This window comes from Mchenga conophoros, linkage group LG7, assembly GCF_057382185.1.
Source record: "Mchenga conophoros isolate Kocher_MC1m ecotype Shallow Benthic linkage group LG7, M_conophoros_male_GT1.1, whole genome shotgun sequence".
Lineage (NCBI taxonomy): Eukaryota > Metazoa > Chordata > Actinopteri > Cichliformes > Cichlidae > Mchenga > Mchenga conophoros.
Genome location: NC_140532.1, coordinates 28092766 through 28146841, shown reverse-complemented (window position 1 = coordinate 28146841; position 54076 = coordinate 28092766). Strand labels below are relative to the sequence as shown.

General features: G+C 40.6%; 2 protein-coding genes across 4 annotated transcripts; both read left to right on the top strand.

The window, feature by feature from the left end:
- Window positions 1–12906: 12906 nt before the first annotated feature.
- Window positions 12907–18811, top strand: gal (galanin/GMAP prepropeptide). Of its 2 annotated transcripts, XM_085281160.1 has the most exons (7): window positions 12907–12993; window positions 13079–13159; window positions 13822–13876; window positions 14341–14412; window positions 16247–16342; window positions 17383–17454; window positions 18395–18811. In XM_085281160.1, exons 2-7 carry the CDS (start codon window positions 13079–13081, stop codon window positions 18454–18456), a joined length of 438 nt encoding a protein of 145 aa, XP_085137286.1. In that variant the 5' UTR covers window positions 12907–12993; the 3' UTR covers window positions 18457–18811. The 2 variants fall into 2 exon arrangements, with proteins under 2 accessions (XP_085137286.1, XP_085137287.1); XM_085281161.1 differs by lacking the exon at window positions 14341–14412.
- A 10103-nt stretch (window positions 18812–28914) lies between these two features.
- Window positions 28915–53759, top strand: tesmin (testis expressed metallothionein like protein). Of its 2 annotated transcripts, none has more exons than XM_085283234.1 (12): window positions 28915–29187; window positions 32283–32621; window positions 32791–32881; window positions 33775–33858; window positions 38663–38786; window positions 40030–40058; window positions 40179–40237; window positions 42624–42695; window positions 43871–43973; window positions 44495–44632; window positions 51542–51645; window positions 53226–53759. In XM_085283234.1, exons 2-12 carry the CDS (start codon window positions 32284–32286, stop codon window positions 53407–53409), a joined length of 1326 nt encoding a protein of 441 aa, XP_085139360.1. In that variant the 5' UTR covers window positions 28915–29187; window position 32283; the 3' UTR covers window positions 53410–53759. The 2 variants fall into 2 exon arrangements, with proteins under 2 accessions (XP_085139360.1, XP_085139359.1); XM_085283233.1 differs by having other exon boundaries at window positions 28917–29187; window positions 38663–38792.
- Window positions 53760–54076: the final 317 nt, after the last annotated feature.

Here is a 54076-nt window from a genome sequence, read left to right as displayed (position 1 = left end):
GAATTTGAGCTCTACAAAACCCAGCAGATTACTAGCATCACTCTGTCACCTCCTGCTATTAATAATATGTGCAAATTACACTTAATCACTAGTCATTTAGGTCATCTTCAAATGGAGCTGTGTGCCTACCATATAAACACATTACATTCTGGAAAGGCAATTATGTATTATTTGTGAAAAGAAGGTACAATGATTACTGCTCGAGCCTTTCTCTTTTTGCTTCTTAGACTTTTTGCTGTCTAATACACTGTGTTCTTACTATAAACCAGAATGTTTTCCAAGACATTTTCTTAGAAGACAAATTCTAGTCTTCTGAGTTACTAACTTAGTTTATAGACACTTAGCAAACATTTAAATGTCCTGGTGAAACATCAGTCTGGGAAATATTTTTTTAATTAATCTATAAGAAGTGTTCTAGGTGTTCTTCTATATCTCTGTAGTGTTTCCTAGTGTATTTAAATTATGATTCTTAAGAGGTATTACACCTTTAATCCTGCCTTCCCTGCTAATTAGTCACAAGCAGCACGAGTCATTACTAGTTATTTTGCTCTGTAAAACAACCTACAAAATGGATTTTGTGGATTATAAGCCCTTTTTAGACATGGGAAAATATTGTCTTTGCTAATTCTAAAGTGATAACATTATATCAGTCAGACATAGGGTACTTTTGGATTAATGTGAAACATTATTTAGTAAATACAAAATTTGACAGCTTGTCAACTGATGCCTTTATGATTCTGAACACTGATAAACACATTTTTTAATCTGTACATTTTAAAGTGACTTAGTGTGTTTATTCACATGTCCTGAATAAACCGCTGCTGTGAAGAAAGCTGCTTAACATTGTGTCTCCTCGGGACAGAACGGTTGAGGGGGCGAAGTGTTGTGGAAGCAAGCGGATAATAACCACAGAGACAATGAGCAGGGTGTTGGGAGACTGTGTGGTGCTTGAGTGTTAGGGAGTGCACTTCCCAATCCACATCCTCTAAATCTGCTTCCACTGATCTTTTATTTGTCACAAGGCAAATGGTGGTAAAGGACTATTCTGGATTTGCTAAAAACGAGTTGTCAAAGGGGACAAAGTCTGGCACCCAAAATTGTGTGTAGATATCATTGAACAGATTTAAAGTAGTGGATAAGAAATCAAGCACCCATCCATGCACCTCTAAACTCTCTCTACAGTGACATCTATCAAAAGAGCATTGCACCAATATTTTTTTAAATACATGGAGCTGTCTCCACCATCCAGTGTGGCCTATCTGTAATGTTATAAAAATCTTGTGTGGGTATGAGACATCAGTGTCCTAAATGAGCTTGTAGAGTGCCACTATAATTATTAAAGTTATGTTTCTGCACCTCCACTAAGGAGTATTAGTAGTTTAAATGACATTCATTTGGTACAAAGGAGTCCAAAGTGTGCCAGGAAAATAACTCCCACACCATTACCTGCACCCAGTGTGGTCTTCTCTGCTGTAGCCCATCTGCTTTAAAGCTCAGTGTGTTGTGAGTTTAGAGATACTCTTTCACATATGTTGGTTGTAAGGTGATTGTGACAGGTTGTGGTTGGTGGCTCAGCTGCAGGCAAGTGGTGGGTTCAGAGTATGATATCAGAGGAGGCTGACCCACACAGCTGTTCTCATTATCTAAACATGCCTCCCCTGTATGCCTAGGATGTCGGGACCTGGCAACAGAGATGTGTACTGCACTGGAGCGAGACAACAAGAACTGCACAAGCATACATGTAACAATGTAAATAAAATGTTCATGTGCCTAAAATGCTGTATGCCTTGGGTCGTTTATACCACAGATATACTACTGTTTTCCTTTCAGATCAAAGCAGTCAGGCTATTCTGCTATGACCTCTGGCATCAACAAGTGATTTTTTTCACCCAGAGAACGGTCACTCATTGGATATTTTCTTTTTCAGATTATTCTCTGTAAATCTTAGAGATGGGCTCCCTTGTGTAAGAAAATCCCAGCAGATCAACTGTTTCTAAAATACTCTGACCACCCCATCCAGCACCAACAAGCCATCCTAGGTTCAAAGTCATTTAAATCCCCTCTTCAACAATATTATACTGGCTTTGAACTGCAGGATATTAGAGTTTAGGGCAAGTGGCCCAATGGCAATTTTTTCCTTGTAGGTTGCTCTGGGGTTTTCCCCTTTGGCCGTTGTCGACTTTGGTCGTTCTTCTACCAAAGAGGATATATAGGGCTTTGGAGCGTGATGTCACGGGGGTGGGCGTGGAAAGGATTTTGGCCCGATCCGCCATTTTGTGGGTCTAAGTAAGGAGCGAAAGCATAGCCATGGTTCGTACTTGGGTGTGCACATCACAGAGGATCTCTCCTGGACGTACAACACCACAGCACTGGCCAAGAAATCACAGCAGCGTCTCTTCTTTCTCCGCAAACTAAGAAGAGCAGGAGCACCAGCCCCCATCATGTACACTTTCTACAGAGGCACCATCGAGAGCATCCTCTCGAGCTGCATCACTGTGTGGTTTGGAGCCTGCAATGCGTCCTGTCATAGAACCCTCCAACGCATAGTGAGAGCTGCAGAGAGGATCATTGGTGTCTCTCTCCCCTCCCTCCAGGACATTTACAGCACCCGTCTCACTAAAAAAGCCCTTTGCATAGCGGCTGATCCCACGCACCCAATGCAAAGCTTCTTCAAGCTGCTGCCGTCAGGGAGGAGACTGCGGAGTCTCCAGGCCAGGACCAGCAGACTGAAGGACAGCTTCATCCATCAGGCTGTCAGGAAGACAAAGCACATACAAACTTCAAATCACCTACGAACCCTGAAGCACGTACAAATTCCAAAACACGTAAAAACACATAAAAACACGTAAAAACTCCAAAACACGTAAAAACACATAAAAACTCAAAACACGTACAAAAGACAACAGAAGTGCTCCAGGATGCTAGGGGCAGTGTTGAGCTTTTGTTACCTAGAGGCAGAGATGGGCAGTAATGCGTTACTGTAATCTGATTACTTTTCTCAAGTAACGAGTAAAGTAAGGGATTACTATTGCAAAAACGGTAATTAGATTACCGTTACTTTCCCGTAGGAACGCTGAGTTACGGCGTTACTAAAACCATGATTTTTTTGCGAGAATGTCTCATGACAGTGACGTAAGCGAGTGCGACGTTCGTGGCAACAGCTGTGTGCAGATCAACAATGGATCATATATCGAGTGCGGGAGAGAGTATGAGCCTGCAGCGTTTAAAGCGTGGAAGTACTGACCTTTGAGTTTGATTCCATAAAAAGTGACAAAAACATTAGCGTCCGTTGTGCGTGGGAAGGAAACTTCTTTTTACAGCAAAAAAACCCCTAAACTTCCAAACAAGCACCGAGTGCGCTACGACGTAATGGGAAATTCACAGAGAAACTCGCGGATTCTTCCACTGACCGCTGCGGCACACCTGCACCAGGGTAAACCTCCGCCTACCCCACTCCTGCTTTACAGGTGAAAATAGAGCAACAGGACCGCTAGTCTTTGACTTTATTTATTTTCTGCTGTGTTTTACTTGCATCTATTTGAAAGACTGAGTGTAAACACAAAAAATATTTTATTTTATGCGCTGGAATGTGCAGAAAATAGGTTTAAATGTTAAACTAATTTATTCAAGTCAGAGAATGGTGCATATAATTTAATTTTTGCTTGATGCATAAAGTTAAAAGGTTAAAACTAATAAAACAAGTTTTAAAAAGAGACTTTTCCATTTGATTACATTTTGTATGATGGATTATGTAGAAAAAGTAGAATTGGGCTGAAAGATCTATCACTTTATCACCTCTTCAGGTTGTAAATCGTGTTTTTAAAAAGTAACTAAGTAATTAATTACTTTTGAAAATAAGTAATCAGTAAAGTAATGGGATTACCTTTTTGGGGAAGTAATCAGTAATTAGTTACTGATTACTTTTTCAAGTAACTTGACCAACACTGCCTAGTGGCTACACAAGCCAGCAATTAGCAACGACCGGATTTGGTGTGTGGTAGTAACAGGTAAATGAACATTTTTTTAAATTATTTGAATATATATTAGTGCCTGTGTATAAATACACAAACAATACACACATGCTTTCAATTGTGTAATTTAAGTGATCTAGGTAGCTCTGTTTTGGAAGTTCAGTTAAAACTAGAAATGTGTTTTGGAGTTTGTACGTGTTTTGTCTCTAGGGGCCACCGCATATATTTATATATAAACATATATAAATAAAACCACTTGTTTTACATTAGTAATTCCTTTTGTGCATAATTTTATATTATTGTTAATAATAAATTAATTAAAGCAACAAAACAACCTGAGGAGCCGGTTCTCTAAAAAGAACCGGAAATCCCATCACTAGTGGCAAAGCTTTCAAAGATCTACCTGTTCAGCATGTTGGATTTCCTGTTCACCACTCACACTCCTGATACAGCTCTGGAAGACGCTCTTCACCAAACCCTCACCTGCCTGCCCACACCTCAGCTCCTCCCGGTCAACGTCTGCTTCCCCCTGCAAGTATCTTCCATTTCTGTTCCCCTCTAAACCTGAAGTAAGATAATGAATACAGTTTATGAAAATGAAATCAGAATCAGAAAACTTTATTTATCTCCGAGGAAGTTATGTGGTCACAGTTGCTCCAAGACAGTAAGAACAATAACTAAATAAACTAAATGAAATAATACAGTATATTAAAAAGTTACAAAATGTAACAAAAATATATACAAATAGCTCAGTTATAAATATCCCAGTATATAAAACAAATTAAATATATATGGTTGAATTTCAGGTGCCCCTCTTATCAAACTGTAAAACTGCATTATTTTCTCTGTAGAAGATATGCAGATATTAAGGGTGTACAAATTCATGGCAATCCATTTCAGCCCAACTGCTTAATGATCCTTAGACTAACGCTCTCGCTCCTTCTCCACAGACTCACTCTACCTCCATTGTTTTCCCCACTCCTGCCTGACACACACACACACACACACACACACACACACACACACACACACACACACACACACACACACCATGTCTACATGACTAAATGTATTGGGTCAGTACCATTTGAATGACTGGTGAGATGAGTGTGAGTGTATATGGTGCATTCTTATCATGTGTAACAGAGGCAATATGAATGAAAGAAGAAATTATTCAGCACCTGTCCTGATTTGGCCTTGATCTGGCTGAGCATAAAACTGCTTAGTGACAGATGTTCGTCATCCAACAGAAATAGAATTTCAATCGGAGGTTTCTGCTGTTTCTGTGTGTAACTAAATCTTAAGCTATCTGCTGGGTTTCAAGTGTGGTATTGTTGTGTATCCCAGGATGGTCCCAGCCTCTCTAAATGCTGATAACATGTGTAGGTGAGTAACAAAGCTTCCAGCAGAGCCTTATTTTTAGACCAGCAGAGACAAAAGCATTACTGATCTATAGTTTCTGAAGCTTTTCATTCTCTCTCTCTCTCTCTCTCTCTCTTTCTCTCTCTCTCTCTCTTTCTCTCTCTCTCTCTACATATATGTAGAGAGAGAGAGAGAAAGAGAGATGGCCAAGTGAAACAATATTTTAATGCTTTACTAAATATTAGATGTGGTTTAAGGGAAGTTATTTCATGACACTAATAAGCCTTGAAAACTACTTTGAAACACTTTAATGTGGTAAGGCTCGTTCCCTTTAAGACTCCAAATTACAGGATGAAAACCAGTGTAGAGTGACTTGCTCTGCACTTCATGTCTTTGTATCATGCTGAGGCTGTCCTATTGTGGCCCTCTCTCCAACTACCTTTTCCTGGACCTGTCAATGGTGCCGTAATAGCTAGTCACATTCTTGTCTTATTTGTCACAGCAAGATCTTTGTTCGTTCTCAAAAAACAGAGGTCTGTTCTTTTTTCTTCTGCTACTGCTGCTGGGTCTCCTTTGATGCTGAGGACAGCATAGACAGATATCAAAGCAGATGAAACTGGATCACTGTTGCCCCCCACCCCTGAGCTCTTATCACTTTATAATTGGGAATTAGGGAAGAAATAAAATGTCTTTTCCTCACTTTCCTTTTCCTGGGTTGGTTATAATGGGGTCTGCTACATGCCTATAAAGTACCCTTCAAATCACACTGCTGTCCTTATGTATTTTTTCTCCTTGCTTAGCAATTTCCTTGTTTGTATTCTTGTCATTTGTCATGTTTGTATTTTTCTACATTTTCCATGAGAATATCTGTGAATTAATGTTTCTTGCAAAACATTTGAAATGTGAAGTCTGGTGACACTGTTGCAGGACAAAGCAATAAACATGGAAACAAGATAAAGGGTGGCACAAACAGAAACATTAGGTATTACTACTATTGTCATAACTACTGACAATAACAGACATGAACCAACAGTACCACAACAAAGACTTGCATTATACTACAAATGTTCTCCAGTTAACAATGACCTGGTTATCTTGGTACCACTAGTTATACTAGAAGCTGAAGAAATGTGCTCATTCACAAGTTGTTCAACAAGCAAAATAAATAAATAAATACATCCCTGAAAATGGTCAGGTATAAGGACAGAGTTGAAAACGAATGGGGGTGGATGGAGGTTATTCTTCCAGCAAACCTGGAGAACTGTTGCTCAAGACCACTTTTTTAAAATTACCAGAAATGATGGGTGACTCATGTCTTCTAATTCCTTGGACACAAAATTGAAAGAAATAGGGATGACAACGTTGTAGCTATATTTAAAAGAAAAAAATCTCACACAATATAACACCAGGCCCTGTTTGACGACAGGTCAATATGAATGCAGCCAGGTAAATAGTTTACAGTATAGAGATCTACTCATAACTGACTGACTAACTTAATTCAGACCGTCACAGCAGTAGTCTGTATTGACAACAGTAAGACAATATTGAGACAAAGCAGAACAGGAAGAGTTGGTTCAGAGGACTAGCTTGAAGACCAACTGTATCTCAGTCTATCCATCTCTACAATAATGTGGCATCCAGGCCTCCTCTCTGTTGACCATCATCGTACCAGCTTTAATATAAACTTGAAATATAAGACTTAGAGTCAGACTCAGAGTCAAGACCTTGAAATGTTCCATGTTTATTTAAATGACATGTCAAGATACCTCATTTCCTCCAAATTCTTGCAAGTGCAACTACTAACTATTACAATGTTATGGTAAACAATTCTTTAAAAAGTTACACAATTTTTCTCAATGAGTAACTAATTAATTTTAATCTGAAATTGAAAGGTCAGCCAGTAGTGACGTGACGTGAAATAATAACTTGACCTAAAGGCATTAAACCAAAAATTACAAGCCTGTTTTGTAAATGTGAGGATAGAAAGTGCAGATATTTGTTCAAAAATGTAGGGAGTAAAAGCAAAAAGTAGTCAGAAAAAAAAACTACTCAAGTAAAATACAGATAACTGAAAATTATTTGTACTTCGTTATTTCCCTCCTCTGACTATAAATGAACACATAGCTTTGATTACTGCTTTGCACACTCTTGGCATTCTCTCGATGAGCTTCATGAGGTCATCACTTGAAATGGTTTTCCAACAGTCTTGAAGGAGTTCCCTGAGACGCTGAGCACTTGTCGGCCCTTTTGCCTTCACTCTGCGGTCCATCTCATCCCAAACCATCTTGATTGGTTTTAGGTCAGGTGACTGTGGAGGCCATCTGGCACAGCACTCCATCTCTCTCCTTCTTGGTCAAATAGCCCTTAAACAGTGTTTTAGGTCATTGTTCTGTTCAAAAATAAATGATGATACAACTAAATGCAAACTAGTTGGGATGGCATGTCGCTGCAGGATTCTGCGGTAGCCACGCTGGCTCAGTGTGCGTTCAATTTTGAATAAATCGACCAACATTGTCACCAGCAAAGCACCATCACACCTCCTCCTCCATGCTTCACTGTGGGAACCATGCATGCAGAGAATATCTGTTCACCTTTTCTGTGTTGCACAAAGACACAGCGGGTGGAACCAAAGATCTCAAATTTGGACTCATCAGACCAAAGCACAGATTTCCACTGGTCTAATGTCCATTCCTTGTGTTTCTGGGCCCAAACAGATCTGTGCTGCTTGTTGCTTTTCTTTAGTAGTGGTTTCTTAGCAGCTATTTGACCCTAAAGGCCTGATTCGTGCAGTCTCCTCTGAAGAGTGGATGTAGAGATGAGTCTGCTACTGGAACTCGGTGTGGCATTTATCTGGGCTCTAACCTGAGGTGCTGTTAACTTGTGATTTCTGAGGCTGGCGACTCAGATGAATTTATCCTCAGCAGCAGGGGTGACTCTTGGTCTTCCTTTTCCTGGAGTGGTCCACATGTGAGCCAGTTTTATTGTACAAAACTGGCTTAATGGTTTTTGCGACTGCACTTGGGGACACATTCAAAGTTTTAGCAATTTTCCAGACTGACTGACCTTCAGTTCTTCAAGTAATGATGGGCTGTCATTTCTCTTTACTTTGCTGATTGGTTCTTGTCATAATATGAATTCTAACAGTTGTCAAATAAGCCTGTCAGCTGACTTCTGCACAACACAACTATAGTCCCAACCCCATTAAGAAGGCAAGACATTCCACAAATGAACGCTGACAAGACACCTGTGTCATGAAAACCATTTCAGGTGACTACATCATGAAGCTCATTGAGAAAAGGGAAGGGTTTGTAGTGCTGTCAACAAAGCAGGGGGTGGCTACTTTCAGGAATCTAAAATATAAAACATATTTAGTTATTTATCAATGTATTGTTTGCTACATAATTCCATATATCTTGCTTCACATATTTGATGTCTTCTGTTTGTATCTACAATGTAGAAAGTAGTAAAAATAAAGACAAAACATTGAACGAGAAACCTTTGACTGGTAGTGTATAATAAAGCCAAGACACGCTATTACAAAAAGTATTCACTCACCCATTCAAATTATTTAATTCAGGTTTTCCAATCACTTCCATGGCCACAGCTATATATAATCAGCCACCTAGTCATGCAGATGGCCCCGCTCCTCTTCATTCCAGAAGATTTGGCATGCAGTTTTTCTCCAAAGAATTTCAAATTTCAGTTAATCTGACCTTAGAAAAGTTTTCCACTATGTGTTCGTCCATTGATTTCTATGACAGAATTGTGCCTGTTTTTAAAGCCTAAGGCTTTAACAATGCCGCGAAATGTACACATTAAATTCAAAATGCCTGATTACCTGTTGGATTTAGGATATGAGTCCAAGAGACTTTTTTGTGCATCTTAAGATATTACAGAAGGCTGCCAAATTTCAGACTCGGATCAAACATAATACAGGGGCTGCTTTCTAAAAGATTTTACGTGGTGCTGTGGAGTCAGTTTGCAACATTTATTGAAGAGAGCTATGGAACTGGAAAGAATGCATCAGCTGTTCTGATACTCCTGACACATATGGGATCACTAAGGGTTTTCGCCGAGGCGGCAGTTGTCCTTCTCTCCTGGCTCAGCTGGAGCTTTCTTTAGGTGCCTTCCCAGCCAATCCAAATATCCAGCTGGGATAACCACATTAACTCAGGGCCTTCTTCATATGATGTTCTTCTGCTTCTCTGGCCACTGTATCTGTGGGGATTGTGTTAGTTAGACTGCGTTGAGAAAATCCCTAAGAGCAGTTTGCAAAAGCATGGAAATGATAAAATAGCCATTTTCAATTCAAAATGTCTGACTTCCTGTTGCGTTTGGGTAAATAAGGCCATACACATATTTTTGTCTGTCATTTGCATGTTACACATGTGTAATCTGTAACACTTCATTATAGCTTCATTATGGCTCGGGAGCCATTTTGAATCGTCCATGTGCCAAACCAATACAATACATAAATTTTCACCAGACCTGACGTATGTGCAAAATTTCATTAGTTTTTGAGCATGTTAAGGTCCTCAAAAGACAATTCACTTACTAAAATAATAAATGAAACAGATGCAATAAGACCTTCATGCTTTTATTTCCATAGGGACCTGACTATCTATGAACTTGAGTTCTCTACATAAAGAGCACATTAGTTCCTGACTGAAACAATGGTGCAGTCCAGTATGTAAATCCTAAAACATCTTTTTCATGTTTTTTTTTCCTTTTTCTCACCCTCTCACTTTAACATACTCACTATATTCTGTCCTTTCAGTGTTGCTTCCCTTTTGATTTGACATGTTAGATTCCCTTCCATTTCTCCTTTGATCATGTCCCACTGTGTTTCTGCTCCATCATAATCACCAGGTGCCCCGATTCTGGTAATACTGATGATTTTGCCTGATACTATTGACCTTAAAAGGTGCAACCTGTCTCAATTCCAGGAAGGTCCCATCCAAAGTTTGATGTGTAATAGTGTGTGAGATCCCTACTGCTTTCATTCTCTCCTCAGGCACTCTTCCCAGCTTTTGTAGGGGAATACCAGAGTGTTCCCAAGCTAGCCAAGAGGTATAGTAAACATTCATATACAGATGGTATTAATCACTGAAACATCTCAAACAAATAAAAGTTTCACTTCAAGAAGTTTTTTCCAAGTTCAAGGCATTAATCCTGCCCCAAACTTCCCAGATATTAATCAGAACAAGCACCCACAGGATGTGGCACAAGACCAAGGCCTCACCCTGCAACACAAAGGATCTACATCTCAGCTACCAATGCACCAAAGCACACTCCAGATGCTGTGTGTCTATGTCTTGATCAGTGCTTACAAAATAGTAATACTGGATTTTTTCATGTTTTGGCAGTGTACAGCCCTGCATATCTACTGTCTCAATTGCCTAGATACCTAGATTGTCTTCCACATAACTGTAAGAGAATTTGATGTTATTTAATATGTACCTTCTTATTTGTAGTATAATGAGATAGAAGATCAGGTTAGTCTTCCTTAAACAGCAATGAAAGCCAGAATGATTAGCACACATTAAAGACTAAAACTGTGAAATTGAAACAATGTTTCTTTTCAAGTGGGGCCCAGTGGAGATGATGCTTAGACTCCACGCTGGAAGGAATTCTTACTCTGATACTAATTAAAAAACAAACAAAATATATTTTAATCCCATCCGTTTATTTTCTTCCCAAGGCACATCTCTGCAAAGCAAACAAATTGAATGCTTTAAAAATGAGTCTAATTGCAGCGCTTCAGTGGATCCTTACACAGGTCCAATGAGCAAAATAGCACAGCAGCTTACTGAAGAATATTTTGGCTGTAACTGAGCAGAACTATATCACACTGGATCATGTAGGATATTTTGTATTAATTGACACTAAGAATATGAAAAATGTCCATGACATGAGTAATATCGATTGATGCAGACATCATTATGAATTTTATTTAATACACAGAGATTTTGCCAGCAGCTGAGCTATTTAATTATTTGATATTTAATTATTCTAACTGCTGACCAAGGCCAGGAGAATAAGGAGAATGAACGGGGCATTTTCTTAAAAAAGAAATATTACCCTGTTTAACAAAAGAAGTTTCTTGTCAACGTGTTGCTGCACAATACAAACAGGACACATTTATATATGAATTCAGAACAGTGGGATGCAAAGAGTTTCAACGGGATATAGGAGATGAATGGTTTAAGCTTGTTTTTTAAAAAATCGAGTGTATTCTTATCCACATCTGGAAAGGATTTCCAGTTAGATGTTAGACAGGAAAAAGCTGAGAAAACCTTCAAGTCACAAACCTTTACAAAAACTCCTATACTCTAAGTACACTTTCACCTTTGCATTAGTGAACAGCAAAAAACAAACAAAAGGTAATTAATCAACTATTTAATTAAAAATTACTATTAAAAAAAAATCTGCAAAATAAGTTTTAAAAGCATAATAATGTTTTGAACTAACCTGACATGGTGAATTTAGTGAGTCAATTTCATATCAAGTTATTATCAGTTTACATGAAATACTTTTTCATGTAAACTTTTTGTCTGTTTCTGTTCTTTAATATGGACATTTCGTCATTTGCAAGGTCATTTAAAAAGAAAGAGAGAGGCAAGGATGGCTCCTGTATCTGCTGCAGGGCGTATAAACTGCCACCCTGATCTATAAAGAAAAACTGAACCTGTGCTTAAATCAAACCCTGATGCAGCCAAATGAAGAATTATTGTGTAAAAAGATTTTCAGTGTTATTGATCTTCTTTCTTCTTCCTTACGTTATATTCCTTTATTGATTTGATGGAGACTCTTTATAACAGTTTTACAAAATAAAATTATAATAAAAGAAAAATGACATCTACACGGGTTTCAGAGCATGGACAACATATGGTGAGCTTTGCAGAACACTGTTGTTACAGGATAACTTAACAACAGTGCAAACAAAGATTCTTATTTGCAAGGGACATGACTTTCAATGACTCCGAGGTAAATGTAAATTATAACTGTGACACACTAAGGCTGAAACATCCTTAAAAGTGATCTACTTGTACACTTCTGCTCACTACACTCTTTGTAAATCCTTTGGGTTGTGACTTTACTTTGGACTGTAAATGGCATGACTGTAAACGCCGTTGCAGGTTGTTATTATTTTTATACCTTTAATAAATCGGCACTACTGCTCTGTTAAAATATAATTTGTCAAAATTAAGTGCTTCATAAAATCAGACCTAAAAGCAGTGAGAGCAACAAAGATGAATTTTTTCATGAAATTAAAAAAAAATGACAACAAATCCTGAAAAACTGGCAAGTAGATTTTTTTATTGACCGCCTGTACATGAAGCTCGTGCAATAAGCAGTCACAGTCGCATATCAGATTAGGACAGAAAAATACAGCAATTCAATGCCTAGTCTCTGAGGGCAACAAAGAAAATCTGATGATAGCATTATGTGATATTATTGAATTTCATAATGCGTTCTGTTCGTGACCTGCCCATGCTGTGTGCAGGAGGGGCTGCTGACGTGAAAAGAGAGCAGGAGGGTCGGGCTGAAATCACAATAAAAGGTGGCTGGAGTCCGCTTTTCATCCAGTGCTCCACACGCCAGGCAACTTCTGCTGCTGACTGCAACGTGAACCAGACTGAAGGAAGTCACATCAAAGGTAAGTTACAGTTTTTGTAGCCTTTAAAGGCATGCTTTCAAATAGTTTTGTTGTCATGTTAATATTGTGTTTTTTTCTTTCTCAGATGCAGAGGGGCTTTGGGATATTTTGCATGTCGCTCATCTTTTGTGCAACTCTTTCCGAGACCATCGGGCTAGTTGTTGCGGTAAGCAGTTCAAAATTCAGTACAACGTTAATGTTAACCTCCCACTTAAATTTAGGTGCCAAGAATCAATGTACCAATAAAGACATAAAGACAACAGAGACTAATAGAAATGTCAAAATGATATCAAATATCATTATAAAGTAATCTATTTTAGTTTACAACAAAATTTTTAAGCAGCCAATCACAAAAATAAAATGTGTATATGTGAGTATATTAGTAGTAAAAAGTTCAAATCTTCAAGTGAATGAAGACAAAACAAGCTAAAATCACAGATTCACAATGAAACCATACAGACCATGACCAAATCCAAGAGCTCAAACTTCCCAATAGCAGACGCTACAACATGTAACACAGAGATGCAGGTGAGGTTAAATTCAATTCAAGGAACCAACCCATGATTCCATGATTTCCAAGAGACCCTAAATAAACCCACATTAAGAATCCACATGTAAGAAAACTAAGGGGGAAAAAAACATATTCAGAAATTTACTAGGAAAGTAAAATACACAAACTCCCTGCAGGCATATGACAAGCCTACAGACCATGACAATAAGGATGTTTTACATTTAAGAAAAATGCTCTTAGATTTACACATCAAAAACTCATTAAAACTGTCTCCTTGTCCTTTAGCTGCTTATTGTATCCATCTTTATATCTTGCAGGCAAAAGAAAAGCGAGGCTGGACTATGAACAGCGCTGGCTACTTGTTAGGGCCCCGTAAGTGTACACACACACACACACACACACACACACACACACACACACACACACACACACACACACACACAGAAGCTTACATGCACACACCAGCGCATATTGTTTTGTGGTTGTTCCAGTAACGTTGTTTACAAAAGCCTCATTAATAGTATGTGGTGAAATGGCCCAATGCTAATTTAGTGTTATTCAAAGATTATCATGAGTGACTGTTGGGTATCCAGTTCTGTGTGTCAAGGTATATATTCTTACCAGCTGGAGTTTGAGTCATTCCAGGGCAGGAACCCTGAAGAATGTTGTCCCTTTGTGTGCATGCGTGTGTGTGTGTGTGTGTGTGTGTGTGTGTGTGTGCGTGTGCGTGTGTGTGTGTGCGTGTGTGTGTGTGTGTGTGCGTGTGCGTGTGCGTGTGTGTGTGTGTGTGTGTGAAGCCCAGGTAAAGGTTGCTCCTGCCTCATCCTGTGTTTCAGGTCGTATTGATCACCTAATTCAGATAAAGGATTCTCCCAGTGCCAGAGGCAGAGACGAGCTGGTCACTCAATGTAAGATAGAAACATACAGCTGCTGCAGGGCCTTGGGGTCACCAGGAATTGCTCTGTTTAAACATCACACCTTTTAGCTGCTTTTGTTTCTTTGCTTATGTATACAAATGTTGCAATTCTGTCTGTGCTTTGAGCCAAGTAACGCATTGATGACCTCAAGAATGAGTTAAGGAAGGTTTAGCATACAGCATTTTTGAGACTTTGGAGGATTACACTCCAGATGCATCGTGTTGACAGAATGGGAAGAAAATACGATCGTTTAGAAGACTATCGTCACGTTCACTGCAGAGAAGATGTAGCACTGACTAACACAGAGTTTTCACTGTGATATCCGAAATAGCAGTACAGCTGACAAAGAGCTGATAGCCCAGTAACTTAATTTAGAAGTTTTACATTTTTTAATATTATCAAAAATATTTTCAAGTCATGCTACCAATTTATTTTATTAACAATTTGCTGATAAAAGATTGTATGTAAAGATCAAAACACAAGGTAGATCCAATAGGACCTTTTTACCCTGGATGGCAAACATCATTAAAATACCTTATTTTTTCATGCCAGGGTCTCACATGTAAAACTTTAGCTAGACTTTTAAAAGCACACAAAGAGAACAGGGGGTATTAGTTCAAGGACTACTTTAGCTAATGACGAAGCCCCCAATTAGAGTCAAACAATTGTCACATGTAAAAACCACTCAGAGTAAATGACAGCACTGAAGTATGTGAGCTCACTATAACAACACGTAGCTGGTGAGTAATGTTGCAAAGTGAGACAAACTGGCCTGATACTGTACATGTTTTCCATTCTTCAAATACAAATATGAGCCAATATAATGTATTCAACTCATGTGAGCTTCACATGTTAAACTACAAATCTCAGTCAGGTTGCTGTCTGTTCTTTAATTTCAAAATATCACAATAACATTTTTAATTATTGGTCTAGCTTAAGAATACTATGTAGTACAATAGTACAGTTACCGTTATTATTGGAATTGGGAAGAGTATGATTAGTAATTAAAGCAAATGAAAAAAAGGAAATGCAAATCTTTTTAATTTACAATTTTAACCGGAGGCCACTGAACTCTGCACATGCTACCTCAACCTGCTCTTTAGGCACATAAAAAACAAATTAAAATGTAAATGTGGAGACACACCGACAGTCTACAGCACACTACCATGGCTAAGTAAAACCCTCTGCTTGCCTGTTATTTTATGTTGATTTTCATCATCACTAGTGTTTCAGTGCATTTACTTGTCTGTTAAAACTGCCGTTCAACAAGTGTGCTTTTTCTATTCCTTCCATCAAACCTCTACTTACTGCAATTCCATGAGCCAAGCCCTGCAGGTGGTCTGTACGAGTTTGGAAAGTGAACCAAACAATTACAAACCAAATATCATGCTGAAACTGTGTGACGTGTGAACAATGTCCTTTAGAACTTCTTACAGGAATCAGGTAGCGGTGTGCACTGTGTATGTGTGTGTGTCTGTTGTATGATGCCTCTAAACCAGTGGGATATTTGTACGTATTTTCTGTTACATACACAAAACTTTAACCATTTACTCCATATTATTTTTACTTTGTCAATTGTCATTTTCACCTTAATCAAACAGAAAATTAAATGTCACAGCCAGTATATTAAAAATTAAGCAGCTGAAAAGGATTATTATTATTGTAAGTACATGAAAATTACACATAAATCACATTTACCAAAATGTTAAAATTGCTGAATTTCTAGTGAACTGAGCTGATAATGGGAATGAATTAATTAAATGCTTAGTTGGGCCATCTGATGTTTGTATGAGCGCATCAACTGCGATCACTCCTCATTATCCAGATGGACTAGATGGACTACATGGACACACGAGACTAGGAGACAAGCCGGGTCTGGCTGGGAAGAGGGACATAGGCCAGGAGGAGGACTTCAGAACAGGTCTGTATGTCTCACAAAGAAACAGGACAATCTTTCTTCCTCTTAAAGAAGATATTTTATTTCGAGTGTTATTTAACAATAATCAAAAGGTATTTTATGATGTATCTTCTTGGTTAATTTAATTTGATATACTGAATGTTTTGCTTTTATTACTGTTTTATGTATAGCTGTCATGTTGATTAGCTACCTTTAATGTATAAGGAACACTGAGGAAGGAGATGGTAGAGGGGGAGACCTAAAATGCCTTGAAGAAAATAGGAACTTGTAGTCATTTAAGTCCTTTAAATAGCCCAAAAGAAGAGGAGCCACATATATTTTAAAGGGAAACAGTGCAATAAAGCCTCAAGTTCCTAAACAAAATAATACCCCAGATTATTTATTGATGTATTATTTAATATTTTGTGTCTTTTACAAAAAAAATGCTAGTTTATATTTTGGAAACTCTGGAAATGTTTTATGTGTTTTATGATCATTTATCTAAAACACTGAATAAAGAAATCTAACAAAAACAAATAACAGCAAAAACAAGACAAGCAGTGCTTGTACCGTTTAATCTAAAAAAAAAGAAGACATCTTTTAAAGCATACCAAAATTAAAGCGATCTCTCTCCTTTCACCGCGTCATAAAGTGTCATAAAGATTTTCCATTCATCAAGCCTTTAAATTACTGTTGTAGAAATCTTCACTGGTTTTCAGCAGCGAAACATTTCCACTGCGATGGACTAAGGCTGAAAGCAATAATCACAGAGTGTGAGGGCTAGTCAAACTAGGATCATTGGAAGGTGAAATGTTTTACATTTTTACGTTTTGTTTTTTTTAAAGAAAGCTTAGACACATCTACTTTGTATGGAATTCAGTAGCCTTCATGTTTCATTCCCATTAACCTTTGTTCATGAGTTCACAACTGATGCTTTGTTTAAATCTAATACTCCTACTTGTATCGTAAACCTTAGTATCTGAGAGAATTTCATTTCTCTGTATGATCTGTGTATATCAGAGCTCCTGCCATTTCAACCTGTCATTCTTGATGTACCTCCACAGGCGCCCTGAGAATAGCAGATGAAGAAATTATCCACACTGTCATTGACTTCTTGTCATACCTCAAACTTAAAGGTAATGCTTCTCACTTATTTGAAAGCGAGGGGAGTTCATGAACAAAATAATACAGGTCTGCATACAGAAGTCACTGTAACGACAAACTCTTAAAAGCACACCAAAGTTTGATTAGCGAACTTTTTCAGGTCTGTATATCAGTCCATTTGTTAAACATGGAAATATTCTTTCAGTGATAGAATCTTCATTTTCTATTGAATTAGCACACAAATTACCCCATGCACAAAACTAAATGTGAAAATGTAATGTTGCATATTTGACTTTATGACATCTAGAGGTGTGATAATATTGAAAATTGTTTAATCTAATCATACAATAAAACATACAAGTTTATCATCAGATCAAACCTGGCAGGGATCCTGTATAGCCATGTATACTGATAGTATTATTACCATGTCAGAGACTGTTCAACTGACTGCTAGTGCAGTATTTCTAATCAGCCAGTTACATTGCAGGAACTCAGTGATGCACAAGTTGGCCTGTTGAATTCTGCATCTACAACATGAAAATGTGAATCCATCCAGGCTTGTGCTGAAGGTTCAAGCTGTATGTCTTGGCAGAATGGTACCAACTGATCATATTGTTAATGACCATGTCCATCCCTATGTTACCAACAGTGTACTGATCCTCTAACAGGATAGCGTGCCATCTCACAAACTCACCTCAAACTGATTTCTTGAACATGACAATGAGTTCACTGAACAGTCACCAGATCCTTCATGTGATAAAATCATGTCAAAATTTTCTTGTCATGTCCAAAATCTCAGGATAATACCTTGATGATTCAATGCCACAAAGAATTAAGGCAGTTAGCAAGGTGAATCTAATAGAGTGTCTGCTGAGTGCAAACAAACAGAGGTATGATAAAATGAAAAACAACTTTCTGCCTATTATGTCTCAGTATTGATGTTCTGTCTGTTCTGTTTGTGCAACATTACAGAGATGGGAGCCTTGGACAGCCTGCCTCCTTCTGTCACATCAGATGAACTGGCCAATCCCTAAGGCTTTTGCTTCTCTGTTATAATTGTTGTGTTTCAACTCTTCTCTGGACTCCAACTGCCATAAATGTATTGTAGCTCCTAAATGTTACAATATTGTAGCTCCTAGCACACTGGTAGGTTGGTAGATTTGTTCTGGTACCATCTGACTGACTGACCCTCAATATCAGATCTTTCTCCTCTTGTGTAAACAAAATTTTATATCCTCTTAAAGCCAGTAGTTGTGTGCTGACTATAGGTGGATCTACAGAATTGGTACTTTTGTATAAAACAACTCTATATTATCACCAGAATATACTATTATGTGTTTTCAGAGAATGGAGTGAAATAAAATAAATGGCACTAGACTCACTGAATAATTTGAATTTATTTCCTTCTAACAGTCAATTACACTGTTTATCACTTACATTTTAGCTACAATTAGTTTGTAACAAACATGCCTACACCTCTTTGATGTATGTTAAAAAATCTAAATTCAGAGTTTTACCTATGTAGTGTCTGCACAGTGTTAAGTGGTGACACTGGGGCCTTCCTGAGAATTACTGACGCCACAGGAGATTTCTTAGTCTCATGACGACTCTCTATGCTCAGCCTTTGACTTGAAAATTGAAGGTCAAATAGTGTGCAATGACGTAGCTCTGACCGACACTCATTTTGTAATGGTTAGAGACAACCTGTAGCAAGTAAGTCTTGACACTCACACAATAAAAGAACACAACAGTTGTTGGTGCCAAATAACCCTGTGGCACGGCATACAGGATATGACAAAACTCAGGAGTGAATAATGGCCCAGTTACGCCCAGCCAATAATTGACCAGAGGATCTGCATCAGTGGTGTGGTCCTGCCTGGAGCGTCAGCTGGTGAACCAGCCAGGTATTTCAAAAGTGCCTTTGTTCCCACTACTTTTAATCGAGGTCCCATTTAAGCACATTGCCATGGGCCTCATTGGGCCATTTCACCAGAGTGCAGCGGGATATCACTTTTAGAGTTGGATGTCTCGAGACCAATATTGTTAATGACCATGACCAAGACCACTTTTACGTGGTCTTGGTCTTGTCTTGGTCTCGCTGTCTCGGTCTTGCTATCTCAGATCGACATAGTGGTCGGGAGATTTGGAGTCAACAGTATCCGTGACACACAACGTAACGTTCGATAATGTGTCATGCGCTCTAAGAGCCGTGCTTTGAGAGTGCTTTGTAGTGAGTCAGAAGAGTCGACTCCCATTGAGCGAGAGCCGGCTCCTCACTTAATTTCCTTTCGCTGCTCAGCTCTCACACAGTGGCTCAACTATGCGCCAATTCCTCCATATTGTGGCCAATCACATGCGAGGATATAGGATAATATCATTATGTGAAAAACAGAGAGCGTGAGAGACGCGACAGTCAAGTGGAGCGTGTGTCTGTCCTCTCAGTAAGTGAGTGAGACAGTAGACAGGGCTGAGGAGGGCTGTGCGAGTGCAAAAACACATAAATATGCCTGACACCCGAAGCAGCATCTGGCTGCAGTTTAAAGACTTTTTTGTCTCGGTCTCAATCTTGGTCTCGTCTTGACTTTGTCTTGGTCTTGACTCGGTCTGAAGCAGTGCTACTGTGCACCATTTCTGCCATGAGTGTGGAGCTGGCACTGATTCAAGTGGGCATCCCATGAAGAGATAATAGCTGACTAGCTTTGAGTTACTGTTCAGCAGGAAGCTGCAGAGGTGTGTTGGACCTGATTAAAGAAAACTGGGAGGAAGGTCCAAGCCCAGCTAAAAAAGAAATTCAGTACATTCTGGACCCGAGAGCAAAGCTACACACGTTGTGGAGGTTATCACGATAAAATTTACTACAGGCCCAAGAACTTCAGCAGTGCCTGTACAGCAGAGGGATAAGGCTCAGATAATTTTCACCAAGAGACAAAGTGCTTGTATTATCCATTCTTCTACTTGCCAAGTGGCAAGGACCTTTCATGGTCACACGGCAAGTGGGAGATGTTGACTATGAAATGGTCCTACTCTCCTTAAAGCATGGAGAAAGGCTGAAACAGTTTTTCTCGTGAGCCTGGTGAAAGAAAGAGATGAGTTGGGGCTGGAGTTCCTAAATTCCACCATTCCCATCTTCCTCTGTTGTGATGACCATTTCACACAAGCCCAGAGAGTAGATGCTGCTGTATTGCAACATCGTTTTGCAGATGAGTTCTCCCTCCTGCCTGGTAATACCTCGCTCAAAGAGCACCATTTTGAAATGCACCTTGCTATGGTTGTTGCATTCACAGTCCTGTCAGTTACCTGTTGTTTCGAATGAACTGGTGGAACTGCTAAAGATGTGGGTAATAAAAGAGTTGCACAGTGCGTGGTGTAGCCTGTTAGGATTTAAAATGATTAAATGATGCAGTTTTTTATGATTTTATATACACAATGCAATGTGCTCATAAACGAGTTGGCACTCTGTGTTTAGACGGTCAAAAATGTCGTTCAGTGGTATTGACTGGACTGAAATATTGAGAATTGACGTAGAAGTGCAGAGGGTCTTTTTTGCTGCATGCTTACACATCACACCAGATAATGGTTAGAAGGACATTTTCTGGGCAAAGGGAGTCTGAACAGAATGTCCCGAACTAGATAAATGGAATCAGAAGTAGGTTAATATTAAATAATCAAGGCTGGACAGGAAGGTGTATTTGTCTCTGTCATTCCAGGAAAAGGAGCAGATACGAGGTCAGACGTGAGCGGAGCAGGGGACTCGAAGGGAGACATCAGGAGCGCCACGTTGGTTCCAGAAGAAGATAATTATCATAATAATGATTTTGTTGGGGTATAAAACTGTACGGGCAAATTCAGGGTCGTCTTTTCAGTGAAGACAGATGACTGTGTTCACAGAGAGGTCCAGCACTGTAAACTTGTAATTCCAACTGCTGAAGCAAATTAAATCTTTTTAAACAGAGGATATTTCTCCTCTACTTCCTTTGAAGAAATTGAACACAACAAGCCCCATAGTTCTTGTAGTGAAGATTTCAGGTCTATACAATTCTGTGTTGACTACTGTAAGGTGCATGAGGTCACAGTTTGATGCCCAGGTCGACCAGTTCCTGCACGGGTGGGCACTGCTTGTTTTTTCACGACACTGGCAGATTCCCTTGTCTCCAGAGTCCAAGGGAAAAACGTCCTTCTCCTCTCCGTGTGGTTTATGCCAATTTTTCACACTTATGTTCAGCTTGTTCAGAGCTACACAAGCTTAATTATTTTAATTAATTACCAAATGAAGGACAGGTGAGCTTTTGAATTTGAACTTAACTCATAAGTCATGAGAGCATTATCAAAGTTGATTCTTCACATTGACTTGCTCCCATTGTGGTAACACTAACATTAAGCTAGTGTTATTTATTTATTTATAGCAGCTTGACAGTAAGAAATGAGGTGCTGAGGTGAGTGTGCTGTTCTCATTGTATAAAATGTAGCATGGTACCTATAGCATTTTTAATTACATGTTTCATTTTTTCATTATTACAGCCAAGGAGTTATTTCTTTGTCCCAGGAAACTTATCAGTACAGAGTTTTTCAACGTAGATGACTTCTTTCCTATGAGGGACAGAATTTTGGGTGGGAATTTATCATTTATACCTTAGTGTGTTCCTTTTAGTTCCTTGTTTTGTTTTTCACTAGTTCTTGTTCTTGTAATATTCAAAATGAGCAATTATAGGTATTGGTTTGTTAGCATCCTTTTTTAGCAGCATCAAGATAGTGGATGTGGTGAAAAGTTATTTGGTTGACAGTGTCTGCAGGGTTCTTAAGCTGAGTGGCCGTGAAGTCCGTCAGTAACTTCTCTGGACTGACAGGAGACTGATCAGAAAAACAGCCCCTCACCATAATAGGAATCAGAATACATGTATACAAATAGCTCGATTATAAATATCCAGACTATTACAGACATTAAATAGAATACTGAACATGCTCCTGTGACTGGCCAGCACGTCATGGAGTAGGTGGGAGGTATTGTCCAGCATTGTCCTTATCTTGAACAACATCCGCCTCTCCAAAACCACTGTAAGGGAGTCCAGCTCCACCCCCACAACATTGGCCTTGTAGATCAGTTTATTGAGTCTGTTGATTGCAGCCCTCAAACTGCTGTCCCAACATGCAAGACTCATAGAAAATCCTGAGCATTGTCCAACAGATGTTAAAAGACTTCAGCTGATTCAGAGAATAGAGATGACTGTAGAGTGCAGTGGTGTTTTTAATCCAGTGCAGTTTGTTATCAATGTGTACTCAAGGTATTTATAGCCCTCCACAATGTCCACATCAACCCCCTCAGTTGAAATACAGGGTCACAGGTTTCCTGGTCCTCTTAAAGGCCAATATCAATTCTTTGGTCTTTGTTAGACTGGTTCGCTGTCTCATCACCCTCACTGACGCATCCAACCACCGCAGAGTCATCAGAACACATCTGAAGATGGCATGTCTCTGTGCAGTGGCTGAAGTCTGTGTTGAAGAGGAAGGGGGAGAGGACGCTCTCTTGTGGTACCCCTGTGTTGTTGATCACCTTATCAGACACACAATGTTGAAGACGCACATATTGGGATCTTCCTGTTGGGTAATCAACAATCCAGGACACAGAAGAGGCATCCACCTGTGTTGCTATCAGCTTATCACCCAGGAAGGTCAGCCTAGTGATACTGAATACACTGGAAAAGTCGAAATGACCGTCACCATGCTCGCCGGCTGGCCCAGATGGGCATAGACACAAATGAGCAGGTAGATAATGGCATCCTCAGCTCTGAAGTGGGGCTGGTAAGTGAACTGAAGGAAATTCTGATGTGGCCTCTGGATCATTGAGAATAAATAATTGAATCTTGGCAAGACCATAATTTTTTTTTTTTGAAGCAACCATTCCCATGAGTGATATGGATAGAGACTTCCATCTAGATCATCTTCTACTTTCTTTAAAAGTGGGATGTAGTTTAATTTAGTTAAATCTGCAAACCTAGTAGAAACATTAAAGCTAAATATTTAATATTTCCAGATTGCTGTGGGGTGAAGAAGGATTATGAAAGGAGCAATTAATCGCAAGAACTGTAGATTTTAACTGGTTTATCAAATAATCTGAAATGCTTGAGAAAGAGTTTATTAATGTAATTATCTCAGAGAGAGTGGTTTGTGAATGCTGGAGAAAAAGCAACACATCATCAGCATAAACACTGATTTTATGTTCTACATTCTTGCATTTTATGCCCTTAATCACTATGGCTGTCTAATTGCTGTTGCTGCTAGTGGTTCAATAAAAATTGCAAACAGTCACGGCTGAGAAGCCGGTGTGTTGTGGTATGGACCCAGAGACAGAATGCACGGGAGGAAAAACTGAGGTATAACAAAAAGCAATCAGTTTATTTAGGCTGATAGAGAAAAACAAAACAAAACAAAGGCAAACACAGGCAAAGACTAAATGATAACCTAAAGTGGGAACAGCTAGAACAAGACATGAAAACTATGACATAAACATAAACATGAACCTAAACAGGAGTACGGAAAACCGAGACTTGAGGAGCCATGAAAATCCTTAAACATGAGGCGAGATAAACAGACAACCCAACAATGAACAAAGGGAGACAGAGGACTGAAATACACAGAAGGGTGATGAGGGAAGTGGAAACACATGGAGAACACAGCTGACACGAAGGAACATGACGCCACAAGAGAAGCAAAACTAATCACACTGAACATGGAACACCAGACTGTCAAAATAAAACAGGGAACATAATGAGACGTAAACATGACAACATGAGTTTGACAAAAGGATGTGGAACACACAGACATGAAATACAGTGGTTTGCAAAAGTATTCGGCCCCCTTAAACTTTTCCACATTTTGTCACATTACAGCCACAAACATGAATCAGTTTTATTGGAATTCCACGTGAAAGACCAACACAAAGTGGTGTACACGTGAGAAGTGGAACAAAAATCATACATGATTCCAAACATTTTTTACAAATAAATAACTGCAAAGTGGGGTGTGTGTAATTATTCAGCCCCCTGAGTCAATACTTTGTAGAACCACCTTTTGCTACAATTACAGCTGCCAGTCTCTACCAGCTGGTAGAGCTGGTATGTCTCTACCAGCTTTGCACATCTACAGACTGAAATCCTTGCCCATTCTTCTTTGCAAAACAGCTCCAGCTCAGTCAGATTAGATGGACAGCGTTTGTGAACAGCAGTTTTCAGATCTTGCCACAGGTTCTTGATTGGATTTAGATCTGGACTTTGACTGGGCCAGTCTAACACATGGATATGTTTTGTTTTGAACCATTCCATTGTTGCCCTGGCTTTATGTTTAGGGTCGTTGTCCTGCTGGAAGGTGAACCTCTGCCCCAGTCTCAAGTCTTTTGCAGACAGGTTTTCTTCCAAGATTGCCCTGTATTTGGCTCCATCCATCTTCCCATCAACTCTGACCAGCTTCCCTGTCCCTGCTGAAGAGAAGCACCCCCAGAGCATGATGCTGCCACCACCATATTTGACAGTGGGGATGGTGTGTTCAGAGTGATGTGCAGTGTTAGTTTTCTGGCACACATAGCGTTTTGTATTTTGGCCAAAAAGTTCCATTTTGGTCTCATCTGACCAGAGCACCTTCTTCCACATGTTTGCTGTGTCCCCCACATGGCTTGTGGCAAACTGCAAACGGGACTTCTTATGGTTTTCTGTTAACAATGGCTTTGTTCTTGCCACTCTTCCATAAAGGCCAACTTTGTGCAGTGCACGACTAATAGTTGTCCTATGGACAGATTCCCCCACCTGAGCTGTAGATCTCTGCAGCTCGTCCAGAGTCACCATGGGCCTCTTGGCTGCATTTCTGATCAGCGCTCTCCTTGTTTGGCCTGTGAGTTTAGGTGGACGGCCTTGTCTTGGTAGGTTTACAGTTGTGCCATACTCCTTCCATTTCTGAACGATTGCTTGAACAGTGCTCCGTGGGATGTTCAAGGCTTGGGAAATCTTTTTGTAGCCTAAGCCTGCTTTACATTTCTCAATAACTTTATCCCTGACCTGTCTGGTGTGTTCTTTGGACTTCATGGTGTTGTTGCTCCCAATATTCTCTTAGACAACCTCTGAGGCTGTCACAGGGCAGTTGTGGAGCTGTTTTGCAAAGAAGAATGGGCAAGTATTTCAGTCTCTAGATGTGCAAAGCTGGTAGAGACATACCCTAAAAGACTGGCAGCTGTAATTGCAGCAAAAGGTGGTTTATCTATATGTGTCGATTGCCAGTTGTGCTGAGTTCGTGCTGTACTTAACCTGTCAATGTCTTCATTTAGTCAAAAGCTGAAATCACCCCCAAGAACAAGTGAGCAATCTTGGTGTTCAGAGAGTGCACTAAAAAAACACGTGAAAGAATGAGGGGTCATCAACATTGGGCCATATATATTTACAATATATAACTTTTTGTTAAGTATAAATCATTTATTCATCCATTCTCTTATCCTTATTCTCTTATTCAGGGTCGCGGGGGGAGAGGGGGCCTATCCCAGTTGTCATAGGGTGAGAGGCAGGGTACACCCAGGACAGGACGTCAGTCTGTCGCAGGGCTAACACATAGAAACACAGACAACCATTCGCTCTCACATTCACTCAGGTGTTTTAAGTTCGTCTGTAGCTGTGACAGGCCTATGAGTCTCTTGTAATAAAACAACATCTGCCTGTAGTTTTTAAAACTTGTTAAATATCTTTAAACTCTTCTGTCTGTAGCCAGCTTCATGCACATCCATGTGACAAACTTCGTACGTCATACGTTTGTAAAAAAAAAAAAAAAAGGTTCCATAAAAGTGTAATATGTAGACAAGAGTGGTGCTTGGTGTTGTCTGATTATGTGTGTGCATATCAACTTATATAAGCTAGCGTGTACACACTTGTCGTGTGTGTATGTCATTGACAGTAATTGTCAGCGATTTATCTGTCAAGGTTTGCTATGTGGCAGGCAGGATGTAGGAGCCAAACACAGGACTCACAGCACAGGAAGTTAATTGAAAACGGCAGCTTTATTAAATAGAATAGAATAGAATAGAATAGAATAGAATAGAATAGAATAGATCTTCACATCACGCAGGACCTGTCATGGTCCTGTCACATCAACACCGTGGTGAAAAAGGCCCGACAGCGTCTCTACCACCTCAGACGCTTGAGAGACTTCCAACTGCCCTCCAAGGTGCTCAGGAACTTTTACTCGTGCACCATAGAGAGCATCCTGGCGGGAAACATCTTAACCTGGTTCGGGAACAGCACCATGCAGGACAGACGAGCTCTACAGAGGGTTGTGCGGTCAGCTGAGCGCACCATCCGCTCCGAGCTCCCTGACCTGCACTCAATCTACAGCAGGCGGTGCTGGACCAAGGCCAGGAAGATCGTGAAGGACCTCAGCCATCCCAACAACAGACTGTTCTCTCTGTTGAGGTCAGGAAAGCGATTCCGCTCCCTGAAGACCAACACAGAGAGACTGAGGAGGAGCTTCTTCCCGCAGGCGATACGGTCTCTCAATCACACCACCACACAGTACTGACCCACACATATGGTTCTTACACACACACTGGACATTCTGGACATTGTTTTTGCACAACACTGGTCACTATATTCTTCATTTCCGGTTAATACTTGTACAGCTGCTGTTATTGTGTATATATTTATTTAGATTTAGATTTCTTCATACATTCTTATATAGTTCTATATTGTGTATTTTGTTGTACAGTTATTTTATTTTCAACTTTAATTTATATATTTTATCTTATTCTTCCCAGTTAAATTTACCCTTCATTCTAATTTGTGTTGTACAGTTATTTCATTTTTAACCTTAATTTATATTTTATTCCTTCCTAGTTAAATTTACCCTTTTTAATTTTTCATATTTATTTCCTATCTTATTCATAGCCGTTTCCTTTTTTGTTTTCTTTAGGTCACGAGCAGTTGTCCAAGCATTTCACTACATATCGTACTGTGTATGACTGTGTACGTGACAAATAAAATTTGAATTTGAATTTGAATCTTTACTGTCACTGTTACAAGAACAAGGAAACACAGTTTGGCATCTCTCTGTTAGCAGCATGTAGATTTTTACATTAAAATTCCTTTAGAAAAAAAACCTTGAAATTTAAGAGATGCCTACACAGGGAATGTATGTAATAATGCAAGTATCTACACCGATAAGTACAAGTTATATGTACCATATAAAGGAGCAGGTGCAATGTAATGAGCAAGTGATCAGTGCAATATACGGTGTAATGTAATCAGTGGTAGTGCACACTGAGTAGGAGGTATGTCTAGGGGTAGGAATGCTGGTTGCTATTATAATAAATACAATTTATAAACAGAGGTATGTTGGTTACATTATACTATAATAAATATGGTTTATTGCTGAAAAATCCTCCATTAAATAAACTAAAAAAAAACAACCCCAAAACAAACCAAAACTCTGAACATGGAAACTAAGAATTAAAACACTGGGAAACAATAAACTCACACTAGACAACAAGAAAACAAACCTGGGACTGAGAACTAGGAATTAGACAGGAGCACAAGGGAAACCACAGCAGTGAGGATGCACAACATGACAACAGACAGAGGAAAACCCAGGGCTCAAATACACATGGGGGTAACGAGGGCATGGGAAACGGGAGGGAAACACAGACATAACAAGACGGGGAGGAAGCAAAACTGAATACACTGAACATAGGACAAGGAACTATCAAAATAAAAAAGGAAACATGAGACCTCCACAAAGACACAGACCTGACACTGTGATGTGGAAATACAAAAGTAAATAGACGATCTCTTAAAGAACTGGTCGTTTATGCTGAAGTCTATTCCTTTCAGCTCCCTAACCGTGACTCTTCACCTGCTCCTTCTGCCTGAAATGGTCAAATTTGGCGACAATTGGACGTGGCCTCCGGGCCCCAGGCCTCCTGGTTCAGAGACAATGGACTATATCGAAGCTGATGTTCTTCATGGTGTCCTCTGGAAGCTTTAGGTGGGTCTGGATGAAGTTTTTAATAGTTTCTTCTGAGTCCTCTCCAACATACCTGAAAAGACAAGGTTATCTCTCATACAACGGGCCTGGAGATTGATGACAGTCTCCTTCATTTTTCTTATTTTCTTCACTGAAATGGGTGAGACTCCGTCAGGGATTTAAATTTCCGGTGTAAAATCTCCATCAGTGACAACACTGCGTTGAAGCTGGAAAATCACTTATCGATTAAATATTCCATCATCTTTACCTAACTGCCCATTTCTGTTTCGATTCTTTTATTTTTATTTTTAATTATTATTACTTTAAAGACCACCTGTGCATTAAGCGACCGATGAAAAGCCGAACACTTCCTGTATCTGTTTCAAACTAAAAGCCCTGTAGCCGTTCGCGGTAATAGAAGCCCTTCACTGTTCCTCAAAAAGCCTTTATTGTGAAACGGTTACTGGAATAAATTTCGGGAATCACTTTGAGGGCAAAATAAAATTGTGAGTGATAAAAGAAAAGAGGCAGTAAATAGATGTGTTGCACACCAGCATCACTCATAAAGCCCGCAGTTCTTCTCCTTGAAGTAGGCTATGAGCGCAGCAGTCTGTCAGTAACGGCCACAATCTTTTTCACACTTGAATCCAAACGGTGAACACACGTGTAACTGATCGTAATGTATACATGTAGAACCGCGTTTGTAACCGTAGTAACGTCCGGTGTTCTGGCTGTCTTGAAAGGCTAGGTTAGGAGACCCAAGAAACCGCTGTAGTAAGGTAAGTATTCACAGTTATTTGTGTAAGTCACCAATAAGCTACATTGTGTGGTTAAAACTTAAAAATTAGTTAGCATTGTGTAACTGATTTATATTCAGGTAAAGATGTCAAAATGATTAATTATAAGTACCGTTAGGTTAACGGATACATTAACCTAGGCTAATCGGAATAACGTAACGTCTGACTTTTAATGAACCAGTTAACATTTCGAGATACCAGCTGAAGTAGAATGAGCTCAACGGCCTCTCATGTATAAAACGGATTCTCTTTACACCGCAGATATTTTACCGCAGAACACATTATAAATTTAAAAAGTAGGCTACAAAATAGTGGAAGCTCTCATCGGAGTTGGGGTGTGACAGTAAACAGGTGGTTACTCTAAGTGCTGAGTAAACAGAATTTGACTGTCTTGATAAATGTAGCAAATGCAGCGAGACAAACACAGGAACTATGACAGTAAACAGGTGGTTACTCTACGAACTGTGCTGAATTTGACAATATATTATCATATGTGACTGTGTAATGAATGTTGTACAGTAAAAATGAACAATAATCAGTCATTCTGAAATACTGTTGCTGGAGAATCGTGAACAAAGTTAAATGTTGTTCTGTTTATAAAAACATCTATGTTTCATTTTATGCTATAGTTTGTTTCGTGGTGTCGCAAAATAAGCTGTTTACGGCAATATTTTTTCATCGTTTTGATGGTCACTGTAGTGGCTATATTAATTTCTTAAAGTTCTCTCTTTCTCTTATATTTAATATAACCACACTACAGACAGACAAGCACCTGTTTTTATACGTTGTCATTAGCAACAACAGCGACAGTAAAACCATCCCCTGTCCGCTTGTTTATTTTCAATATAAAACTTTCACAATAAAGCTCAAGATGCTGTTGAGTCTTTTCAAAATAAACTGAATCACATGAAAGAGTATGCAGAGTATTTACGGATGAAAAGCAAAAAGAGACGATTTTATTTTATTTCTTTGTTTGAGCAAAAAGAATCTTGACCGTCTCCAGTCAGTCCAGAATGCTGCTGCAAGGCTCTTAACAAAGACACGAAAAAGAGAGCACATTACACCAGTTTTATTCTCATTTCACTGGCTTCCAGTGCATTTTACAATTTGAAAATCATAGTACTGACTTTTAAAGCTCTGAATCATGATGCTCCTGCTTACATTTCCAATCTTTTAGAACCCCATGCTCCCTCTCGCAACCTGAGATCATCTAATCAAAGGCTGTTGGTCCTACAAACACGTTTTGAGACCAGAGGAGATAGATCTTTTAGAGCAGTGGCCCCCAGGTTGTGGAGTGCTTTGCCTCCATGTTTACGTTGCCTTGATTGTGTTTATTCTTTTAAACAGCACCTAAAGACAAATTTATTTAGATTGGCTTTTAACTAGAGTTGTGCTGTATGATCGATTGTGTTGTTTTATGTACATCTGTTTGACATTATTGTGATGCACGTTGTGGTTCTTATTCTGTGAAAAGTGCTATATAAATATCAGTTATTTCAGTACATTTTATCCCTACTTCCTGTGGGCAGCCTCCTCTTTTAGGCACCAGTACCTCACCTGTTCAAGTCTGCCCACCTGTGAATCTCACCCTGTTGTCCTGTCTCACAAAACCTTAAAATAATGACCCAGGAAACACATGAATTTGACAATAAATTTATTTTTAGCATTTCTCAATAAGACCATTAGAATAAAAGTTTTAAAAAAATTAGGTAATACAAATTAAAATTCTAGTAGTATTTAAACAAAAAATAATGTGCAAATACGAAACTAAAAATGGCTTCTGACAAAAAAAGGATTTTATTTTCCAGTCCAAAACAACAAGTTTTCGAAGTTTACATTTAACGTTTTTTGTGAAATGCTTTCACATTTTTTTATAAAATCCTTGCTTTCGTTTTCTTCCATCGTGCTGTTTTGCTGTTCGCGCTATGTTCTTCGTTAGTATTGAGTGCAGTGTTGGCAATATTGCCCCCATAGCTTCCTGTAGTGTCGACAAATGGTTGCAGCCATGCTGTCCACCTTCTCTGTGTATCTCTTAAGCAGTAAGTGGATCTTTATTGTCTGGCTAGCTCCACTGACATGGGAAAATCCACCTGTTAGTTATAGTTTATTTATTTATTTATTCATTTATTTATTTATTTATTTATATAGCACAAACCTGTTAGCTGTAATGTTCAGGTTTCTAAAGCACTTTATAAATTAGGACTGTGTGAGGAGAATCTGTTTGGTTCACCAAACTGACAAGCTTGAGTCAAGCTTGAGGAAGCAACAAAAGCAGAATTGCAAATACAGCACGTCATCATCTCTGCTAAGAATATGCTGACGACCCCTCACATAAACAGTTTGTCACACAGTCCTCTGGCAAGAGGCTGCTGTCCATCACTTAAGCCTTATTTTATTGACTTCCTGTTTGACAAGAAGTCACTGATCTACACACACAGCAGATATTCTGTTTTTTCTTTTAAGATTCTTGGGTTTAGACATTTTAAAATACATATTATCACTCTTCAAGTGATTTAAGGAATATGAGCTTCTTCTGTGTAAACTTCAGCTTTCAACAGTTCTGCACTTTGACTTTTAGGTGAACGATTCAGTGTATTTCAGCTCATTTGAAAGTTATTTCACCAAATATTCAACAATGATTAAAAATTCAGCTCAAACCATTCTGCTATCAGCATTCACACTGCATTTTCTTCAGGAAATGCATCTTGTAGTTGGTTCTTAGTTAGCTAACATAAACTAATGTAAGTCTTTTAACCCCAATTAACCACCCAACCTGGTGTTGTTCTGCACTGACATAAAATACATAATTATAGTAAAAATATTCTAAAATATTCTAAAAACTTTAAGCGCTTATTTCTTAAATCCAGCTTCACAGACAGTGACTTATATTTCGGCCTTTGAAAAGCAAGGCTTCAAGGTGTAAATGAGCCTATATACATGTAGTGTTTAACTGTCTTCAGATATATTATTAAAGCCAACTTGGCAGTTGAACTGAATCTTCAGCTTTAAAAATCCAAAATTCACTATTGATGTATTTGATGGATGTTTTATTAAAGCAGGTCTTTCTATTCTGCCAGGATGAATAGCCCTGCGACAGAGCTACAGCCACAGTACAACGAGGAACATGATGATACTGCTGATTCTTCTTCAAAAGGTTGCTGCTCTGAGAGACTCAATAATGTCTGTCCAATCTCAATAGAGATCCCCATTTGGTCTGGGCCTACTTCAAACATCAGTTTGCCAGGGATAGTTCCCAATCCTCATCACCATACTGTCCAATCAGAAATGTTGGACCCTCTCAACTTAAGGTATCATATTGATTCTTTCATTGATCCATATCAGTCGACTCAGTGTCAGCTGACTTATTCAGACTGCTTCCTGGAGCCACAGTTGAGCCAGTACCACCTTGTCAGTGGGTAAGCTTTACACATTATAGACACATTAAGTAACTAACTACTTTTGAACTACAATCAATTTTTTTGCTGGTGTGTTATTCAAAATGACTCTGATAAGTATGAAGATTTAAACCTTGCTTTTTATGTCTGGACCTTTGTGAAAGGAAAGTAATGTGTCTTGTTTCCTCAGCCCTGTGCCTGCTCCACCAGATGGCAGCCATCACAACTCAGTTTCTGCTTCTTGGTGTACCAATGAACACGGTCTCTACAGCATGATGCCGGTTAGTTCAATTAACCATTTTCTAGGATTTACTGTGAGTTAAGAAATATATGAAGTACTTTATTAACCAATATTTGGGTATATATTCCACTGTATGTAGCCTGTACCTCTTAAGTTGCACAAGCTCAGGGTTCTTCTCCACCACAAAGGTGACATTCCAATGTTCTGTGTAAATGCTGATTAAGCATTCACAGTATTGAGATCCAAATCACAAACACACACAGGTACACACGTGCACAAACGCATGCAAGCGCACACACACACACAGCAGATTTTCTGCAAATATTCTGGTTCTTCATTGGAGATTCTTGAGTTTAGAAATGTAAAATACATAATTTAACTTTTCAAGTTATTTAAAGATGAGCTTTCAATGTTTAATCAGATTTGTATTTTCAATTTTTTTCCATTTTCATTTGTCATTAGTCAGCTTTTTCTAATGTACATTTTAAAGATGTTCAGCTACTTTTCAACTTTGAAACTTCTTCTGTGTGAAGTTCAGCTTTCAACAGTTCTTCACTTTGGCTTTCAGGTAAATAATTCGATGTATTTCAGCGCATTCAACATTTCAACCCAGAGTTTTTGAGCTTTAATGAGCTTGAAATGTAATATTTGGTATGAGAATCTTTTTTCTATAATGTAGCCTGAACTCTGTTAGGAAAGCTTTCTCCTCCAGGCTTCTCGAAGGGCATTCTTCTTTGGATGTTGGCTGTCTTTTGTTCAATTCTCTGTCAAGATGATGCCGTGCTGCTTCAATGTTTTTTTTTTTGAGGCCCAGGCTCTGGGGATTCCAGTCTTGACTGACAGTGTTCTGTTGTGCATTTAAAAAATAAACTCTGGCTCCTTGAAAGCAAATTATAAACAATGCAAGACGTTTGTATATTTGTGTATTTTCAGGGTGAGTTACACAAGCCTTTTCCCATGGATCATCAACAGTTTCAGGAGGGATTGACTGAAGCCATGTCTCACATCACACACCCTGTAAGTTTAACAAATTTCTCTCTATTCACTAAGAAAGACTAGATTTCAGCAGGTCAAGTTTAATTTTGCATCCATGTACAGTGTTCCTACAGGGAAAACACTTTATCCCTGCCTTCTTGTATGTAAACTAAAAGAACATCACCAGATGTCAGCTCTCTATAGCCACACAGAATTTATTATGCTAATATGATTATTTTGTAAACAATATTCAAGCAATTTGCATGTAATTAACACACTGATAATTATGTATTTGTATTGTTGAATTATCTGTGGAACTTCTAGTAGACTGCAAGGCCTGTATTAAATATAATAATAAAAAAAACAGTGCAGACTTTAAGGCACAATGTTTTTGAATACAGGAATTTGCCTCATGTAATTTTCAGGACTCAGAAACACATTTAAGTGCTGTTAAAACTGCAACAAATATACTGAGCATGATTTTTTTCCCCCTCTATACCCAGTTTTAAGCATCAGTATCACATAATGTATCATAGCTTTAATAGTAAAACAGTGTGCACAATAGTGCTAGGTGGAGCCTCACCTCACAGTAAGAAGGCTCTTGTTTCAAACAGGCTTTACATCTCTTTCTGTTTGAAGTTTGCATGTTGTCCATGTCATGTGGTGCTTCCTCTGAGCACTCGAGCTTCCTCTCACAGTCCATAGACATGGTAGATAAACTGTTTAAAGTGTAAAGAATATGAATGCATAGATGTATGTGGCTCATTTTCACTTGAAAAACTGTCATGTCATGTCTTTGACCCAGCGTTTTCTGTTTTCTATTGTTGTGATATATTTTGGTGTTTGGTTCTGTTCTTCCTCAGTTAATGTTTAGTCATTTCTGTCTGTGGTTTTCCTCTGGGTAAAGTCCGTGTTTCTGAGGCTACGTCCACACATACACGGGTATTTTTGAAAACGGAGATTTTCCGTTTTCGTTTTAAAAAATAATCCCGTCCACACATAAAGGCAGAAATGAAGGAAAACGCTGCTATGAACATGCCAAAGCAACAGGTGGCGATATATTCCTAACCGTGCAGAAATGTTGACCAATCAGAAGTCTAGAAGCCTCGGTGGGAAAAAGTAAACAAAGCTGGGGCATAGAAGCAGAACCGAGTCGTATGTGTGGAGGGACAGTAACTGTGTGTATATGTAAGCATTTAAACACTGCAGAGAGTAGAATTAACAGTAACAGTATTATAGAAATTCATTTCACCGAAACAATAACGTGGCGCACAGAGTGACGTCAAAAAATGTGCACACCTTTGACCTGCATTTTCTCTGTTTTTCTAGTCCACACGTAAATGCAAAAACGGAGTTTTCAAAAATATCCACCCTGGCCGGAGTTTTTAAAAATCTTCGTTTTCAGTGACCAAAAACGCGTTTACGTGTGGACGAAAGGTGCAAACGCATAGAAAAATCTGCATTTTCAAAAATACCCGGGTACGTGTGGACGTAGCTTTAGTCTGTGTCTTTGCATGTGTGAGTTCCTGTTTTATGTTGTAGGTCTGCGTCTCCCGTCAGCGTTCTAGTTTCACTTCCCCTTGTCTCGTTATGTCCAATCACTCCCAGCCGTGTCTCCCTCCTGTTTCCCATTCCCTGATTGCCCTGTGTGTATTTAAGCCCTGTGTTTTCTCGTGTGCATGGCTGGTTCGTCTGCTTATCTCCCTCCGTCGTCTCTGGTCGTCGCTCCCTGCATCTCTGTTTCTGGTTTGCTTTCTATGCTTAGTTTTCTCAGTTTAGGTTTTATTCAGTTCTGTTTTTCGCCACCCTCGCCTTTGTTGTTTGAGCACGTTCCTTCAAAAAAGCTTCCTCACCTCAGTTGTGCCGCATCTTGGGTCCTTTAATAATTCCATACAGCTCGCCTCGTGAACCGTGACAAAAACAGATCATGCTCAACAAAAAAAGAAAGAAAAGAAATTTAGATTATGATATCCAGTAAAATTGTTCTGATAGCAGTTTTTCCACAAAGCTTAAATATCTATCTCTGACCTGAAAATAATGAATTTGTTTACCTCTATACTGAGAAATGTTGAAAAATAATAATTAGGCCCTCTGTGAATCGCCACCATATCGTGGTGGAGAGGTTTGTGTGTCCCAGGTTTCCCAGGAGCTATGTTGTCCCCCTGGTAGGAGGCAAATTGGTCCTGGATGAGGGACCAGGCAAAGAGCGATTCAAAAGACCCCTATTAGTATATGATCAAGGAACAGTTCACCCTGTCTGGGATAGGGTTACTGGTGCCCTGTCCTGGAACCAGTTTGGTGGCTAAGCCTTAGTTCATGGAGCCTGGCTGGGCACAGCCCAAAAACGGGACATAGGCCCATCCTCCTGTAGGCCCACCACCCACAGGAGGTGCCTTAGGGGTCGGGGACGATATGTGTGTCGGGCGGTGGCCAGGAGCAGAGGCCCTGGCAGACCAATCCCTGGCTACCAAGACTAGCATATGGAATATCACCTCTCTGGTGAGGAAGGAGCCTGAATTAGTGTGTGAGGTTGAGAGGTACCATGATAGATATAGTCGGGCTCGCCTCAACGCAGGGCTCCTGGAGATGGGCTGGACTCTGTCCCAGTTCTAAGTTGCCCTTGGTGAGAGGCAGCGGGCTGGAGTGGGTATCCTAGTATTCCCTCGGCTTGCTGCCTGTATATTGGGGTTTCTCCCGCTGGACAAGAAGGTTTGTTCCCTGCGCCTTCAGTTCAAGGAATGGGTCCTGACTGTCGTATGCACTTATGCACCAAACGACGGTTCAGAGTACCCAGCCTTCTTGGAGTCCCTGGGCAGTGTGCTTGAGGGTGCTCAACCTGGGGACTTAGTTGTCCCACTGGGAGACTTCAACGGTCATGTGGGCAAAAACAGTGAGATCTGGAGGAGCGTGATTGGGAGGAACAGCCTCCCAGATCTGAACCCAAGTGGTGTTTTGGGTTAAACAACTCCTTGGTGGCAGGGCCCCTAGGGGTGGATGAGGTTTGCCCTGAGTTCCTGATGGCTCTGGATGTTGTAAGATTGTCTTGGTTGTTATGCTTCTACAATATTGCGTGGAGATCAGGGGCGGTACCTCTGGATTGGCAGACCGGGATGGTGGTTCCCATCTTTAAAAAGGGGAACCCTAGGGTGTGTTCCAATTATAGGGGGATCACACTCCTCAGCCCCCCTGGGAAAGTCTATGTCAGGGTGTCGGAAAGGAGGGTCTTAGAGTAGAGCCGCTGCTCCTCCACATCGAATGGAGCCAGATGATGTGGTTCGGGCATCTGACAAGGACATCTCCTTGGCACCTCTTGGGTGGCTTCAGGGTGAGGTGTTCTGGGCATGTCCCACCGGGAGGTTGTCCTAGAGCAGACCCAGGACACGCTGGAAAGACTATACCTCTTGGCTGGCCTGGGAACACTTTGGTGTTGTCCCGGACAAGCTGGAGGAGGTGGCTGGGGAGAGGGTGATCTGGGCTTCTCTGCTTAGGCTGCTGCCCCTGCCTCAGATAAGCAGAAGATGCATGGATGGATAGATAGAAAAATAATTATGACCCATTTCCCATGTATTTGACGGCCTTTAACTTGGAAACTTCTCATATTATGAAAGTAATATTTTGCATCGCTTAGTTAAAGATATATAGACTAAAGTTATGATTTCATAAATAATCTTATTGTGATGTGAGGAACTGAAAAACATCAGAATAATATTTACTTGATTTAGCTGTGCCACAAGGCCCAGAGGCTGGTACGAGATATGGACCCAAGTGCAGATACCACACGGAGACAGTGAACAATTTCATAGATTTTATTTGCACAGAGGTAGGTGACAGTTAACTAGCGACAATCGCCTGAAAAGACACAGGGACTTGGGAGACGCAGGAGACAGTTTACTGGCGAGAATTACGTGAAACAACACTAGGGCTCGGAACAGGGATTCACGGGGGCGAGTGGTTCTGTAACACAGGAAGAGAGAGATTAGTGATCAGAAAAGTGAACCGAGCATCAGAAGGCTGGAGAAAGACTTGAAGTGATAGCTTACTCGCAGGTGCGGTAGTTTCAGGTTTGGGGGGCCAAGTGAGCAGCAGACTGGTGAATTATAGTTTGTTTCTCCAACCTGAGTTTGAGGAAGCTTTGAGACGGGCGGCAGGAGGACAGGTAGGTTAAGCAATGAATATTTAATTGGTGTGACAGCAAAGCGAGGGAATGGTGGTGGAGAATCCAGGGTGAGACTGAGGCTGGCTAAAGATGAACTGGTGAGAGTTATTGACACAAGGAAATGAGGTAAGTATACAATTGAGGAGAGATGTCCCCGCCAGGCTTAATTGCATTTATATCAAATGTATTTGTCTCAGGAAATCAGAAGAAAAACAAAGCTTTTGGTTACCCCTGTGACAACCACCTGTGCAAACTATATTTACTCCAGCACTATTGTTAAAGGATGTCCACACAAGAAACAATTTCGCTGTTGCACATCACATTGTCCCACATTTCACTTTTTGCTGAGGAGTGGTTGCTGGCAGCATTACAGGCTCTGAATGTCTAGGTAGCCCTGTAATTACATTTACTGCGTTTTCTACACTTTCATGTAAAGCAGCAGTATCTTTCCCTCTGAGGATACTGTGTGGAGTCACTCTTATTGCTGAGAAAAATTCAACTTCAACTACTTTGTGTCACTTGGAGTAGCTCAATATTAATGGCTTTCTCTGGCCATGTTGCTTCTAATAATTTTTTATGCCTGAATTCATTCTGAAGTTTTGTCTAATGTATAATGGTAAACTGAAGTTTTAAATTAAAATAGAAGTAATAAGAAATTTTGTTTGCTCTTATTATTTTATCACCCTATAGATGGTGTGTATGGTCAACGGAGGTGAGCACTTGGCGCTAGTTAATCCACACCAGCAAGGACCTGTGCTTCTTACCATGGAATCTGCATCAGCTCAAAGAAATGACACTCTAACTCAAGGGAAAGGTTATGGTAAATTTACGTACTAGAGGTTATAATATTGCTTCAAGTTTAGTTTGTGCCAGCCATAAGATAAAGTCTGACACATAAAAGAGCAAGTCTTAAACCTTGATTTATGGTTTTATCTGACTCATTTTAACAGGACTTCTTTTTTAACCTCCTCCTGAAAATAGTGACCTGCTATTAGCATTTTTAATATTAATCTTATATTGGCTTTCAAACAAGTTCCAGCCTAGATAGCTTCCAGCCTAGCTGGTATTTTGAGATTGCTTCCTCATCGCACAATTTTATTTTTATTGTATTTTATTTTTAAGAATTTACTACAGTCTTCATCTACTAATGCATCTCCAGAAATTTAATCAAAAAGCCTTTGGGGTTCCTTCATGAACACGACCCTGAGATGCTTAAACTCCTCCATTTGGGTTCCCAACTCATATCTGACCCAGAGTGGGCACTCCATCCTTTTTGATGGTCTGCACAGAAGTCCAATAACAGAGCACCACTTGTGTGTTCAGATTGAGCAGCCAAAGACAAGACTAGATACGTGGATGTTTATTTTATAAGTATTTTATTATGTCTGGCAATTGTCTTTGTATGTATATCACTTTTTTCATTCCGTGGCTGTATTTTTTCCATGACCTCTGGTCTGTTCTGTGGAAGTATAATCACTTTTATAGTATATTTAACGATCACCTGTACATTGCCACGAGAAAAATTAGCATTTTCAACAATCCATCCATTCATTTTCTTAAGTGCTGATCTCATTCAGGGTCTTACTGGCCACTAAAAGCACTTTAGATTATAGCTTCATTCTATATGCTTTAAACAATTTTTCTCAATTTATAATCATCAGTACCCACAGGAAACCCATATATTTACAGGGAAAATATGCAAGCTCCTCACAGAAAGGCCCTTGCCAGAGTTTAAACCAGGATTTTTTTATTTTTTTATTTTTTTTGCTGAATTTCCTTTCCTTGCAGCAAGAAGATAGGACTAAGTCATTTTCACCAACAAACCTGGACATAGAAAAAGAAAAAGTAGAAAATTGTGATTTTTAAACATAAAGATGTCATAATAGTTATTACAGATGTTGCAAGCTCAGTTTATGTTCCTATAGTCTCTTGCAACACAGTTGTAACCGATAAGTGCCATAGCTGATTTTAATTTTTAAAAATCAGCTATGGCACTTTACAGTTGTTGATTAAATTGGGATTTCTGTAGATGGTGATTTTCCTTTTGTGTTTATCAGAAGTGACTGTACTGGGGACTTCCAGTCAGGTAGGAATTACTTAGAAATTATTTTTTCCCATTTTGAATGATCAGTTGATTAACTGAATTTCTAATATTTCATCAGTCATGTATTAAGTCTTTTTTTTTTTATTTCCCCTGTACCACCAGACAGCTGGTCCACTATACGAGGCTCAAGATCAGACATTCAAAAAGCAGCTTCCCACAAGGTTAGGACTGTGAAACTGAAACCAAAGTGTGAGCATTGTGCTTAATATACTGACCAAGTAGGGGGAAAAAATCAACAGTAACTGCTGTTGTCTTAAAGGTCCAATAATGCACATATGTTGTAGAATCTGTAAACTGTAAATCTAACTTGAAAGGCTGCTAGTACCACCCATTTCAGAGAAAAGATTTGAATGTCTGATAATTAGCCAAGAGGAAGCCGTGAGGCTCATTCCCTAGAATACACAACAGCACAGACCTGAATGAGACACTGTGGCTTCTACCTTTCTCATTGAGCACTCGGGTTAATGGCTTGAGCATATTAGCAGTTTACCCTTTAGTTAATAGGCCAGGTTCACATTTCATTGTCATTCTGTTTATTTACAGCTGGAAAAGAAAAATATAAACAGCAGAGCAAATTTAGTGTAAATTTGCTCTGTTAAAATACTGTGTAAGTGAGTGTGAAGACTAGGAGAGAGGAAAAATCTAACAGACAGCATTTATACAACATGCCTCATGGAATTATGCAGCGAAGAAAACATTGATAAATAACTCTAAATATGTTTTATATGTTAGATTCCTGAAAGTAGCCACCCTTTGCTTAGTTGAGAGCACTGCAAACCCTTGGCCTTCTCCCAATGAGCTTCATGATGTAGTCACCTGAAATGGTTTTCACGACACAGGTGTGCCTTGTCAGCGTTCATTTGTGGAATGTCTTGCCTTCTTAATGGGGTTGGGACTATCAGTTGTGTTGTGCAGAAGTCAGATTGGTACACAGCTGACAGCCCTAACTGTCAGCTGAATTCATATTATGGCATGAAACTATCTGCAAAGTAAATAGAAACGACAGTCCATCATTACTTTAAGAACTGAGGGTCAGTCATTCCAGAAAATTATGCAAACTGTGTGTCCCCAATTGCAGTCACAAAAACCATCAAACTGTACACGAAAATGGCTCACATGACTCACAAGGCCAAGAGTCACCTGTGCTGCTGAGGATAAATTCATCTGTTACCAACCTCAGAAATCGCATGTTAACTGCATCTCAGATTAGAGCCCAGATAAATGCCACACAGAGTTCCAGGAGCAGACTCATCTCTACATCCACTCTTCAGAGGAGACTGCACAAATCAGCCCTTTATGGTCAAATAGCTGCTAAGAAACCACTACTAAAGAAAAGCAACAAGCAGAAGAGATTTGTTTGGGCCCAGAAACACAAGGAATGGACATTAGACCAGTGGAAATCTGTGCTTTGGTCTGATGAGTCTAAATTTGAGATCTTTGGTTCCACCTGCCATGTCTTTGTGCGATGCATGGTTCCCACTGTGAAACATGGAGGAAGAGGTGTGATGGTGTGGGTGTACTTTGGTGACACTGGTGGGGATTTATTCAAAATTGAAGGCACACTGAACCAGCGTGGCCAGCACACCATCCTGCAGCGACATGATGTTGGACTATCTTTTATTTTTGAACAGGACAGGGACCCCAAACAAACCTAGCTGAGTAAGGGCTATTTGACCAAGAAGGAGAGTGATGGAGTGCTGCGCCAGATGGCCTGGCCTCCACAGTCACCTGACCTAAAACCAATCAAGATGGTTTGGGATGAGATGGACCGCAGAGTGAAGGCAAAAGGGCCGACAAGTGCGCAGCGTCTCAGGGAACTCCTTCAAGACTGTTGGAAAACCATTTCAAGTGATGACCTCACGAAGCTCATCGAGAGAATGCCAAGAGTGTGCAAAGCAGTAATCAAAGCAAAGGGTGGCCAAAACATGTAAAGTATGTTTTGAGTTATTTCAAACTATTTTGTTTACTCACAAACTCCATATGGGTTCATTCTTAGTTTTGATGCCTTCAGTGTGAATCTACAATGTAAATGGTCACAAAAAAAGAAAAAACATTAAATGAGAAGGTGATGTATGCTTAATCATTCAGGTAAGGAAATCCCAAAAAGGTTGATTCTGTTCATCTGCACGTAGCGTTTTCAGTGGGAGAAACTTTTTGTCACTCATCCGAGTGACTTTTTCAGTCTCAGCTGACTGCAGGTTTCCCCAGTGAACCAGGTTGGGTCAGCTGATGGACAGAATAAACTTTTTGGCATTAAATGAGAAGGTGTGTCCAAACTTTTCACTGATGGTGTACTTATTAGTGTTAATTAGCCGACTAATGACACACTAGAATTATATATGCCTCCCTGGCTTCAGCTTAGATTTGTCTGTGCTTCATTTACATAAAGCTTGTGTGTGCGTCTATGTGTGTGTGCACACTGTCATACATTTTAAAAAAAAATCCTTGAATTCCTTGTTATGTTTTGTTTTTTGTTGTTTTTTATTTTTACCAATAGTATATGTATATTATTTAATGGGAATAAATTCTTAATTTTTACCCTTATAGAAATGTTGGCATGTTTTGTGACTCAAAGTCCAGGAAGCCCTGCCATTGTACCAGATCACAATGCCTCAAACTGTGAGTAGACATCATACTATTGCTTTTCTACTTCAAAACAATGTCACTAAACACTAGAAGATTAACCAATAACTAAAATTTAACACTAAAATGTTGTTCATGTGGCTTTAAGAGTTAAGAGGGCTGATGACAATTTTCATAGTATGAGATTATTTTAAGTATTGAATTTGTAATATTAAGTATTATGCATGGATTCATTAAATATGGCCTGCCAAAGATATGAAAAATAAATCAAGTCACTCTCAGGGGGTTGGGTGGGAGTCACCGATAAGATGTGCTTGATGGTAATTTATTACAGGCTCATTGTGCTTTTACAACAAATGTAAAGGACATTTGCATCATGTGATTACATACAAAGTCTATGCAGTGAGGCGAACTGACACTAATTCACATGGGGCAACGCAAATAAAGCCTAATCAGCATTCACTGAAATTGATCACTTTTGGTGAAAAATTTGCTGTATACTCTACATGCCTGTGCAAGCCCACAGTGGGTATTTGTGGGTAAACCATGGGGCTCTGTGGGTAGGGTGGGCAGAGCATCTCTTAATTTAGTTTGGCTTAATTTACTTATCCAACACAGGTTTCAAGTGGGTGTATCAAAGCGCAAAACTGGGTTTTCTATGAGAAAGGCTATAGTGGGGCTTGTCCAGAGGAAACTGTACACACACGGGAGTAGTTCACCCACATCTACTCTCTGTGGGCCGGCAAAGGTATTTTTACCTGCACATAATACAATATAAAAACTCGCAAATTTCTATCGGGATAGATTTGCGGGAACGTACAAAAAAGTTGAAAAACCTGAGGATAAAATATGTTTGCTCCTGAAAAAAATGACTAGAACAAAGAGCAGGGACACGGGAGGGAAAACCCAGAATTTAAATTCTTTCTTTTGGCTGGCACCACATGTAAAACGCCTGGACATGGCCACACAGATTAGGCCCAAGGGTCTCCAACATGACTGTAACTTAAGGTGAAACTATGCTTTGAAATTTGTGTCATTACATCATAACTGAGCATTCTCTCCTAACCTTAAACCAAGTCTTCACCTTAAAATGTTTGGATTTGCATGAAGTTTTCCCTCCAGTTGACTGTGTAATGTTACTAACAGACACTTACAAATTACATTTTAAAGGTAATTGTTGTTTGATGTGTATTTCTGTGTTTCTCTTTAAGCTACTGTGAGTGTTTTTCCAATGGAGTGATGTGCAGCAACTGTGACTGTTCTAACTGCCACAACAATGCAGAGCATGAAATGAAGCGTCTCAAGGCGATTAAGGTTGGCAGTGCTTTTTGAAAACATGGTCAAGTCAAAAACCCCATTAATGTTTGTGTGAGTTAGTTTTAACATCTAAGAAAATAATGAAAAATCTGTACGTATACTGTATATGTCAATGAGATGCCAGATGGATTGACTGGTATTAAAATTGGCAGATCTGAACCCAATTTGAGACTTAGTTTAACACTTTCTTGGATGGAACATTTCTTCATACGTATTGATATTCTTATCAAGCAATCTAACCATTTTTGAAAAGTCGTCAAAGTGCTTAAAGCATATTTCCAAGACCGGGAGCCTCATCCACAAAAAGTAGTATCAGTACAACCAATGTTGTACAACCAATGTGGTATTTTTGGAGGTGTGCACCTCCAAAAATACAATTTTATAAACTGTGTTGTTTCCACCTGGAAATTGCAGTATGTAGATGGTGTGTGTGTATGTATGTATGTATGTGTATATTTTGCTTAGCTTGTGCTTCTTTCTTATTCTAACCATAAGATACCCATATTGTCATTATGTAGTGGTGTTTAGGTCATAACCCAGATGCCTTCAGGCCAAAAATTGCTGGTGTGAAGTCAGGAGCAGTCAGAGGTTGGCACAACAAAGGCTGCAACTGTAAACGCTCTGGCTGCCTTAAGCGCTACTGTGAATGCTATGAGGTACACACATACATAAAGAGTACCATTGTAATGGTCCCATAATCATAAAACAAGTTGCGTGTTTAAATGTGGAGGTACCTTTTTCAATCTTTCATGTTGGTGAGAGGGTATATCTGCTTGAGTCAAAGTCACATACACAAGGCACATGATTCTTCTAGTGGATGGCTTAGTTTGACATACCTACCAGCACAGTTATCCATAAATCTGCATGTGCACTGTACTTACTACCATGTCATGTGTCATGTCAGTCAGTGGTATTTTTCACTCTCACTGGTAGTCCCTTCACTAACTTGCCTGGAAATAGAGAAAAATCTCTCTCAGGTCCTGCCCACCATCTCCTCGCCTTCAGTTATTTTGATCATTCTTACCAGAAGTCATGAAATGTCATTCATTTTCTGTGGTCTCCGGTTGCCATATATCCTCAGTGTGGGCACAGGAGAAATTACTGGACTTTTTTTTTGTGGTCATTTTGCCCCACCAACACAGTGGATTTTGAATCAAACAATCTCAATGTGATTGTATTGCAGACGTATTTAATCTATTGCATTCGTCTTTAACAGTTCAGTCAATAAACACTAATGACCCAGTTCCACTTGCAGCCACATGTGGACATACCATGACATCACCTCCGCCATGTTTGACAAATGATGTGATATGCTTCAGCATTCAGTCTTAGAATATACCACATTGGCCTCCTAAAGTTTTTGCTCTCAATTTCAGACACTTCCTTATATTCCAATAAAAAGCTAGCTTATCTCTCTGAACCAACTGCAGATCGTTTATCTACCTAACCTGGAAATGAGAAGGAAACAGAGCCTCACCTGGCCTTGAAATTGCCTGTCAGGCAATTATCCAATTACGCCTGAAAATGGAGACTATGTAAAAACATGGCTCTAATTATTAAGCAATTCACACAGTACTTTTGTGAAACTATTTGAATTAAAATCTTGATGTGATTTAAAACTCACTGCGATAGTGTAAAGAGCCAAAATTACAAAAAATGAGTAATTATCCAAAAACTTAAGGACCCCATAGTGTATATTTGTCATATGAAGGCTGTGTGCAGGCAGGAGTGGTGGTAAGGAGAACCCAATGCACAGACACTCAGAGACAGAAAGTAAACTCAAACTCAGATTTATTGCTAGATGGCAAACACAGAACTAGCAAAACTGAGAATACAAATACTAAACTGAAAATAACAGTAACACGGGCGGGCCACACAGCAAGATGAGGGTCAATCACAACACGAACAGATGAGAACACAGGGCTTATATAGAGGGAGCAATCAGGGAATGAGAGACAGGAGGGAAACACAGCTGGGGCAAACCAGGCCTAACGAGACAAAGGAAGCGAAACCAGACGCATTAACATGAGGCACGGACTTTCAAAGTAAAACAGGAAACATAACACAGAGACGCAGACTTGACACGGGGATAAAGCAGACAGGGGAGACAGCAACTATGGATCACAGACAGAAAACCAGAACACTACAACTCTAACAAAACCCACACAGAGAACCTAAACTAAGAATAATCGTATAACCCATAAGGCAAAGCTAGACTATAATGAAACAAACAAAATCAAAGAACCAAAAACACAAAACACTGGGTCGACGACCCAGGCACCCTAACAATATTGTTTAACCATATATTCCTTTTTTTTTTTTTTTTTTTTTTTTCCGCCTGTCCCATTTGGTTCTTTAGCCATCAGAATTGTTGTCTGAAGACCAACAAGGATACCCAATGGATTTACTTTGCCAAATGGATCATCGTGGCATTGCCGTATTGGTCCATTTGGTCGATCTTTGTTTTTATTATTTATTATATTTTATTTACAGATGTTACAGACGGGACAGACATGAGTGAGAGATAGGAAAGGGAAAAAGAAAGAGGAAGGAAAGGAAAAACAGAAGGGGAGAGGGACAGTGAGAAAGGGGGGGAGAAAAAAAATAAAAATCTCCTGGATCACCTGTTGAGAGAAGAATAGAAAACAAGCAAAAAAAGACAAAAAAAAAAAAAAAGAAACAAAGCAACATACTAAACACAACACCATCGCATTAATCTAGCTAAGTGTAAACAGCAGTAAATACTAAATATTCAATGTTGTTGTGCAGCACGCAGGACAGATGTGCTTCGAGGTAGCAGCCAAGAAAGGTGTAATTTGGGTCTACGAGCAGTGAACACCCGTGTGCATACCTGTGTGGATCAGCGCGCTTGTATTCCAAAGGTTTCTCCATGTAACGATCTGCTAGGGAGTGTGGGGGGGCCACAGCCCCGTCCTCCAGGGTGTGAAGCAGGTATGGAGGAGATCAAAACTCCAGACATCCAGAGGCCCCCAGAACACAAGAAACCATGGAAGACCAACAGAGGGGCAGCCGCGCCACTGTTCCAGTAAGAGCTGAGGAGAGTCCCAGATGAGGGTTCACTCAGCAGCCGCGGAGCAGAAGCCAGGGGGAGTTGCAGTGACGCGCCCGTGAGCTCCGCCGGCCGCCAGCTGTGCCTGAGTGACCGAGCCCCAGGCCGAGAGGCCGGGGGCACCCCACCCCCGAAGGGGCCCGAGCGAGCCCCAGGCTCCAGGCCCCGATAAGCGGCCGCCAAGGAGTGAGCCGGTGTGTACCTGGACGCCCACCCCCAGACACAAAGAACCACCAACGCACCGACACCTGAGGGAGTCCGCCACCGGCAGGGGAAGTGGTGGTATTCCTACAGTACTTTATTCCGTACACTTTATCTAGCTCACATATACAGCCACTTTAGAATAAGTATTTTACACAACATGCATTTCTTTGGTCTGTGGGAGGAAGTTGCAGTACCACACAGTCACAGGGAGAACATGTGAATTCCACACACAAGACCAGGTACGGTTTGAGCACCCTTCTTTCCGTGAGATAACATTGCTAATCGCTACTCTACGCTGCCGCCAAAGTACTTCTTCACCATACAATCTAAGATATATCTACATCTGCAGATGTGATGATATAATTACAAAATCAGTCGCTGGCCTGTGACCTAGGGTGTCCCGGTGCCAAGTGCACTCATGAATACGCATATGCCTGAATGTTGTGTAGGTTATGGAAAAAGCTGTGATTACTACAGGAGTCCAATAACAAAACACCATTCATATTCAGATCGATAATCACAGTCTCGAAGCCCCCCACCCCCTGGACAACTGAGTCAAGACAGGTTCTAGAACCTAAGCCAGGGATCACCAACACGGTGCCCGCGGGCACCAGGTTGCCCGCAAGGACCACATGAGTCGCCCGCGGGCCTGTTCTAAAAATAGCTCGCCATAACAACTTACCAGTAAGCTGCATCTATTTTTATTTATGATAAGTGCTTTAAATTGATTTAAAGACCAAGGCATTTTCCTTGGGGGGCTCAACCCGGGGTAGCGGTCATGTCCGGTTAGGGGCTCTGTTGGCTCTCAGGTGACTGTTTCCTCGCGGCTGCGTGCAGCGGGGCTAGGGGAGGGTCTGTGCTGACGGACGTGGGTTACTGACCTGGTAGCCTGGCTGCCCCTGGGTGGGTCCGGGATGGGCGTGAGGTTCTGGGGGCGCTCCGTCTCTGGGCTGGGACCCGGACCGGGCCTCGGGGGCTTGGGTCCTGGTTGGCGTGTTGCCGGGGTTGTGGGCGGGTGGGTGCATGGGGGCCCAGCCCTGGAGCGGGGTGCCGCCGGTGCATCGAGCCACCTGGGGGGCTCTTCAACTGGTGGGGGAGATTGTCACATCTTGCAGGAGCTTTCCTCTCTTCAGGAGCTCCCTCTGCAGGAGGGGGAGATACAGGAGAGGTGGAGGAAGATCTCAGCCTGGGTGTTTATTGTCTTATGTAGTCTGGAAGATGAGTGGATGGTGGGGTGGGTGCAATTTTCTCTGTGGTGGGGTTGGGAGGACTGTCCCGGGCTCTGTGGGGCCGGGAGGCGCTGCTGCGCTGGGCCCCGGTCTGGATGGGCCTGGGCCCCCTTTCCCTGGCGGGTCGCGGAGTATGGGGGTGCCTACTGGGGTCAGCGGGGGAGCTGGCCCTAGGGAAGGGTCACTTGCCCCTCCCTTCCTTCCCTCCCCATCTCCAGCTGCCTCCCTCTTCCCGCTCCACCACAACCACCCACACATGCAGGACCTTGGAGTAGGGGTATGTCACCAGGGTGCAGAGGAGGCTACCCCCCCCTCTGTCCCCTTCTGGCTGCCTCTGCCTCAATTTTATCCCACAACTTAGACATTCACATTACTCACACTCTCATTACACATACATATAGGATCTTGGGGGTGGGCACGATACACGGAGTCCAAAGTACCATCAGGGTGTACACCCCACCCCTGGCATCGTTGCCCACCTCTCAATTTTAAATACACGTAGACATTGAGGGCTAGCAGGAGGGACCATGTGCTTACCTGCTGCTCTCTGGCAGGTAGCTCCAAGCCCTCCTGGGTTTTAAATGCACCTTAGAACACACATGCATCAACACTACAATGAGCGGGTGGAGGGAGGTTTGGAGTCTTCTCTCACCCCCATTCTCTGCGACCTGCTGGAGCAGGGGGGCTAGGACTAGGAGGAGGAGTTGGCTGTCCGACTGCGGTCTGGAGTGTGGAGCCTTCCTCCTGCTGCAGAGTCGGGGCGGTCTGCCTCCCCCCACCGTAGGGAAAAGGGTAACACCACCTGGGTCTGGGTGCAGTTCCCCCCTCCAGGGGCAAGGGCACCTAGACCCGGTTTGTAGAGTACGCTTGGGGAGTGTGATCGTGTGTACAGCGTCTCTTTATGTCTGTCTCCACGTTGGTTGAGTGTGGAGTAAGTGCATATGAGAGCATGAGGGTGGGAATGGATGTTTGTATCTGTGTGTGCCTGTATGTCTGTGTCTATATGTCAGGTTGGGTGTCAGGCGCCACCTCTCTGGGGACATCTCAGGCCCTCCAAGGTTTGGAGGCCTATCTCCCCCTACCACCACTTCCCCTGCCAGTGGCGGTCCCCCTCGGACATCGGTGCGTTGGTGGTTCTTTGTGTCCGGGGGTGGGCGTCCAGGTACACACCGGCTCACTCCTTGGCGGCCGCTTATCGGGGCCTGGAGCCTGGGGCTCGCTCGGGCCACTTCGGAGGTGGGGTGCCCCCGGCCTCTCGGCCTGGGGCTCGGTCACTCAGGCGCGGCTGGCTGCCGGCGGAGCTCACGGGCGCGTCACTGCAACTCCCCCTGGCTTCTGCTCCGCGGCTGCTGAGTGAGCCCTCATCTGGGACTCTCCTCAGCTCTTTCTGGGACAGTGGCGCAGCTGCCCCTCTGTTGGTCTTCCTTGGTCTCTTGTGTTCTGGGGGCCTCTGGATGTCTGGAGTTTTGATCTCCTCCATACCTGCTTCATGCCCTGAAGGACGGGGCTGTGGCCCCCCCACACCCTCTAGCAGATCATTACATGAAGGAACCTTTTAAAAACAAGCGCGTCCATGCTCACAGGTGTACACACGGGTGATCACACCCACAAACTACACCCTTTTTGGCTCCTACCTCAAAGCACACTGTGTTCTGTTGATCTTATGTGCTGCACAATAATGTTTAATATTTAGTATTTACTGTCATATTCCCATATATCATTGTGATGTTGTTTATTCTATTACTCTTTTTCTCTTCTGCTTGCTTTCTTTTTTCTTTCTCAGCAGGTGACCCAGGTGATTGATATATGCATTTTTTTTTTCTCTGCCCATTCTGTTGGTTTTTGTCTTTTGCCCTTCTCCCCTGTCCCTCTTCTCAGCTGTTTCTCTTTCCCTCTTTCTTTCTCCCCTTCTTTCCCCCAGTCAAGTCTGTCCCGTATTCAGTAAGTGAAAATAAAATAAACAATAAAAGGTGAATCAAATGGACCATTACGGCAAGGCTGGGATGGTCAATTTGGTAAAGTAAATCCGTTGGGCATCTTTCTTTGCCTTTAGACAACAATTCTGAGGGCAAAAGAGCCAAACGGGACAGGCAAAAAAAAAAAAAAAAAAAAAAAGACCAGATGAGCATCTTCTCTGTGCATTTACAGAGAAAAAAGGTGCTGCACTTTCCCTCTGTGCAGATGGTGCTGAAAGACAATGCTTCTGCATCTGAGACTTTTGACAAAGTTGCAGAAAAGTACACTCAAGTCATAAACTGACTTGGTCAAGAGTTTGAGAACAGGTTTTGTGACCTTGATCAGCTTGAGCCATGTGTCTCATTCGTTTCCAATCCTTTCATGAATGTGGACACAACATGCATTGCTGAGCAACTAAGTTCTAAGTTGATTTTTGTATGTTACATACATACAAAAATAATGTATGTCACAGTGCATGATTTGTTAAAAATTGTTGTAATTAATAATTAATGATATTCATCTATGTAAAGACACTAATTATGTTAATTATTTTTCACCATAATTATAAAGAATGCAAGTAGGAAACCAGGTAGGAAACAGATAAATATCAATATGCAACGCTTTATTTCTATAAATCTCTGCAAGTATTTACATTTTCAAGTGATCACTTCTACAACATTTTCACTTACCACGATAACACATAATTAAGTTAAATTGAGGAAATTTGGTATTTGAGAAGTGTGTGACAAACTGGTAGCCCTTCATATTAATCAGTACCCAAGAAGTAGCTCTCACTTTCAAAAAGGTTGGTGTGACCCCTGACCTAAGCTGTGCTGAGGTGAGCTTGATCCAGCCACTACCTCTGAACCTTGCACTACCGCTATCAGACTTCTTCACCACCATTGACATTCCATGTACCTGTTTTGGCAGCCCCCACAACTGACTATATTATTTTAATGATATTATGCTGGTTGTATTAATGTCAGTTTGGGTCTTTGCAGATATTTGGCTAAGAATTACATTACCTTTGAAGCATAAGTACGAATACCAGTGATCATGAATCAGCTGTTAAAAAATTCACCTATATTTGTTTGATTTGTGTTTAGGCCAACATCATGTGTACTTCCGGCTGTAAGTGTGTTGGCTGTAGGAACTATGACGCAGGCCCACAAACTGGCTCCAAAGACAAGATTGTCAATGCGAAGGACAAGTGAGTCATGAAAGTATTTCTTTTTGATAAGCCCACACAAGAAAATCATACAGAATTGGTATGATTAGGCAAACATAATCTCAAACCAGGGTGTGAAATAGTGTCATTGTGTCAACACAGAGATACATAGGTGTCTTTTACGGTTAGTGTGTGAACAAATTGGAAGTAACACTCTTTTCACTATGGCCAGTATCAGTGTATCAAAGCATCAACACCAGAGACACCTTATGCATTTCTCAGAGACCAGACAGCAGTTGGTGTCAGTTGTTGCAAACACAGGTGTTGTACCATGCTGCATCACCATGCCTTTTCATCAGAGTTTAGCAATTAGTCTAGTAATCAATAACACAGGACGCTTAGCCACATGAGAACCAAGGATGTTCACTAAAGAGGTAAAGTAAAATTGTCATTTTATATGGGGGAATAACGTATTTTGAATATTGTTTAATGCTAATAAGTTGCTACATTTGGGCTTAGTGTTGGCGACGTTCCTGAACCTGGAGCAAATTCTCATGTGATAACCTCACCAACATGTGTAGCTTTGCTCTTAGGTTCAACACTGCTTCGGGATATCGTGTTGCATATTCACCAGAACTAATACAAAGCGGTATCTGAGTGCACCCCAGTGAAATGGCCCAATGAGGTCCATGCCAATATGCACAAATAGGACCTCCATTAAAGGTAACAGGCACAAAGCGCTTTTTGAATGGCCGGCTGGTTAACCAGCTGACACTACACGCACCATCGCTGCACGTCCACGCCCTGCTCAGGCCAACGGCCTCTACTGCGGCCTGAAAACCATCCAGAAGAGGCTTTGGGGTGTTCCCCTACCCACATCCTGCAGAGCATCATCACTGGTGCCAAGGGGGAGTAGCGGCAGAGCAACCAGATTTTCCAGCACTTTGGTCTGCCGCTCAGCCTGGTCCTGCTTAAATTAGGCTTAAAACTTTGCTTTTTGCTTAAGCATATAGTTGTGACTGGATCAGGTGACCCTGAATCCTCCCTTTGTTATGCTCCAATAGGTGTAGGCTGCTGAGGGATTCCTATGATGCACTGTTTCTTCTCCACTCACCTCTTTTCTCTATGTGTGTGTGTATATATATATTATTTGTGCATTTAATCATTACTAATTAGGGTTAAACTCTGGCTCTTTTCAATAGTGGAGCTTTTGATCTATCTCCTTCTGTCCTCCGATCTAATAATCAGAAGGTTGGTGTTCGATCCCCGCCTGCTCCAGACTATATGCCAAATAAGCTTAGGCAAGATACTAACCACAAGGTACTCATTATCCATTTGAGTGTGAATGTTAGATATCAAGCACTTAAATATGTTCTCTCACACTACTGCTGGAGCAGAAAACTTTATGTTAACAAACAGATCAACAACCTAAACAACTCTGTTTAAGTTGTTGATCGCACTAATTCTATGAAAGTGGTACTCATCTACTTACAATTAGAGGTATTTATGGAGTTTTTTTTTAAATATTTCTTGAATTAACAAGCCCATTTATTTATTTATTTATCTTATTAAAAAAAGATACCAGAGTACTCATGTCTGTGAATGTTTGTTTGTGTGCTCAGGTGGCCTGTATCGGTGATAACCCCAGCTGTACTAGAGGGTGTAGGTGACTGTCTTTTTGCTCAGGCTGAGATGGCTGAGAGAGACACTCAGAGCCCTGCCCAGGCTGAGCACATGGTCCTGTGTGAGTTTGGACGCTGTCTTTCTCAGATTGCTAAAACCATGTTTGAGAAAAAGACAAACTAACACTTGTACACTGTAGAGATGGGAAAAACCGATTGCTTGCAACTTCAGAAAAGTAGACTTGGATGATCTTTATCTGTATATTTACAAGTTGTAATCTCTGGTTTCTGGAAGCTTTTACTGGTCAAAGTGAAATTTGAATAACTTTCTGAAATGTTTGTTGTTAATGTAAATTCATGTCACTGTTTCCTTTTCTTATTTTAAGCTTCAGATTTAGCTTTCAGAGTTGTTACATAAGAGACATGTTTATCTTTTTTAATTTGTGTATTCTTGTGTTATTTATGTTGTTGTGAATATAGGGCAATGTTTCTATTTATAAATTAGCCTTGAGATAATAAAGATATTCTTTGATATCGGGTACGTAGTGTGGATTTATTTTCTTACCAGTCTGAATAATCCTGTGTGGATAATGGTGACGAAATCAAAGCCTATTTGTGCTTTAACAATATTTTTGTTCTACATTTTTAACTATAAAATAATTCAGGAACTCTTTAAAAAGACAATTTAAATTAGTGATGGCCCATTTGAAGCTCAGGTGCATGTGTCAAAAAAATCAACACACTGCTTCAGAAACACTGCCGAGGGTTGGTTCGTCTGAACAGTCAAGTGATCAGTGATGTCCAAAACTTCCTGATTCAGTGGTTTATGAGGAATTGAATCATTGGCGGGA

Bases quoted from the DNA above. Each gene is read 5' to 3' on its own strand.
- gal (XM_085281160.1), top strand. From the start codon at position 13,079: ATGCAGAGGGGCTTTGGGATATTTTGCATGTCGCTCATCTTTTGTGCA. The intron at 13,877-14,340 runs GTAAGTGTACAC...CCTGTGTTTCAG, and splicing joins TGGCTACTTGTTAGGGCCCC to GTCGTATTGATCACCTAATT. The intron at 17,455-18,394 runs GTAATGCTTCTC...GCAACATTACAG, and splicing joins GTCATACCTCAAACTTAAAG to AGATGGGAGCCTTGGACAGC.
- tesmin (XM_085283233.1), top strand. From the start codon at position 32,284: ATGAATAGCCCTGCGACAGAGCTACAGCCACAGTACAACGAGGAACAT. The intron at 32,622-32,790 runs GTAAGCTTTACA...TTGTTTCCTCAG, and splicing joins CAGTACCACCTTGTCAGTGG to CCCTGTGCCTGCTCCACCAG. The intron at 38,793-40,029 runs GTAAATTTACGT...TGTGTTTATCAG, and splicing joins AACTCAAGGGAAAGGTTATG to AAGTGACTGTACTGGGGACT.